The sequence below is a fragment of the Pseudorca crassidens genome, chromosome 14 (genome assembly GCF_039906515.1).
Source record: "Pseudorca crassidens isolate mPseCra1 chromosome 14, mPseCra1.hap1, whole genome shotgun sequence".
NCBI lineage: Eukaryota > Metazoa > Chordata > Mammalia > Artiodactyla > Delphinidae > Pseudorca > Pseudorca crassidens.
In genome coordinates, this window is record NC_090309.1 from 36536736 (window position 1) to 36599019 (window position 62284).

A 62284-nucleotide genomic window follows, 5' to 3' on the forward strand; every position below is an offset into this window, starting at 1 on the left:
ACTGATTGAGATCAGGTCGGTACCTGAGAGCTGGTGAAAGTCAGGCTGTTGGAGGTATGCTCTGTTGGAGGTCCAAGTTCACTAGCTGAGCCCTTTGTCACCCTGGATCTGGGGTGTCTGGAATGGTTCTGAGAGCTATTTAGGGAATATTCAATCTGATTTTATTCGACACACCTGTGGCCTGCCCTACTGATTGCTGAACACTGTAGTGGTCTTGGCAACACAGAAATATTGCAGATTGGAGACAACTCCACAGGAGGTGGAAGTCAAGGAACTAGGCATTTAGAGAGAGCTCTTTTCAGAGGGTCAAAGGCCTGGAGTTTGATATCCGTGCCAGCCATAGTACACTGTAGCCAATCTCTTCCTTTGCCCTTTCTTCCTGCTGACCATGCCTGGGTGGACAGGAGTTTCTTATCTGTTAGGCTTTGATGCATTGTTCCTCTTTCTGGGAAGATGGACTGAGATTTATTTTTGGCTGAGGAAAAAGCAAAAAGATTTAAGTAATCCTAGAGCTTACTAATAAGGCAATGCTTTCCTGAGGACCCAATCAATGAATATGTTGGATATTTATTAGGTATAAATCACTATGTTAAGTGCTGGTGGGAAGGGATACAGAGTTTGGTAAGGTGTGGTCCCTGCCCTCATGGAGCTCATAGTCTAGCTGGAAAAAATAAAATATATATATAAAATATTATAACTAATGGTATGTAGTCTAATAGAACTTTCCGTGATGATGGAAAGGTTCTATAATGTGCATCGTCTAACAAAGTAGGCATTCAGCCACATGTGACTGCTGAGCATCTGAATTGTGGATAGTGCAATTTTTAACTTACTTTTAATTATTTTAAATAACCATATGTTGATCATGGCTTCTGAATTGGACAGCTTTGTATGAGGAATTATGTGAGCACTAAAACAAGAGCTGAGGTAAACAAGAGGGCAAAGGTAGCCCACTTCAGGTTGATGTGGACAGGAAAGGCTTCCAGGAAGGGGTGTGATTATAGTTGGGTCCTAGGAATATGTGGAATTCTGACGGGAGAATAAGTAGAAGATAGTACCAACTTCTGGGAATTTTCAGAGCCCTGTTGGGGGTACTAGAGAGTAAATATTGAACAGAGTAGAGTCCTCTTCTGGTTTTCATTTCATCTATTGTGTTAAAAAAAATGGTTGGGTTTGATGAGACAGTTCCCTTTTTTTTAAGTGCCCTCTGACACTTCCCTTCCAGGGGCCTCAGCACATAATCCTAAACTTAATGGGAAGAGCACTAGAATGCGAGTTGGGAGGGATGGGTTCTACTCCTCCTGTGTCGTTAACTCACCCACAGGATTTAGTTTTCTTGTCTAAAATTAATCAAGCATTCTTTAGTAAATATTCTCCAAGGTTCTCTCCCGTACCAGTGTTCCCTGATACCCACCACATTTTAGTGAAACAGGATGGTTCAGCCAATGCCATCCAGCTTCAAGTCTTGTGCAAGGTTGAGAAGACTCAATGGGGGGGGATGTAGGGAAGCAAGAGTCTACATCCTCTCCACCTTCCTGTTTTGGAGGGAGAAAGCAGAGGTGAAGTGGTAACCTCGCCTTGAAACTCTCTCTCAGCCCTAAGGCAAGAGATGTTCTGTATGTTGGGAGAGGTGAGGAAAAGTAGAGGAGGAGTGGAAAACCCCTTAAACTGAATTGGGGATGAGCTGAATGTGTGTTGTGGGTATACTTTTAGGGTAAAGTTGGGTATGGGGAGGGGGTATCTGGAGGAAGGGGCAGGTGATGACAGAAATTCAAGTCCTGGAAACCTTTTCCAACTTTACTAAGATTTTTCACCATTGCTGCCTACTTTCTGTATCAAATGTGGTGCTTTAGAGTCACTGAAATAAAGGGGTGGTTCTCACACAATTGTTGGACATCTTAAAGCCAGAGTTCTGTCTTGACAAAAACTCTCTCTTTGGCCAAAATCTGGTCAACTTCCTTTGAGCCCTCTTCTCAACTAGGTCTCAACCTTGGCCTATAAATATTATGGACTTTCAGCACAAATGATTTTGTCTACACCACCCACCCCACCCACTCACCCCTACACACCAAGAGATTTGAACAAACACAGGATAGTTTCTAACAGCTCGAGGCCACATTCTTAGGATGACCCCAGCCCGCCTTAAAATGCCTGCCTGAGAAAGCGCAATACTGCCTGGAGAATTTACTATTTATTCCAGCCAAAACTTGGTGACAGCCAGACAGGCCACAGGACCCCCTCTTAGAGCAGTTACTTTAGAAAGCTTGCAATGATAAATCCTTTTCTGCTTCCTATATCTTTGTAATGCAAACATTCAAAGAGATAACTCTTACTCCCAGCTCAGTGGACAACTTGCTCTAACTTGCTCCACGGCCTCTTGTGATAAAGATGCAAAAAGTCTGTCTTCTGCAAAATTCAACATCCATTCATCATAAAAACTCTCATCAAAGTGGGTAAAGGGAACATATCTTAACATAATAAAGACCATTTACAACAAACCCACAGCCAACATAATGCTCAACAGTAAAAAGCTAAAAGCCTTCCCACTAAATTCAGGAAGAAGACAAGGATGCACACTCTTGCTGCTTCTATTTAACATAGCATTGGAAATCCTAGTCACAGCAATCAGACAAGAAAAAGAAATAAAAGGTATCCAAATTGGAAGGGAAGAAGTAAAACTGTCACTATTTGCAGATGACATGATACTTTATATAGAGAACCCTAAAATCTCCACCCCAAAACAATTAGAACTAATCAATGAATTCAGCAAGGTTGCAAGATTAATATACAGAAATGCATTGTGTTTCTATATACTAATACTGAAATATCAGAAAGAGAAAGTTAAAAAAAAAATCCCATTTAAAACTTCATCAAAAAAATCCCCACAGGGCTTCCCTGGTGGCATAGTGGTTGAGAATCTGCCTGCTAATGCAGGGGACATGGGTTGGAGCCCTGGTCTGGGAAGATCCCACATGCCGCGGAGCAACTAGGCCTGTGAACCACAACTACTGAGCCTGCACATCTGGAGCTTGTGCTCCGCAACAAGAGAGGCCACGACAGTGAGAGGCCTGCGTACCGCAAAAAAAAAAAAAAAAAAAAAAAAAAGAGTATTTCCATCAAACCCAAAAGTTCCCTTGTGTCTGTTTGTGGACAATTCCCTCCTCCCATTCCTAGGTCCTAGAAGTCACTGATCTGATTTCTGTCTCTATACACATTGTATTATTTAAATTTATTTTTGCATTTTCCCCTCTAAGCCTTATTTGTGTACACATCTTTCTCTCAGTAGGTTATCTTGCAGCTAGAGAGCTGTAATCATTCCCCTTTGTATTCCTCATCGTTCCAAGCACAAGTTCCAAGCACATTTATTACATGCCAGGTCATAAATATTTAATAAAAGAAAAAGGAAAGAAAAGGAAAAGAAGGAACGAAGAAAGAAAGAAAGAAAAGAATGAGCCAGAGAACAAAGAGCCAAATGGCCTTAGGAGAGCTCTGATTTAACAATAGGGCAATCAACAGGGCTCGTGCTAGTTTAATGAATTATAGAGTTATTAATCGGAACTATAAAAGTAGCTAATCAAACACCTAGTATGAAATATATTAAAGTTTGAATCAGCAAAACTGTCACTTTTTTGGGGAAGGAAGTTAATGTAAATGACATACAAGGTGTAGTACGGGGTGGGAAACACCCACACACCACTGCCTCTGATCTCCTTGCATACTACAACATCACAACTATGATACGAGGCATTCTGTCCTTGGTATACAGCAGGTACACTTAAAACTTTCAGGAAGGGGGCTTCCCTGGTGGCGCAGTGGTTGAGAATCCGCCTGCCATTACAGGGGACACGGAGCAACTAAGTCTGTGCGCCACAACTACTGAGCCTGCACTCTAGAGCCCATGAGCCGCAACTACTGAAGCCCGCGTGCCTAGAGCCCGTGCTCCACAGTGAGAAAAGCCGCCACAATGAGAAGCCCGTGCACTGCAACGAAGAGTAGCCCCCGCTCGCGCAACTAGAGAAAGCGCGTGCGCAGCAACGAAGACGCAACACAGCCAAAAAAAAAACTTTCAGGAAGGTAATTACCATTTACTAAGTGCTCCCAAAGTCATTGTACTACATGCTTTTTCATGTTTCATTTAAATCTAACAACTACTCTCGCTTAGGTTAAAGTTACTAGTTATTTCTTGGGAAAGGAAATAAGTAATTAAAGGAAGTATAGGGTTATACCTCCAAGGGAAGTAACAGGTTAGAATTTTTATCTTTGGCTCAAGATGAATTCTTTTTTTTTCCTTAAATAAATAAATAAATTTATTTATGGCTGCGTTGGGTCTTCATTGCTGCATGCGGGCTTTCTCTAGTTGTGGCTAGCAGGGGCTACTCTTCGTTGAGGTGCGCGGGCTTCTCATTGCAGTGGCTTCTCTTGCTGCTGAGCACGGGCTCTAGGTGCACGGGCTTCAGTAGTTGTGGCATGCGGGGTCTAGAGAGCAGGCTCAGTAGTTGTGGCGCACAGGCTTAGGTGCTGCGTGGCAGGATCAAACCCGTGTCCCCTGCATTGGCAGGCGGATTCTTAACCACTGCACCACCAGGGAAGTCCCTCAAGATGAATTCTTTAGAGATTTTCTGAGTTTTTCTTCTGTGAAATCACAATAAGCAGGAAGGGACGAGAGTCTAGGGTAATAAACACTTTTTGACGTCTATCATTGATCCATTCAGGGTATTTCTGACGTGTTGACCAACGTTCGTTTCAGAAGCCAACATGATGAGAAGGAATTCTAGTGTACTGTTTGATGAGGTGGTCAACTAAAGTGCATGCGTTAAATTTGTGAGTTAAAGGGGTGTAGTTAGTAAATGGGTAGAAGTAAGAACTGCCTTCTTTCCATATTTTGATGTCATGGGAATTTAAAGTGATCATGCAACCACACTTTTGAGATAATTTTCTCGGTTCTTAGAACAAGTTGGAAGATAAACTTTGGCCAATGTATTACACTATGCCCTGTGTAATTAAGTAACCCGAGATAATGTGTTAAAGTTTAGTGGAGATTTAAATTCCTGAGCTGATTAAAGAGAGCTGTTAAGACAATAAGCTTTTTAAAAAATGTAGTGTTAATATTACTCCTGAAGTTTCCAGATATTGTATAGTGATGATCTGCGTTATTGCTTATTACTTGTCAATCTTGTAGAATGGCTCAGAATTAAATAACAACTAAAAATAAGTATAACTCAACCCGAAGGCTGGAACCAGGGCAGGAAGATCACGATTTTTGTCTGGCTCCGGGTTGTGCTCCATCCACGCAACGTGGAGGCACTGAAAGATGTGGGGTTAGGGATGGAAATGTTTCAGGAAGATACGTCTAGATATGGGTGCAAATGGCATGGGGCAGAGAAGAGACTGAGGCAGATAGTCCACTCGGAGGCTGCTGCAATATCCAGGCTGACGTGATCAGAGAGGGGCTGGAAAGGGAATGGTAAGGGATCAAAAAAGAAAATGGTAGTGCTTGCGGCCAACACTGGTCGATGACCAGACCCAGTGGGGTTGGGTGAGTGAGGAAGAGAACTGAAAGAACGGCTTCGTGTTTTCCAAAGACCCAAAGTTTTCCGCAGAGGCCCCTGGACTCTTCTTCCATCCTTAGAGCGGAGGTCCTGGGACCAGCCGGGAAGCTCAAGCCTCAAGCTGGTCAGGCCAGCAAAACGCGCACAGGAGGCAAACCTTCCCCCCGCCTAGGCACTCAGGCGGTCCCTCGGGTTCCAACCCCTCTCTCCCCGCCGCTCAGGGCCCCCTGATCCCCACCCCCTTCTTCCGCCAGCGGCCGGCACAGCCCTCAGTCCCTCCCCTCCCCCGTGGGGCGCTGACTCGCCTGGCTGCCACGTCTCACTGATGACATCACCAGGGCCGCTCGGCCTTAGCCAATCCGCTAGAGGGAGTCCTAGCGAAGTCCTAGCCAGCGAGTCCGAGGGGAGGGGAGCAGGGAGGGGCGGAGCGGGGGGTGTTGGGAGAGGGGGGGAATAGGGCGGGCGACAACCTCTCAAGTACGCGTGCGCCAGAAACGCGGGGCTTGGCGGGAAGCTGAGTCCGGGTCGCGGCGCCGTACCGTCGTTCCCCAGCGCCCGCAGCGACGCTCGCAACTCTCTTTCCCGGCATGCCACGCGGTGCGGCCGCCCTTTGGGCTGTGTAAAGGCCCCTTGGTCTAAGGCTTTCCTATTTCCTGGTTCGCCGGCGGCCATTTTGGGTGGAAGCGATAGCTGAGTGGTGGCTGCTGCTGATTGTGTTCTAAGGGGACGGAGTGGAGGGAAGACGATTGCTCTCTCGGAACAGCGTATCTCATTCCTCTCCCTTCGACTACCCGTGGCGCGGAGAGTCAGGGCGGCGGCTGCAGCAGCAAGGGCGGCGGTGGCGGCGGCGGCAGCTGCAGTGACATGTCCAGCATGAATCCCGAATAGTGAGTGCAGGAGAGCGCCGGTCGGCTGGGTCCGTGGGCCAGCCTGGGAAAGCTTAGAGGGGGCGAGGAGGGCGGAGGCGGGGGCCTCGGCCGGGGTGAGGTGGGGGTGATGGGGCAGGAGAGATTGGCGGCGGGGAGTCGGGCACCATTGTCTGACGGAGGAGGGGCGGTCGGGGGGAGGGATCGGGTCGGAGGGGTGAGCCGTCCGGGCCTGGACCCGGTCTGGTTGGAGTCCTGGCCTGAGTGCCAGGCCGGTGCGGAGGAGCAGTCTGGTAAGGGGGTTGGGGTGTCAGGGAGTCGGTGGTGGGGTCGTGGGAAGGGGTAGCTTCTCTTGGAGGCAGTGACTTTTGAAGGAGGGCCTGTTTTTAAGGGGAGGGAGGGGATGGGGTGGGAGAACTCTCCTAGAGGACACTGTTAGACCCTGCGCCCGCGGTCTGCGGAGCTGTCAGAGCCGTCGGGGTGGAAACCAGCGTTACTTGCAAATCTTGAGCTTGTTGGCTCTCTCTTCCACCCTCCGCGCCAGGTTGTAGGTAATATGGATGCTTTTCAGGATTGCGTGGGATTTAGGGGAATGGGTAGATGGTGAGAAGAGATTTAAAATTTTTAGTTCTCTTTTAGTTTTTTCCTGGAGCTCTTTACGAACTCAGCGGTCCCATTGCCTTCCCAAAAACCTGGGCATTTGTGAGAATTTTTTATTTTTTTGAGGACACTACAGTCATTTTGCCATGTGTAGGTCAAGGGAAAAACAAAACACCAGCACTAAAACCTAGGGACATCTTTGTGATATTACCAACTAAAAGGAAGACTTTGCTTTCAAGTTGAAAGAGAAACGAATGGGCCCTATGATAGATCTGTAGGGTTTGGATTACCTACTTGAATGCTTGCAGATAGGGAATGAGGTTCCATGACGTGTCATGAAAAGTTAATGCATTTCTTTTTCTTGCTTACTCAGTAAGTCACCACAGCAGATGTGACACACCTGGCACCTTTCCTGGGAACTGGTGTTCACTTTCCTTGGGAAGACTTTCTTGGGTTCTCCTTAATGGCCCTTAAAAACATCCTTCTACAGTTTGCATATTGAAATTAAGGAATAATTGAAAGAGATTTAATTGGTATTCCTCTATAGTGTCAGAAGGCTTTGAGGAATTTTTTAAAGCAAAGATCAGTATTTGACCTAAATGTTGAATTTATTTGCTGCTTTGGTCAGTTACTGCCGAACATTTCCCCTAAAAGGTCCACCCATGGGTTTAGCTGACTGTCATGTGTGTGTCACATGGCTCTTGCAAAATGCATTCTGACTTCAAGTTTTGTAATACTGTGGTTTGATGCTGAAATGTCCCTTTTTTTTGTTTTAAATAGAAGTCATAGTATTTTATTAAAATGTTATATACCTTAAGAAGTTGAAGAAAGTGTTCTAATAGTGTCATATTTGCTGTGTTGGCAGTTTTTTATCAAGGGCTCCAAGGACAAAGTTGGTTATGCATAGTTGGGCAGAGTTGAACTTGAGGTCCCTAATTTAGTAGTTCCTGGCAACAGTAAAGCACATGGATTTTCCATTTTATGGAGGTTTGTCTTCTGTTCAGGAGTTTCTTAAATTTGCTACATATATTTAGTACTGTAAATAGATCTTGAAGATTAGTTGGACAGAACCATGACAAATGATTTAGACTCTGAATTTGTTTCTCCTTTTGTAAAATAGGAGTCATCTTTATTCCTATCCGGGTAGCTGTGAGGCTCAGGTATATATAGAACAATTTGGTAAACTGTAAGAGCACTGTAGATGGTGTACATCATTATGTGAGGCATTCCAGTAGTGCTGGGATTTAGGAATATAATCCTTACTTGCAAGGAACTTATAATGGAATATAAAAAATAGATTTTATATATGTTGAATACCAGTACGTATGGCAAGTTCCAGATGTGTGGCATGGATTGGAGCCACAAGATTTTAAAAGAAGGTATGGGATTGTGGTTGGCTAGTAGGGTTTAGAAAGACTTTATAGAAAACAAACCAGTAAGGGAGTTACTAGCATTAGATTTGGAGAAGCAGTGGGAGTGAGAAGGATTGTTCAAGAGAGAAGAAGAAAGAAGAATGGTTAATAAATGGCAAGGGTAGTAATTCTTAAGTAAATAGAGTGCCAAACCATTCTTTCTTTTGAGGACTCTAGATTAATGACCTCAACAGAATCAGTCCCAGAAATCATTTGTATATTTTTATGGCCTTGAGTGTGCCTGTACCTGGGTTACTGTATTTATATTCTAGACTGTCTCTTAAGTAAGATAACCTAGGAGTTTGGAAAAGCACTAGTGAAAAGTACTAAGGTGAGAGGAGGTGGTATTTTATTACAGAAGGTCACAAAGGCAACCAGCAAGCAGATTTTTAGAAATCTGAGTTCAGCGGTTTCTTCTTTTTATCTTTAATAAAGTTTGTTACCATCATAAAAGTAGAGCAAAATTGGAAAATAGAGAAAAGAAGGAAATTCTTACAGTTTAATCGCCCAAACACAAGTCCATTTGCTTTAAAACCTTGTTCTAAACTTTAAAGTCGCATGTTTTTTTCTTAAGTTAAAACTTTTAATGGATGAATGCCTTTCACGATTCCACAGTGTTATCCTAATAGCTAACATTTATGGCCACTTATTATATGCCAGGTACAATATTGTACATTATAATACATGTATATTATAGCATACACTTTATATACTAATTTGAAATAATAGTATACTAGGTAATGTTTACAGGTGCACCCCCAAATGTTCCTTGTTTTGGTTTATCATCTACTATTTATCTTAATCCTTTTAGAAAGTTTCAAAATCTGCTTCATGGGTGCTGCTGAATTTGGTACTGAAGATGTGTTCTTGACAAAAGAAAAAGTTTGGTTCTCTCAGAATGAACAGGATTTTAGATTTATATAGGTTGACATACGATTACCTGTTGGTAGCTTTATTATGGAATGCTTTTACTTTATGATCTTTAAGTTGTAAGCTTTTGGTTTGGGAGTGAGGAGAATAAGAAATATGTCAATCAATGATTAAATTTTAAGCTTTTTCTTTTACTACTTTCTATGTTATTTGGCTGATTTGGGAGAAATGATGGCCCTGCGTTATCTTTATGGTAGAAATTAAGGTTAATGACTGACTCACTTGAATTACAAATGCTACAAACAAAAACAAAATGCAACTGAAGTGGAATGTGAGCGGTGGAAAAAGTAGATGGAAAGGATCAGAGCTTTCTTTTTTTTCTGGAGATTTGAGGAAAGATTTTGATTTTCCTGAGCTAGGTGGTAAAGCAGGCAGTGATTATTTCAGCACACTGCTTAAGAAGTACTTAACATTATTCTCATATCAGAAGCATTTTTCGTAATCCATTAGCTTCTAGCAGATTTTTTTTTTTTTTAGTGTCAAGAAAATAATTTTGGCCGTTTCATCAAGGAGTGTGTTAAGAATAAAGTAGGTGTACCTATCATGAATATACCAGTTAACTACGGTAGGAAGAACTATATGTAGTAGTCTCTTTGGATCGGCTAAATCCATCGGTTAATGCAGAAAAAATTTGTTTAAAAAAAAAACTTACCTTGTTTTTAACTTTTTAAAATATCATGGCTTAAGTTTTAGTCAGTCTCTTAAACTTTGTTTTCTGTTATGGTAGACTCAAGGAACATCTGACTTTTTTTTTTTTTGTCAGCACTCTGCTTTGAATAAATCTGTCTTTTAACTTAAGGGTTTAAAGGTAAAAACAAGTTAATCAGTTCTGTTATTTGTCTGAAAGAGTGTAATTTCATTAATAAGTATATCATTACTGCCTTTTACATAATTTTTAGTTAGAATTTTTTTATAAGAAAAGAAGCAGAAATCAACTAAAAATAGATTTTCTTTTTGTAGGTTGCCTTGATGACTTTTTCGTAGTGTTGGTAATGATTTGAGAAATTCAAAGAAGTTTAAAGAAGAGGTATTCTCACTATTCAGAATATGATTATTTAATGTCCGTAGAGAATCAATGTATGTAATTCTTTGGGTAATGTAAGTTACCAGTAGCTATATAGACTTTCCATCTTAAGAGTTTTGTGTGAATGGATGATCTTGAAGGATCATTGAAAGAAACTGAAATTTTGCATTTAAAATTTTCTTCTTCCTTTTCATCATAATTAGGTTAAAGTATAAGATGTTGACGGTTTCTTACATATTCAAGGTTTTTTTTTTTTTTTTTGTCTTAAAGATGGAAGAGCTTCAGAATCACGTGTTCTCTTGCCGACTGTTTAGTTGACTTTTAAAGAGAATTTTGCTTTCTGAGCAATTTCTTTAATATTTCAGTTTTTATTCTAGAAGCAATCTTAGTGATTTATCTAAGTGATTATGATTAACAAATGCTAAGCATCTTGCTGGATTCATATCCTATCAGCAGTCCTTTGGCCGTGTGTGTTTTCTCTCCTTGGCAACTTTTGATTGTACATATATGATGGTTTTACTATTTGTGGTTGTAATAGTTAAGTTTCATTTTTGATAGTTAAGAATAGCTTCCTTTTGCTAATGTTACCCACTCTTGTCTCTTTCCTAATATATAAAAACAGGGTTAAATAAAATGCTTTTTAAGATTTTGAGATTTTTAAAGATTTGCTAAAAAATACTTTGAGTGTTTTAAGATGAAGAGAAACCGAAAATGTCCCCCCCACTTTTGTTTTTTAATCTTACAGGGAGAGGGGAACAGTCAGACTATTCCACTGTTTTCTTGTAGAAGGTGGGGCTGAGAAGAGATTGCTTCTTTGATATCTGGAATAGAATTTAGGGAAAAAAACCAAAGTCTTGGCTTTTCTTTGGAACCACCCTGTGATGTTTCAGATTATAAAAGGATAATGGTGTAATGATATTTTGGGGAAAAAAATAGTCCTGAGGCCTTAGGAAACAAGAGAACAAGTGTTTGTTGGTTTGTTTACTGACTTAAACATGTGAAGAAATAGGGTACAAAGGAGAGGTAGGAAAAGAAATATTCCTTGGTACTTTTGTGACTGATGGCTCAGTTGGTCAGAACACCCCACTTTATTAAATCCAAGATTGTTGATAGGTTCCAGTTGTTTACTCTGTTCCATGTTTATAGATTCCCAATTCTGACAGGTAGTGTTACCTTTGCTCACAGAGGTGACCACTCTTTGGAAACATTGTTTTTAATAATAATAGCTACTGTTTAACAAGTGCTTACTCTTTGTGCCAGCTACTTGGCTAGGGTCTTTACCCAGGATATTTTATGCAGTCTGCATCTCAAACTAGTGATCTTTACAAAGGAAATTGAGTGAATTATATAATTGAAGTTTTCTAGGAACAGTGATGGATTTAACTTGTCTGAATGTATTTTCTTTGAATAACAATAGTACTTAAGTGGAATTGTTCTTTGTCCTTCCTACTCTGCCCATAGATATTTTCCAGTAACTTGATTTAGGGCATTTATTCCTTTTTTTTTTTTTTCCCCGGTACGCGGGCCTCTCACTGCTGTGGCCTCTCCCGTTGCGGAGCACAGGCTCCGGACGCGCAGGCTCAGCGGCCATGGCTCACGGGCCCAGCTGCTCCGCGGCATGTGGGATCTTCCCGGACCGGGCCTCGAACCCGTGTTCCCTGCATCGGCAGGCAGACTCTCAACCACTGCGCCACCACGGAAGCCCTGAGCCTGTTTCTTTATAACGTGATTAGTACCGCCTCAGTTCTGAGTCTCAAGAGTAAACTGTACAGTGCTATGCAGGAGTTGACACGTGTATTCCAGTAAGGGATGTTAGAATATGTGTAAGAATATATGTAATATATATATATGCAGGTGGTTTCAATTTTAATGTTTTTCTAACACATTTAATCATTACACATTGATCTCTGACCTTGTCTATTTGAAAAATGTTTTCAATACAGATACTTAAAATCTTCCAATGAATGTACACACACACACACACACACACACACACACACGCATGCACACGCATGCACACACAATCTGATTTCCCTGGAAAAAAAAGCTTGGTAAAGAAAATAGTCAACCCTTTCTTTCTCTTTTATCAGTTAGACTGTGCTAGGAGTTGAGGGGTTTTTATTTTTTAATTATAAAACACGGACTTTGCTCCCAGGTGCTTACCAGTTAAGATGACTCAGGCTCAAACAAGCATAATCAATTTAACAGTATTAGCAGAAATTAAATCTTGTGATATTTTTAAAGAATAAGATGGCATAATAGTGCAAAAGATTCGAAGAAGGGGCCTAGGATTTCTATTATTAACACAAAGTTTTAGTTATATTGCTTTAGCTGGAGAGGAACAGAGCACTGAGGAGGACTTTCCAGAAGCCCTGACACTAGTCTTGGGATAAGGTCAACAAATAACGATTTGAGTTCCCACCACTACTCAGAAATTTTATGTATGTCCATTATTTCCCCTAATAGTATGAAGAAATAGTGTCCTAATTTTACAGCAATCAGAGCCAGAGAAGAGTTAAATGGCTTGCCCAGGGGCATTCAGAGGAAGCAGTAGAATTGGAATTTTAACTCAAGGGCCTGTGATTTTACAGTCCAAGTATGCTGTTTCCAGTTTAGTGTGTGTGGTTAACTTCTAGGAATTTAAAATTAAGCCAGTTAATTAGACGACTAGCATTTTTGTGGTCAATTATGTCTAAAATTCGTGATTGGAGAGGCCTTTTTAAAAATGTTAAGAAGGGCTTGTGAGGTATGTATTGTGAATGGCCCTTTGACTTTCTTCACATCTTGTGTTGGGTTGATATTTAAAGCTTCTCTAGGCGTGAAGTTAATTATCTTATCCATTCTCAGTTTTTCTACCCTCATGACTATTCTTGAATACTTATACTTGGGGCCTTAAAGTCATGGATGTCTTTCTGTGAGAAAAGCAAGTAAAGCAGAGAATGCCTGTCTCTTCCTGGAGAGGCAGGCACATTTGCTGCAGACCGTGTTACTGTTTCATGTGTTGCTAGACTTCGGGAGTTGTGATCATAGTACTTATAACTGTTAGCTGGTAATTTTTACACTTTTACTTTAGATTATACTGGTAAACTCCTGTGATACTTTGTCACCCATCATCTGTACTGAAACTTTGGATAAATAGCTTCAAAGTTTTTGTCTGTAGCTCTTGAGATTTTTCATTAGGTTGCATCCTGATTTGGAGGGAGGAAGGAAAAATAATAATAATTGCCACTTATTGTGCCCCTGTACCAGACACTGTGCTAAATGCTTTAGAGGCAATATTTATAATCTTGATCAGAGCCTAATTGGGTGGTAGAGAGAGCTAATTGAATCTTTTTACAGATGAGGAAATAGAGCCTCATAGTGATAGATTAAGTACCTTACCTCAAGATCTTGTAGTATGTGATGAAGCCTGAATTCAAATACAGTTCTTTCCAGGTCTAAAACCCATGCAGGCTTTGAAAGGTAAGGAGGTATGGACACTTACAGCCCCTCCTTGGTGCGTTTTTCACTAAATATTTGCTGTTATCTATGTGGTAAGACCATTTACTCTCTTGTCCTCTTGTATGGCTTACTACTTCTTCAGAACAACCAAAGTTTCCCTCATTTTCAGAATTCCAGCTTTGGATTTTTGGAACACTGTTTTAAACAGAGATAAAGTGGAACATGGAAAATTAATCTATTGTCTCTAAATATTTTTTAATGTAGTTTTAGGGGTCAGTTATGGGGAGAGTTTTTTAAAAATTGCTTGGCTGTTTTCTTAAATATGGAGGAAAGACTGTTGCCCTCTCAGATTCTTGGTAATTATTTATTTGACTAACAGACTGCTTTTGTCCATAGCTGAAGGTTTATTTAGTTTTTTTTATTAATTTAATCACAAAAGTAATATGTACTCTGTAAAATTCAAATGATATAGAAGCATATGAAGTAACTAAAAGTTCTTACCTCTTTTATCCAGCCTGATGGGCAATTTTGTTGCTGTTGCCGCCACACCACATGGCATGTGGGATCTTAGTTCCCTGCCCAGAACCCACGGCCCCTGCAGTGAAAGTGCAGAATCTTAACCACTGGACCACCAGGGAAGTCCCCTGATGGTCAATTTTGAATTGTGTTCTGTGGAGCATACTTAAAGTGAGTGAAGAAGAAAAGTAGATGTCAAGCACAATTATTGCAGCTCAAGTTTTATTAATCATTCCATACCCCAAAGACTAATAGATTAGTGTATAGTTTAAAAGTGAATTCAAGTTTATTTGGCCACTATATCATAATATCATAACCATGATTTTGTTTTAAATTTGTTATGTGAGCTTAGTTTTAGGGTGTTTTCAAGTATGATTTTATAAAAAGATAAAAACTAAATGATTCCTATCATGCAGGTGAACTTGTTCTAGGTGAAAGAGAACAAATTTAGGTTCCATTGAACTTTTTAATATAACAGGCCTTTTCTAAGGTATACTTATAGCTGACACTGTGAAATTTGTATTTTGGGGGTACTGTTTGGATAAAAACAATTATATAGTTCTCCACTGTTTACTTTTGTCTTCCTTGGTGTGTTTCCAAAGGGTAGTTGAAACTTGTGTTAATGTCAGTCAACTATCTCTTATATTCATTGACAGGTGAATTATGTCTGGTAATCCAAATTTTGTTTCATAAAAGAAGAAAAAAATGTTTATTCTTATTTAATCCAAAAAGTTGACTTCATATCTTTGTGGCTATATTGGGAATGTGCCAGTGCTGTCTGCTTACAACCTTGACCTACCCTACCTACTTAGATGTCATTTGTGTTCGGACAGGTATGCTGAAAGAACTTGTAAGGTTGTTCAGTCATTGAATAAATCATTGATTAAAAGTTTTTCCTCCCCTCAAATGACTTTTTTTTTCCTGGTTAGAAAAGTAATACAGTCTGACTGCAGACTTTTTAAAAAATATAAAGAAAAGATTGAGTGTAATCGTACAATTTAGACGTGTCCATTTTTCCCCAAATCTTTTGTGTGTACAAATTTTTTTTAACAAAAATGGGTTATACTAGACAAACATAGTCTGTAATCTTTTTACATAACAGTATCATGTAGTAGTCTCTTTTGAGATTATAGAATCCCGAGTAGTATTTTAGATTCAGCAACAAGCAGATTCATCTCCTACTTCATATTTTATAGATGTAGTTTGGTAACTTCATTAAAAAGGAAAACATTTTACCTAAATAGAATTTTGAGTCAAAATGGGTTTTGGTAACTTTTTAAAAATATTGTTTCATGCTCTCTCAATAGTGATGTTTTTTAAGGTATAGAAAATGTTAATGCTTACATGCAAAAATGGCATGAGTATCACGATTATGTTCAGATCATAAATAATGGAAATAGAGGATCTAGAGTATTGCTGAAGTAGACCAGGAGTAGACTTAAGGAGAAACTGATAGCAAAAATAATTTTTCACTTGCTACCATATTTGACATTCCACCATCCAATTATTAAAAGGTTGAATCTGCCCCTTTCCATCGAGCCTTAATCTATGTCAGTCTTAACTGTCTTACTTTCTCACTGAATTATTTCCACTTTAATATTCTCAAAACATACTTGTGCCTCAAAAGCAAAGTTTTTATTTTACAGAATCCAGCATGATTTATGATTGTTGATTTAACTCGAGAAAACACAAAATATGTCTCTCATGTTTAAAAAATATCAGGGGCTAGCTTTTCAACGAGATTGTACCTATTTCACTAATGTCCTCATAGTTTGTTTTTCTAAAACCTTTTTATTTTGAAATAAATATAGATTTACAGAAGAATTGCAAAAGTAGTACAGGGAATTCCTGTATACCCTTCACCCAGCTTCCCCTAATATTAACATCTTATATACCATGGTACATTTATCAAAATTAAGATATTAACACTGGTAAACTATGAACTAAACTATAGACTTTTATTCCAATTTCTCCAGTTTTTCCACTAATGTCATTTTTCTGTTCCAGAACCTAATCCAAGATACCATATTGTATTTAATTGTTATGTCATGTTAGCCTCCTTCAGTCTGTGAGTTTCTCAGTCTTATTTTTCATGACCATGACAGTTTTGAAGAGTTTAGATACTTTGTAAATTTCCCTCGGTATGCATTTGTCTGATGTTTTCTCATGATTAGACTGGGGTTATGGATTTGGAGAGAAATACCATAGAGGTGAAGCACTCTACTCATTACATCATATCAGAAGGTACATAACATCAATATGACTTATTGCTGGTGATGTTCACGTTGATCACTTAGTAAAGGTGGCATCTGTCAGGTTTCTCCAGTGTAAAATTACTATTTTTCCCTTTCTACACACTGTTAGAAACCAGTCGTTAAGAACCCACACTCAGGGGAAGGGAACTAAGCTCCACTTCCTGGAGGGAGGAGTGTTCAAAGAATTTGTGGGCATATGTTAAAACCACTGCAGTAATAAATATTTGGGGGGGACAAATTTTGAGGCCGTGCAAATATCCTAAGTCTCCTTGAAGTTTCACCCACTAATTTTAGCATTCATCAGTGGATCTTGCCTGTAGCAGTTAATCTACCAGCGGTTTTCTATTTCTCTCATCCCTTCTACATGCATTAGTTGGAATCCTCATGTAAGGAAGTGTTGTCTCTCCTCTCCTATTTATTTAGTTAATGATTTATACACTTATGGACTCATGGATATTTATTTTATTCTTTGGGTTATAATCCAGTACATGATTGTTTACTTTGTGGCTCAGATTGTTGCCTTGGCCATTGAGGTTGGTGTCTGTCCTTTTAATATGCCATGTCCCTGTAAATTTTTTTCTCTAGCATTTTGCCCAAAATGTTACTCAAGTATGGCTATAGATATTCTTTAGGTGTTTCTCACAATGAAAGAGACCTGATTAAAAACGCAAAATTAAAATGTTCTCTGATCTCTTAGCACAGTGCTTTGTAAAAGGCACGGTGTTATATTTTGGATGAATAAGTCAGTTTACCTTCACACAGATAGGTATGTTAAACATAAGAGTGGGGAAAAACAGACTCCAGACTACTTACGGGGAGAAAATATGAAGTGTCGTTGTCATAGTAAATTAGACATGAAAAGGACCTGAGGAAATTCTGATTGGGAACAGTGGATAGGATTTACTAGAACTGTCTGATTTAGGTGAGTGGTGATTACAGTTGTACATAAAGATTTCTCAACTGATATAATTCAGTTTTTTCACTTAAGTCAAAATGGTATTGCAGACTGAAAACTTAATCCAAATTCTTGAGAATAAAAGAAAAATACATTTAAAGTCTTACTATTTGCTAAATTATTCTTGACTCTTTGTACCAGAATTCTGATATTGAGCTTTCTAACTTTAGATTTGTATATTTCCTATCAACATTTCTACTGGGTTCTGTTTTATAAATATAGTTACAGAAATGTCTTTAAGTGATCTCAAATATGAATTCTCTTGTACATCCTGTGTATTAATAGTTTAGAAATAAGGTACTATAGGAGTAGGTAATTTAAAACGTTCCAGTGCAGGTAGCATGCTGTTGATCACAGTCTCCTGGTGTGTGAACTCAATAAGGCAAGAAGTTTGTTAGTTGATTTTGTTTGCCATTCTCCTCCACGTCTCTTGTGGTGTTAGTGAAGCTGATGGTTTGGGAGAGAACAAAATAGCCTTCTTTGACAAGATTCATTTTGGAACAGAGTGCTCAACTCTTCATGTTATTTACAATGGCTCTGAGCCTTAAATTATCAGGAACTCATAAATAACGTTTCAAAATAACGCCGCTTGTAAAATTTAAAAAGAATAATTGAAAAGTAATTTTAAAAAAATTGACTACTAATTTCCTTGAAACCATAATGTAACTTGTAGCACAGTTAGGAAGCTTTCATGTTTTTTACAGCCTTATGGTTATTCTGAAAGAGAGAAATTGATCTTTAAGGTAATGAATGATACCACAGGCAGCATATGTGGGCCCAGTGCTGTCTTTTACTGTAAAGGGGTCCAGTACCACTGATTCAGAGGATGTTTATTGAGTGTTTACTGGATGCCTGGCACTGTCCTGAGGGAAACTGGTTAATTCAGGGCATTTGTTGTATCAAAATTTTTGTTAAAAACTAAGTAATTGTAGTAGTATCGGTGGTGTGATTTTCTTTCTTGCTGACTGAAATGTAAATTCATTGCTAATGTTCAGTGTTCAGCATTCTTAAGAATTCATTTGGTCTAATTAAAGAGAAAGCTATCAGTAGTACTGAAGTGAGTCAGCACAGCAACTGTATTGACTAAAAGTTGTTTGGTATTAGGTACTAATAATTTATTAAGAGTAAATTTTTATAATCATTATCCCCACTACCCCCTTTTTTCCTTAGGATCTCAACTGGAAAGGATGTTAGTTGTTAAGTTCATCCTATGTTTCAATCAGCTCTTCCTAATGACTTATTTAAAAGCTTACTTCCTTCTGTGACCTTTATTTTGCTGCTGACTAGGGCACTTTGGATTTTCAAAAAAATTCTTTCCTTTAGGTATAATTAGGAACAATAAGTGTACTATGGTAATTCGGTTAAAACCAGAAAGCTATGTTTTAAGTAATACATATCACTGTATAAACCTAGGTAACAGTTGATTAATATTCACAGAGATAATCACTTCTAAACATCTTGCTTACATGTAAATCTGATAATTGTAATCTACACTTCATTTGCAAGTGATACTTGGGGTTCACTTTAAGTACATAGCATTTTTTTTTTAACTAAATCACAAGGAAGAAAATTAAGAATCATGTATATCTTCTGAAAAAAAAATCTGTAAATTCTGGATTTGTTGTCATTTTGACATTGCTTTAAAAGAACATACAGAGGGCTTCCCTGGTGGCGCAGTGGTTGAGAGTCCCCCTGCCGATGCAGGGGACACGGGTTGGTGCCCTGGTCCAGGAAGATCCCACATGACGCGGAGCGGCTGGGCCCGTGAGCCATGGCCACTGAGCCTGCGTGTCTGGAGTCTGTGCTCCACCACGGGAGAGGCCACAGCAGTGAGAGGCCCGCGTACCCAAAAAAAAAAAAAAAGAAGAACATACAGAATTGGTCAGAGTTGGGAACAATCTATGAGAGATTCCTTTGGAGACCGTTGGCTGACTGTCTGTTGTCTTCAGGTTCATGAAAAAATTCCTGGGAATGTTTTGTTTTGTTTTTTAACATCTTTATTGGAGTATAATTGCTTTACAATGGTGTGTTAGTTTCTGCTGTATAACAAAGTGAATCAGCTATACATATACATATATCCCCATATCTCCTCCCTCTTGCATCTCCCTCCCACCCTCCCTATCCCACCCCTCTAGGTGGACACAAAGCACCGAGCTGATCTCCCTGTGCTATGCGGCTGCTTCCCACTAGCTATCTATTTTACATTTGGTAGTGTATATATGTCCGTGCCTGGGAATGGTTTTTTGTTAGGTTTGGCAGCGGTAAAGGTGCATAAACGTAGCCTAGCTTTCAGTGTTTTCCAAAGAATGCTTTAATACAAGCTTAGAATGTTGGGAAAGTTGTGCATTTACACAGCCTTTGATTTTACTGCATCTCCAGTTTAAGATATTTATAATACAGACTTTCAGAAGTTAAATGATCCATTTTAAAGGGAGAGAATTCCAGGTGGATGCTAGGGAAGGATCATAAAAGCCCTTCGTTGGAGGATTCTTATGAAATAATGACTTTAGATTGGAATTTGAAGGAGAGATACATTTCATTGGCAAGAACAATGAAAAGTTAACTCCTGGTATTCTAATATTGCAGAAGAGTGGGATTTTTCTAGCATAGGTCTTCGGCCCTCCAAGAATGCATATCACTTATGTTTCCTTTCATTCATTGCTTGGCAGTGGAAGTTCAGCTGATATTAGAGATCATGGGTGGCATTGCCTATCTTATTTTTACATAATTCTGTCATGTTCAGTGATTCATCAAAAGGGCTCCTGCTGTTTGTTGCAGTTTGGTCTTCTGTTAGGCCGTTCATGGGCTTTTCAGGAGCTGTAGTCTTCCTCGGTGAGCTGTTATTCTTGGCTATATTTTTGTTGCTGTAGAACTTAAAATACAATGTGCTTTTTATTAATGTGATTTTCTTTTTCTCTTTGCAGTGATTATTTATTCAAGTTACTTCTGATTGGCGACTCTGGAGTTGGAAAGTCTTGCCTCCTTCTTAGGTTTGCAGTAAGTTGAAATCAAAATGCTTTTAAAGAAATTAATGCTGTTTATGTTTTCTAGGGAGACAAAAGTTTAAACAGTTTTATTCAGAATATTAACTCTTCCAGAATTTATATATTATATATAAAGCCTCCAAGTGTACATCCCCAGTGATATCTAGACTCTTAAATAGAAGAAATGCTGTTGCTCTTCAAAGAAATTCAAGCAAAGTGTAGTTATAAAGTCAGAGTGTCTAATACTCTTCTTGGAGATCAGTGTTTCATTCCAACATAAGTAGTGAGGTAAGGGGAAAATAATAGGTCTGTGTTGAAAGTGACTTGATGGAAAACAAATCTTGAAGTAAAACTTCAGTAGAATAAAAAGAAAAAGCAGGGCCTGGTACAAAATTCTTTTGAAAATGGCATAGTGTTCTATATACTGAAATTTACAAACTGATAAGTAACTTTCAACCTAATAAATAAAATCTACAGTCTTATTCATAGTCTTATCAGCTGCCTTTAAATTTAGCATGTTTTCCTTCTCACTGTCTAGATCATTGGTTCTTAAGAGTATGGACCAGTAGGGATTATCAAGACCGTCTTGGGGTCCAGGAGATCAAAACTACTTTCCTAATAACACTAAACCATTAGTATTTACTAAGTAAATAATTACTTAGTACTAAGGCAAAAGACATTTGCCTTTTTTCACTCTATTGATCTTTGCTCTGATGATGCAAAAGCAGTGGTGGGTAAAACTGCCGGTGCCTTATTAGCACCATGTTGAAGTAGTGCTAAGCCCCAAATTATACTCACAGTCCTGGTGTTTACCTCTGTTCACTCACAGTGGGGAAAAACACCATTTTCATTTAAGAGTGTCTTTGATGAAACAGTAAAAATGATTAATTTTTTTCATATTTTTTTAAATTGAGGTATAGTTGATATACAATATTATATGTTTCAGGTGTACAACATAGTGATTCACAATTTTTAAAGGTTATATTCCATTTATAGTTACTATAAAATATTGGCTCTATTCCCTGTGTTGTACAGTATGTCCTTGTAGCTTTTTATTTTATATATAGTAGGTTGTACCTCTAAATCCCCTACCCCTATCTTGCTCCTCCCTCTTTTCCTCTCCCCAGTGGTAACCACCAGTTTGTTCTCTATGAACAAACTGTGAGTCTGTTTCTTTTTTGTTATAGTCATTAGTTTATTTTTTTAGATTCCACATCTAAGTGATATCATACAGTACTTGTCTTTGTCTGACTTATTTCAGTTACGATAATACCCTCCAAGTCCATCCATGTTGTTGCAAATGGCAAAATTTTATTGTTTTTTATGCCTGAGTAGTATTCCATTGTATGTATATGTATATGTATACACATTTATTCATTCAATCTGTTGATGGACACTTAGGTTGCTTCTAAAAATGATTAATTAATAAAATCTTGATCCTCGAGTATTCTTTTTTTAAATATTCTGTGAAGAAATGAGGAGTTTGCATAAAGTAGTTTTACTGAAGACTGGAGTATGTTGGTTGTCTCAAGGGAAAGAAAAGCACTTGTATAGTTGTTTCCATTTTGAGCTAAACTAGCTGCTTTTTTCATTGAACATTTTTTTTTTTTTTTTACTTGAAAGAACAACTAACAAACTATAATTATGTAGAATTGAGTATTGGGTACACATTTTATCAGATGAACAGACATTATCACTTCAAGGAAAATATCTAACAGCATTTGCTGTCTGTAATAAATTCAAGCTTTTCAAAGGAAAATTAGAATTTTAGAAAACTTAAAATTTACCACTGCAAGCTTGACAGCATCTCAAATACTTAATATGACTTTTCTGATGATATAAGTGATATTAATGAATCCCATATATATATATATATGTATAAAACTTCACTATATATAATAGTTAAAAAATGAGACCATGGAAGTACCAGAATAAAACCTAGGTGGCTCTTTAATCTTGTGTGAAAGTATTTTCTAACACAGAAAAAAAATCAGGAAAGAAAAGATTGTTAAATTTGATTGCATTAAGATTAATGCTGAGCACATAAAAATGTTGGAAAACAAATGGTACTAGGAAAAAAATATATATGAGGAAGGGGTGATATTCTCAATATATAAAGCACACTTACACATTAATAATAAAAGGATGTTTGCCCTGATGGAAATATGAGCAAATACATGAGCGGGCAGTTCACAAAAGGAGAAATACAAATTGCCAATAAATATGAAAAAAAAGGTTCAATTTTATTTGTATTTAAAGGACTTTAAAATTAGATATTACTTAACTTTTATTAAATTGGCAAATATTAAAAATTAATTAAAATTAAGAATAATTCCTAGTATTAAATCAGCAATTCAAAAAAAAATCAGCAATTCTAGGTAGGTGGGAAGAAGCTGGCCTCTCTTGAGGAAAATGGCTATAGCCTGAGGTATTTTTGCTTCAAAGAAAATTCTTTGCAGGATGCCTATTGACCTAAGTCATAGGTTTTCATACTACCTACACAGTAGAATCACCTAGGATGCATTTTGAAAATACTGATTCTCACACCCCTGAAGTAGAGACAAGCTGCAAAAGGTGTGATAAATGTATAAGCTTTGGGAGTACAGAGGGAAGAATCTCTTTAACTATTGGCTGAATAGTTGGGGAATGTTTGGACAGTCAGTATTGCCTGAGCTCAGAATTGAAAAATGAATAAAAATTGTCATGTAACCCAGGGACTGGGGAGTAGGGGGATAAAGCTTGGGAGTGGGGAGAAGGAGATACTGAGAATTTGGACAGTAGGAAGGGCATGTGCAATGGTTCAGAGGCACGCAAGTGAGGGTCATTTAGGGGTTTATAAGAATTCTAACAGCATTTATAAGTATTTCTAACAAAGTAAGTGGCATGTACGAGTGCTGAATGAATGTTTATTGCATTCATTTTGTTCTCTATCCACTTTCTATAGTACCTGATGCTTATTAGACAAGTAAAAAATTTGAATTTAATGATGAGCATTTTGTCAAATTGCAGTCAATGCTTCAAGAGTATCCTTTTATCCAGTGATTCTATGTATGCATTAATGTGAATATATGTGGAGGATAAGTCAGCATAGCTACCTCCAGCCACTTGGAACTCTTCTTTGATCACATTTTATTCTTTAGTGATCTTTGTTTCAGTCTCATGTACACATCAGGTTCAGCATTATCAAGACTTCCCCACACTGGCTTCATTTAATCCTTTTTCCCCTTCTCTTTGTTGGGAGTGCCACAAATGCAGATCCCAGATGTGTCATTTTCCCCTTATATACTTCAATATGTATTTCTAAGAACTGGACATTTTCCTATTAAATACATTTGTGGACTTAACAAAATAAATTTCCCTAGTTGTCTAAGAAGTGTGGTGTTATAGTTGGTTTGATTCACGATTCAAAACATGGTTCACACAGACTCATAGACATAAGACAGTTGTTGCCAAGGGGAGGGGAGGATGGGGTGGGATGGAGTGGGAGTTTGGGGTTAGCAAACGGAAACTATTATATATAGAATGGAAAAACAACAAGGTCCTACTGTATAGCACAGGGAACTATATTCAGTTTCCTGTGATAAACCATAATGGAGAAGAATAAAAAAAAGAATTTGTATATACGTATAATTGAATCACTTTGCTGAACAGCAGAAATTAACACATTGTAAATCAGCTATACTTCAATTTAAAAAAAAAGGTGTAATCTAAAAAGTTTAAAAGTTTATTGTTCACATAAAAACTTGTACACAAATGTTCACAGCAGCATTGTTCATAATAGCCAAAATGTAGAAACCACCCAAATGTCCACGAACTGATGAATGGATAAACAAAATGTGGTATATCCATACAGGGTACCATTTTTCAGCCATGAAAAGGAATGAAGCCATTAATTTTGGAATTAAATAGTGCTGATGGTTGCATGACCTTCTGAATATACTAAAAACCACTGAATTGTACATTTTAAAAGGGTGAATTTCATGTATGTGAGTTATATCTGTTTAAAAAAACTAAGAAATAAAATTGACTTGTAAAAAATTTCAGGAGAGTGACATGATCATAGCTTTGTGGTGAATAAGTGGATGGGGAGGAGCAAGAGTTCCACTGATTAGAAAATTAGAAAAATCTTTCATAATCATTGAAAATATAAAACCTTTCTCTGTGTGATGTATGTAAAGAATTTGCCAAGAGATGTTTGGAAAAATTAATAGCTATTGAAAAAAAATGTTTTAAGAAGAAACCATTAAAAAAAAAAAAAAAAGAAACCATTGTTAAATAGCACTTTGTCTTCAGAACATGAACAGAGTGCAGGAGAGGATGGAGTGCCTGTTCTCAACATGTTATGCCTTATAAACTTTGTTTATCAGCTTTGTAGATAAAAATTAACTTTATATTTTCTTATTTACTCTATTGAACATTCATTTTAATTGTTAGCTTTCTTTCCCTTCAGGATGATACATATACAGAAAGCTATATCAGCACAATTGGTGTGGATTTCAAAATAAGAACTATAGAGTTAGATGGGAAAACAATCAAACTTCAAATAGTAAGTAATTTTTGGACTAGAAATTTTTGTGGAAATTATTTTGGTAAATTTAGAGTGTATTTGTTACTAATATGTTAACAAAATTAAAGTATCTTAAGAATCATTCATCTAATGACAGTGGTAGAATAAGAATTGTTTAGATTAAAAATGATATAAGATTACCTTCCTCATTGAATTTTCTATTCATAAAGCAGAGAAATACATGTTTTTAAGTCAAACTTGGTCCTAGTTCTTTTTCTTGTGCTTTTATCAGTGTGGTCTAAGGGGTCTAAGTTGAGGTTTACCTTGTCTTATAGCAGAAGTATATTGAGCAATTTTCGTGTTTTTTATTGTGCTGAATACTATGGAACATTCGAAGAAACCTAGGAGAGGTTCTTCATATGTGGTTTAGTTGAAGAGCATTTATTAGATAGTATGTACCAACTTTGTAGAAAAGTAGAATTTTATTGGAAGGGAACTTAGCTTTTCTTACATATTTTACAGCTCAGAAGATGGATGCTAAGAGATTCAGTGACTTGCCTACAGTTACTAGCAGAACCAAGTAACCCATAGCTCTCTGTTTTCAATATTTTGTGTCCCTGTGCCGTCCTCACTCCCTTACCCATCCTTATATCCTCAACCCTGAATTAGAAGTAGGCAGTTGTAGTAGAAACTTAATATGGGTCTGGCTACTACCAGTGTGGACATACCTATGGTCATAAAAAAAACCTCTGGGTATCTTTTAGAGTTGGCTATTAGTATGAGGTAACATAGAAAACAAGTGACTGTTCTTTATATAGAATTGATAACACCCTGAACTGGAAGGAGTTCTGAATTTGGAGTCAGAAAACTTGGATTTGTTGTCTTCATTCTGCTATTTATTAGAGTCATGGGTTTAACTTCAGTCTTTTTCCTGAGACTCAGTTTCTTACCTCTAAAATGAGTGTGATAATGCTTGATTTAGTAACTAATAAGGTAGTTTTGAGAACCAAATCTATAGCTCTGTGTATGTGTGTATGATAATATATGTGAAAGCCCTTTGTAAACTTTTAGGCAATATACAATTGTTACTGATGATACGACACACCCAGACGAGTGGATATTTGATAGGTTATTTTTTTTCTTTGTTCTCTCATGTGACTCTGATAAGGAAAAGAAAGGTACATTACAAAAGAATTGTGGATTTTGATACAAGTGACCAACACCCTTGATGTCCCAAATTAGGACTTGCAAGGATGTAGTTATCAGAGATACCTTGAAATACTTTCAACCAATGAACAGAGTATCTTCCATATTGATTTTTCCCCATTATATGTAGAGTGCCAGCTTGGCACCATAAAGAATATTTCAGAAAGAAGCACCCAAGCCTGTAACTACTGATGTGAAATGATTGTGTTATGTGTGATCATTGGTCTTCATAACATTTGGGTATGTATTTGTGAAACACTTATATATTGCTACTTCCTCTGGCTGGAAGGGATCTTATAGGTCACTCAGTCTTCTTTCATCTTCAGTAGGAATTTCCTTTCCCTATCTGGTGCCTTTTTTGAACATTTCTGAGAAGCTCACCATTTTTCAAAGCAGCTAGTTCCATTTATAAATAACCTCTTAGTTATTAATTCTTTATTTTGAGCCAAAGCCAGTTTCCTTTAACTTTTGTCTCTTACTACTCAGCCTTTTGTAGCTGCCTGATAGAGATTAATTTCTTTTCTATTGGCAGCCTGCCATTTAGATTGATCTTACCACACCTTCTACCTCTGAAGTCGGTCATTCCCTTCTGGAAGCATGTTTTCAGAACCTTTTACAATTCGGGTTTGGGTTGCTCTTACATTTTATCGTGTCATTTATTAAAATATGATTCCTAAAATCAAATACAAAGATATAATCCAGCCTGTGTGACTACATGGGGTAAATTCTCTATTGATTCGGACTCTGAATTTCTTTTTTTCCTCTCACACTTCAGGGACTCATGCCATTTTCTCACCATTGGCCCATTCAAGGACATAAAAAGAAAACCTGCGTTTACTACATTTGCTGCCTCAATAACCATTTTACCTACTAGTTTGGATCTTAAAGTTTTTGATTGTTTTTTTTGGTTTGATTTTAAGTCTTATATTTTGTGACTAGGGCATTAAAAATCTAAATGCAGGATTTTACTTTTAACCCTGTTACATTTCATCTTGCCTGGTTTGAATTACCCTTCCAAGTTTTCTGGATCTTTCAAAATGATTGCGTTTATCTATATTTTAATTATCTTTTCTGCTTTTCCTGTTCAAGTGTGCCATCTGAGTCTTTATCAGAGTTGGTGATTACAGAACATTCAGCAGTGCGGGGCACGTACAGAGTGTAGTCCCATACCATGAAAGGCCTCTTTCTGTGATGGTTTATTCAGTTTCGAAACTTTATGGAAATGCATACGTTACACAGACATTCAGGTAGATTCAAGGTTGCAGGGATGAATGAAACACAGCCCCATAGGAGGAGATCCCATTTCAGTGGGAGAGACAAACATGGGAAAATCAGTTACCCTGTGATTATGAGGGGTAATGAGGATTATGTACATAAAGGGTGATCAATTACAGAGGAAGGTACTGTTAGGATATAGAGTCAGCAGAGTTTTCAAGTGGCAAGGAGACCTCAGAAGTTTTGCTCTTTGGATGCCATTGCTTAGTCAGCTACAATTCTTTGTTAACATTTATGCAGAAACATTTTCTTCCTGTTGCTGTGCTATCTTTGTGAAAGGGGTTGGTGGGCAGAGAAGAGAAGGGAACTAACATTTTATTGAGCAGCATCTATAATCAGGCGTGGTGCTAGGCATTTTACAAGCATTAGTTCATTTAAACTTTGCAATTCTACAAAGTGAGCGGTATCTGGGATTTATAGACGAAGAAACTGTTAGGTGACTCTCCCTAGAGTTAAGTATCCAGGAAGCTAAAGATGTTTTGAAGTCACGTTGGCTTGGCTCCAGAGGTCATGCTTCTCCAAGGATATCCTGAAAGACTTGAGGCTCCTTACTGATACAGTAGATCTAGATAGTCTCCTGACTCTCATAGGCTAGTACTTTGGACGAAAAAGGTAATGAAGCTATGGTGGCTTTTGTTTGTTTTAAGTTAACAGTTGTTAACATACTACCTTATTTGCTTCATTATTACTTCTCCCCGCCCTCCCCCCTCAGTATGTTAAATTATAGATATGATACTTTACTCCAGAAATACTAATTATGCATCTCTATTTTACTATGTAGCCACCATTATTACATCTAACAAAACTGACACTAATGCCTTAATGTTATCTAATATCCAGTTTGTATTTAAATTTCCCCAAAATTAAAGCTTATTTTTAACAGCTCTAGGTTGGCTGGGTCTTAGAAAAGGAAGTGATTTCACTGAGTGCTCCTGAACTTTTTTTTTTTTTTTGGCCATCTAGGACTAGTGGGGATCAATGTCAAGTTCACAGATATATTCCAAAACTTTACAATTCCTTCCCACTAAAGGCTGTTGCATCTTAATCTCCACTCGTCTTAGGCTTTAAGTCCACTTTTTGTTTTTGTTTCCTTAATGGTAATCATTAAGTAACTCATTCTGTTATTTCCCCATCAATCAAGATGTTATCTTTTACCGGTATTTTTTAGTGGGGCAGGTATCTTTTCTAAACAATTTTTTTTAAGAAAAGGACATTGTCTAGGAGCAATTTAAACAAAATTCTCATTGCCCTGGTTAAAATTGTGGCTTTAAAAATCTGTTTCTTGATTTTTTTTTTTTTTTGGCTGCATTGGGTCTTCATTGCTGCGCGCGGGCTCTCTCTAGTTGTTGCGAGCGGAGGCTACTCTTCGTTGAGGTGCGGTGGCTTCTCTTACTGCGGAGCACGGGCTCTAGGCGCACGGGCTCAGTAGTTGTGGCACACGGGCTCAGTAGTTGTGGCGCACAGGCTTAGTTGCTCTGTGGCATATGGGATCTTCCTGGACCAGGACTCGAATCTGTGTCCCCTGCATTGGCAGGTGGATTCTTAACCACTGTGCCACCAGGGAGTCCCTTGGTATTTTTAATAGTTTTTTTTTAACCCAGAACTTTAATGTAGCAATGTTATTTGTTTCCAGTGTTGGAGCCTGAATGAAGTGTGGTAAAGTGCTCTTAAAATGAATTTTATAAAAGTATTTGGAATCATGTTACCTACATTGTTTTCCCTGGGATTAAAATAATTGTTCCAGAGATGGCTAAAGTGCTGTCTTGACGGGTGGTTATCTGCATTAGGTCCTGTCAGCGCTTTCCATGATGATAAATTGTGCTAGCAAGTAATTCTGTCTTATGTGTGAGAGTTGTACTGTGTTACAGGGGTGTTAGTAGACCAGTAGCTTTCCTAAAACCAAGTCAGCCTGTCTTTGCATTCAGACTAGCCTGGCACAATGCTAAAGGCTGTAGAGAATATGAAAAGTATGACAGTTTCTGATCTCAAAGAGCTTATAATTATAGTATTGGTAGCATTACTGCAAGCTAAATTAGATACTACCTTCTTTTCTGAACCTTCGGGTATTTGGCAGTTACCCTGCAATTTAGTAGTGTGAGCACAGAGAGCTAATGTTTCTATATCAAATCCTGGTAATCCACAACTATGTAAACTAAACTGTTCTCCCTCCTCCCTCCTTTTCCCCAACTCTGTTTTAATGGAATTGTTTGGATTTCTTGATTGTTTTATAACAGTGGGACACAGCAGGCCAAGAAAGATTTAGAACAATCACCTCCAGTTATTACAGAGGAGCCCATGGCATCATAGTTGTGTATGATGTTACAGATCAGGTAAGCTCCAGGAAAAATTGTGTTATACTGACAAAGTAGTAAGCTACTATTTGATAAATAGCAGACTATTTTACTTTACATATAAGCCATTAGTATCATTTATATGGCAGAAAACTTTGTCCACCCCTAAGGAAGTGAATGACATAAAAAACGTTTTAAACCAATGTTATCTTTTAAGGACAGGTACATTGTTATTTTTCTCCCCTACATCATTTGAACACCTAATGAATGGGTCAACCAAAATTTCCTAATATTTTCCTTTAGTAAATAGGAAATTTAGTAATTGGTTTTACATTTGCTTTCAAGGGACCCAAGTTCTATTTATTATCAACTAAATAACTGATCATTTTGTCAAGAGTGTGTAGGGACTGGGATTGTTTGGCTTATACTGTGTTTTTGGTGCCAAGTGTTAACAGGAATTTGCCTGGTAATTAGACCTGTCGGAATTGCCAAAAGTAAGATTAGAGGCTTCTGCCTGTGGAGTATGTGGTTCAGAAATAGGATGAGCTTTGAGGAAGATTTTAAGAGGAGAGTGAGTAGCTAAAGGTGAGCTGTTGAAAGAAGGTAGGGGGATGTGGAGGTAGTGTGAAGAATGTGATCTGAGGGCCATAATTGTTCTTTTGATCAGAAAGTTAGAAAATTTCAGGGTCCTTTTATTTTGCCCATCAAAGAAAAGAATGAAAGATGAACTTTGAAAATTAGAATATATAATGCTTGTAGGAGATGTTAAATCTCACCTCAACTATGAAATCATAGCTAATTAGGAGACAGCTAGAATTACAGACTAGATTCAGCACCATTAGGAGTATTGGGTGAGTGATAGCAACATGAGGAAAAAAATGTTGCTAGTTTTAAAAATCTCAAGTAATGACTTGTAATATTTAAAAATGGAAAATTTCCTCCCTTAAATATGACTATGGAAAAAACAAGCATCTTTACTTTGGACCCGTTTATTTAATGATTTTTGACATCTCTGGTAGTTCACATTTAGTAGGCTTATTCATAAACCAAAATTTTGTCACGTTTCAAAAACCAGGTTTTGTAGTGCATATAAATGGCATACTCCAAAACAATTTGATTTGCCTGAGCTGTAGTTTAATGCTGAGCTGTATTTCCCTCTCAGATAAGGCATTTTCATCCTCAAGCCTTAAAATTCTGTTTTCTTATTCATGTACGTATGTATCATTTTAATATGTCAGTTCACTTCTTTCCCAGCATTAAGAGTTCTTTTTTTGTAGCTAGATTGTCTCACTAGCTCGTCTTAGGTCAGGAGAGATGCGTCTGTTTATCACTTGCTTCATTAGAACAGTTGTGTCCAGAACTATATTATTCTTTAAAATGTCTATCTTTTTAGGAGTCCTTCAATAATGTTAAACAGTGGCTGCAGGAAATAGACCGTTATGCCAGTGAAAACGTCAACAAGTTGTTGGTAGGGAACAAATGTGATCTGACCACAAAGAAAGTAGTAGACTACACAACAGCAAAGGTATGTTTAAAGTTTGATTTTCAAACTGAATTGGAAGGTGCTGAATTTGAATTATATATGGGTATGGAGTCACACAAGGGCCGCAACCGCCTTAGCTTTTAAAAATACATGCGCCAGAATACTTGGACAGTAATAATTTGTGCAGTGTCTACTTGGATTCAGTAAACTTAGTCCTTCATCAATCCCCATTTCAGATGATGAAATGCACTAAGTGAAAAAGATTTTTCAATTAATTGTGCCTTATATATTCTCTTAGGAATTTGCTGATTCCCTTGGAATTCCATTTTTGGAAACCAGTGCTAAGAATGCAACGAATGTAGAACAGTCTTTCATGACAATGGCAGCTGAGATTAAAAAGCGAATGGGTCCTGGAGCAACAGCTGGTGGTGCAGAGAAGTCCAATGTTAAAATTCAGAGCACTCCGGTCAAGCAGTCAGGTGGAGGTTGCTGCTAAAATTTGCCTCCATCCTTTTCTCACAGCAATGAATTTGCAATCTGAACCCAAGTGAAAAAAACAAAATTGCCTGAATTGTACTGTATGTAGCTGCACTACAACAGATTCTTACCGTCTCCACAAAGGTCAGAGATTGTAAATGGTCAATACTGACTTTTTTTTTATTCCCTTGACTCAAGACAGCTAACTTCATTTTCAGAACTGTTTTAAACCTTTGTGTGCTGGTTTATAAAATAATGTGTGTAATCCTTGTTGCTTTCCTGATACCAGACTGTTTCCCGTGGTTGGTTAGAATATATTTTGTTTTGATGTTTATATTGGCATGTTTAGATGTCAGGTTTAGTCTTCTGAAGATGAAGTTCAGCCATTTTGTATCAAACAGCACAACCAGTGTCTGTCACTTTCCATGCATAAAGTTTAGTGAGATGTTATATGTAAGATCTGATTTGCTAGTTCTTCCTCGTAGAGTTATAAACGGAAAGATTACACTATCTGATTAATAGTTTCTTCATACTCTGCATATAATTTGTGGCTGCAGAATATTGTAATTTGTTGCACACTATGTAACAAAACAACTGAAGATATGTTTAATAAATATTGTACTTATTGGAAGTAATATCAAATGTATGGTGATAAGTATTGTTTTAATTCTTATGGCTAAAGGGAAATAGAGCCTTGCATTATACTCAAAACAGCCGTTTGTGTGTGCAACCAGGGCATTGTAGACCTATCTTAGAGCAGCATCCAATATGCTTTCCAGATAATATAACTAATAAATGACCTAGGGAGGCTTCCGTGCTGCATAGGGATTTAACCAAGTTTAGTGGTTCAGGGAGATGTATGCTATCTAGCCTGTTATCTCTGATCCTTCTCTAAAACCATTTGAAATGGCTTCATTGATCAGCATTTTAATTCTGTGGTAGAGGTGGAAAGCAGCACACCTTTCCTAAGTGGCAGATGATTAGACTAACGTGTGCTAATATTGTTTCTTCCATGCTTGGAGTCAGATGTCAGCTCTCTTATCCTCCATAGCTGTGTAGGTTGGAGGAGAGTTAAAGCATTGAAGTAGAACGCAGGAAATTTACTCTTTGCCCTAATTTTAGAAATCATTATCTCTTAAAATTAGCTGAGAACAGGAATGCTGGGTGGGAATGATAAATGAGAGAAATATATTTATTTCAGTCGAATTTTGCACACGTGAAAATTTTGTTAACCAGGACCTTAAAGATCCTAGGGTTGGTTTTTATTGTGGGGAACAAAAATCTTTTGCTAGTAACACTGGCATTTTAAGGTGATAGAAGTCAAAGAAAGATTGTTTCCTTGGGGTTGAACTAGCAGCCAAAACATTCTTTACTTGGGGGCTTGGGATGTGGCTGTTGGCAACGCATTTCATGGTGGGGTCTTTAATTCAATGGTAAAATTTAAGCTAAAACAAGCCAAAAATTATAGGTTTCTTTATTTTCACTAAACAGGCAATTGAAATACACGGTACAAAAATAAGTGGTAAGATTATTGTAAAATGAAATGGACAGAATAAATATTCAATTTAATTTTCCATCTATGAGAATTTCACAATAAAATCACAGTTTACTTTGTATTATAGATGTGCTTGTTGGATCTATTCATCCTCACATAAGGCAACTGAAAAATTCCTCAAGTTACCAGTAGTTATTTGGGTGAAGATTTTTTTTTAATGCTTCAGAAGGTTTGTTTTTTTGCCTTATCAATACAGTATACAGGGGGAAAGAATTCAGAAACTGTGTTTTAAAGTAGATGATACAAATGTCAGAAGTGTGATGCAGTTCAGTTTTATACAGCAAGTTGTTCAAACTGTCAGCTTATTCTTGGTGAGTTAGCAAAAACATTACATGAATTTGAGATGTAAGCATATTTACATACTTACTTAGTTTGGAAAATTCTAGTGTTCTTTTTCCTCCATGGCAGTCCAGACTGGGGCTTACTGTAAGATATTTCAGCATGCTTCACTACTTGGCTATTTTAAATTTGCCAATAAATGCAGTTTGGGGGGGGAGAAATTCCCATTCCTACCCCCATTTTCAGGCACAAATACTTCAAGCTACTATGGGCTTTTAATAATCCGTTCAACTCAGTAAAGGGAATTATTGCTTGCCATATTTTAAATAGTATAAGTGGCTGCCATGAATTAGCTTACATAAGTGAAGAGTATTCTAAACCTAAGCAGTCACAGTCTCTGGGAATCCTTACAGAATGATGATAGCCATTCTGGTATGAGCAGTAACTTCCTGTTCTTTGACCTTGGACCAAAATTTCCTTTGGCATGTATGTCGCCATTGCAGCATATCTTTCATCGGCCCTTCTTTATGTTCCCATTTAAGCTTCAAAACAGCCCTGTATTGACACTGTCTCCTATTTGCAGATGAGCTTAGCCATGGAGCTTCAACAAGAACCCAGGTTTTGAAACTGCCAATCCAGCTCCTAGTACTGCCACTTCCCTGTGGACTTAAGTTCTGCTAATTTAAGGGGACTACTAGGAAATTATATTACAGGTAAACTTGGGATTTTGGAACTACATGGTATGTCACTGTAAGGCACTGCTGTCCTTAAGGTAATATGTACCACAGTGCACTGGCTAGCCAGGCCACTTGAATCTAACCTGGCTGTATTTGCTCATGGAATGCTGCTGGCAGCGTCTTCCTAGTCAGAAACAATTTCAGCTTGAGTTGCAAGGGAGGTCTTAAACAAACTTCTTATAGCACTGCCGAAGACATCATTAACAGCTGTGTTGATACTCTTCAGTGGCATTCACAACTAGGTCCAGAGTAGGCACCCTTCAGTCACACCTTACTTCAAAGGAGGTGAACAAAAATATCTTAGATCATCTCTAGGTAAAAGCAGTACTTTGTTGGGAAACAGGGTACTCCGAAATAAAATATTCTGTGAAAATTCCTGTCAGCTGAAGCTGATTATAATTATTAGGTTGAATGGTAGAATGGCATGTTCAGCATTCAACTGCTATAAAATACCATCAGCCAGTTAGTTTCTCTAGGGTTGTCATCTTCAATTTTTTTGCTGACTAGTAAGACTTATTTTCATGCCGATCAAATGTTAGTAAATAAATGGTTTAACTCCCAAGGGCTGTCTTGTAACACACTCATTGGAAAGGCATGTACCAATTTATAGCCACAGAGAGAAGGTGAAATATATCAATTTAAGAACAGAGGCCATTAGATAGGCCTTTTTAACCAATTCTAGGCTTTTAAAATACTTTACATATATAATGATCTGCTAGGAAGGTGTTTTGTCTTTTTAAAATCTCACTATGTGTGGAACCAAGATTAAAATAGAGATGGCAGAATCATAATACACAGTTTAGTTCTGATCATGCCCTTAAGCATTATGACAAATCATACCAGAGTAACAGAGGCACTTGAAATACTGCATTTTATATAGCTACTATTGAATTATATAGTTTTACTTCATAGTTAATCTTTAAATATTAGAACTTATAGCTCATTTTCCAGCATAAAGTCTGAGAAATTTTGAAGCAGAAAAGTCACTTCCATAGGATTTTAGTTCACACCTAGGTGGACGAGATGGTGTTAAGATTATGTGGCTCAGCCCCCAAAACTAAAGTCCACAACTTCTCTTAAAGAGGCTAATTTTGTATTAAATGTTTTATTCTGAGGGGACATCAGAAGTCTGCTCTACGAGAATAACTTCTAATGTTACCTTCTGGGTTCAGGTGACTTGTTCATTGCTTTATAAACTTAAAAGATCTTCCTTTCTTAAGCACCCTCCTCAAATGAGAATCTGCAGTTTGAAAAAAAGATCTGTAAGTGTTTATCTCACATATTTAAGTGTGAAGAACCTTTCCTCAAGTCTTAGCCCACGGTAACACTAAAAGTAAACGGGGAAAGTGCTTTCCTCCTTCTATGTTCATTCACAGCCCAATAAAACTTTTTTTTAAGTGCTTTTTTATTTTTGCAGAATCTGTGGTTACCAGCAGTAGCTGATCATTTTGCTTTAAAAAGCCATAGAATTGGCTTTAAATGGCTGATCCATAGATTTTTTTTTTTTCTTTCTCTACAAGATACTTACTTACATGTCAACTCCCAAAGCAACGAAGAATTACTTTTTTCCCCTCACTATCGACAGCCTTAGCTTCTGTAGTTAACCAGGCTGTGTGATCCTATCCATGCCCTTCTCTGACCCTGGACTACTCTTATAAGGGAGAGCAGGAATGGAGGAAGGCTCCTCCTGGAGGTACCCTTAAAGCGGATAATTAGTCCGTAGTCCTGCTGAAGCTCAATGGCAGTTCCCCAAGTCCCTAACACATTCTCCTTTAAGATGTTAGTTAGGCAGGCAGATGGAGCCCTGAGCACTTAGGATGATAAAAGATATCCTAACAGCAGCCCAAAATAACTGACAGAGGTTCTATTTGTTCAGAACCTTCTATTAATTGGAAGAGTTAAAAGTCTCTTCAAAGAGGAGGGATTTATAAGCCTATGCTTCATTTTATGGAAAGACCCAAGTTCCTGGTCCACCAGTCTCTTGGATCCTCTTGTATGCCTGAGAATACCAAGTATCGGGTACCTGCTTTCTCATACCTTCTTTAAATGATCTCAGCAGGTGGACTAGTTTAGGAGCGCTCTCTCCTCTTTTTAAATGGACAGAGGAAAGACCTGTAAGCCTTATTTGCATTATTTTATCAACAACTGCAAAGCTACATGCTCTTTGTAGAGAAGCACCAAAGGAAAACCTTAATTTGGAAGGATTCATTTTAAATAAAAATAGTTAACTCAACAGCCCTTACTTCAGGGAAGAGAAAGGCATTTTAAAGCTAGTACATGAAAGTTTCCCCCTTGATTTCAGTACTGAATGGCTCTCAACAAGGACTTCCGAAAGTTTCCCAATAGCCAGATTTGGGCTAACAGATTACATCTCTTCCTGAGAAGATGCCTGAAAGAGAAAGAGAAGCATCTGTTACAGGCAGAATGCTGCAGAGGAAGAAATGACAGGGCAGTCACCTGCATTCATTTTAGAATTAAAATGACTACTGCTCAGATTTGAGGCAAATAAAGGGACTCCCCTGCTCTTGATATACCTGGATTTATCCTTTACCTTCTTTTTGTCTACAGTGAATTCTCACCCAGAAAATCTATGAGTTAAATGCCAGATTTTGGCTGTAGGACAGGAACTTTCAGAGAAAGTATGGTCCAGTTGTGGAATCATCATGTTGGGCAGCGGCCACCCCACAGCCAGCAGTGATCCCTCTGTTCTCTTGGCCTCCCTTCCCTATGACTCCTGCTTGACTTTTCCAGAGATACGAAGTTGTACTGTTAAGTCTCCAAGGCATGGAACTCCCATCTTATCCCCCTAGCCTTTTTTGGAAGGGAGCCTTTTCAGGAAAAGGAGGTATGGAGAGTGGTCAGCAATTCTGGATCCTGTGGGTACTTGGTGCTGTTAAGAGTTGCTTAGAGATGGGGCACCAAATGCGTTGGGTGAGAAGAGTCTGCAGAACAGAGGCAGCTTTTACTGGAGAAGTGTACATGTGCAGACATAAAAAAGTGGGTACAGGTACATTTTGCAGTTGTTCTCGTGGGGGGTGGGGGCAGTGTCGGGTCTGCATAGACACCGGAAGCTAGAGCACCCTAGTCCTCAGCAGGTGCAGGGCTGAAACTGAGTAATGGGAAGCACCACAGTGAGCTTTCATCATCACTGGAAGACACCCCCCCAGCATCTCCCTTTTTCAGTTTCAGGGGCTTCTCCCAGCCTCTTATTCGTTTCATCAGCTCTTAGCTCGACAAGCTTCTAAGAAACAGCCAACTGTTACAGCAGGAGCTCTGTACCCTAATTGGGCACAAGGACAGATGTTCTCTTGGGTTGCTCTACTTACCAGGCTAATCCCCTTCACACTGGCGTTCCTGTGTGCCATTGGTGTGTTCTCGGGGATGAGGGTGCAGCCAGCCAGGGTGTCCAGAGAGGCTAAGATAGTGTCATACAGGTGATCTGCATGGCTCTCCAGCTCGCTGGGCTGCCTGGAGATCCTCCCGAGGATGTCCTTTAACACTAACAAATGAGGTTTAAAGCAGTCAGGCCAAAGAGGCAATGCAAGTGTGTTTTCAAAAGAACATATAAGGGTGTAGCACTTTATACAAGACAGGAACATGGCAATCGTTTCACAATGTCCACTTTTTTTTTTGACAGTGACTCTCCAGGGACTGTATTGCACTGTAGGACCTATGCTGTTAACTTCTGATTAAAGCTGAGAGAATTATTTCACTGGCTCCACTTTGGAGTTAACGTAATCCACAAAAAGGCACAGAGACATAGGTGTCTGGTGACAGGAATTATCTGACTTTTAGAGATAAGACCCAGGGCACACACCCAGATCCTGTGGGGCAGAAGTCTGAAATGAACCAAAACATGCCAAGATTAGGACTCTGGGTCCTGCTACCAGGTCCTATCAGCTTGTTGGCTGTGGGACTGTCCTTTAGCACATATATGGGTGATCTGGTAATGTAATATGGGAATGCTTGTGAACCCTTTTTTGTGGGTCCTAAATGAACAGACTTCAAAAGAAAATTACCTGAAAGCAGGCTAAGACAAGATGGTTAGTGAGGCCAAGATTCCATCCCCTACAGGTCAAGTGTTCATCTGAGGAAGGGATGGGCTAGGTTCAGAGTGCATCACCCACAGCAGGCTTGTTTCTTTCTCTTAAAAACTTTACTTCCTTTGTTAAACACAAAGGCTGCTTTTGCTTCCTGCGCCTTTATCAGCTGTGTTCACACTCTCCCTAGTTTCCTGCCACAGCTGCAACATCTGCTAACAGAGGAAGGGAAAGGGGAAGCTGCGTATCTCCAAAGGATACTGACAGAGGGGTGGAAGAAGGAACAGGGGCTGGCTGTGTTGAGATCAGCCCCTGGGGAAGCCACGTCAGTGCAGCATCATCGGGGCAAAGTGCCGACCTGACAACTTTTATGAGAGCCAGCAAGGCAGGCTGAGGAATGCAGCCAGGGCACGCGGCACAGCTCACCTGGAAAGGCAAATGGGCTGGGTTCTCCCCTCCCACACTCACCAGACCTTTGCCCAGTCCTCCTGTGAGTGGTCAATGGAATTCAGGGGACCTTTATTTTTTGAACTTTTATTTTACAATGTTAGAACATTTGGTTGGCTCCAAATAAAAGGAAAGCTGGGAACAGTAACAAAATTATCTTTCTCAGTTGAGACTTTGATGTTTTAATTGAATGCATGCATACAGGGGCCTGGTTCAGCTTGATGCCAATGGGTTCTAGTTATCTGATCCAGTAATAACGAGAAATTAGGGTGTGAGACAGGACCGTCAACTCATGCATCAAAGTAACTGGGTCAAAATGTTGTGAAAACCTGCCAGATAGCCATTGGGGAGGCCTTTGGCTGGAGGCCGAGATGGGCAGGTTTTGAAGGAATTAATTTGACGACCTGTCCCTAAAGTTATACTTGTGGCTGAGGAAGAAGGCAGGCTCTGAAGAAGCTTGAGGGGGGCGGGGGCGGGGGACGGGATGGGAGGTGTCCGTGCTCAGGCTCCACTGTCTCTGACAGCATGCTCTGGAAAGAGGAGTTGTGCACCTAGCTGGAGAGACCCTGTGAATGTCTAGGGAAAGTTGTGATTTTCACAAAACAGCCAAGTTTCTGACTATTCTAAGCAGAGGGTCGGGAGGGGCAGGGTGTCACTCTGAAACCGTAGAATACCCAAAAGCCTCTTTTTTTTTTTTGGCTGTGCTCTGCAGCTTGTGGGATCTTAGTTCCCCAATCAGGGATCAAACCCAGGCCCACAGCAACGAAAGGGCCGAGTCTTAACCACTGGACCACCAGGGAATTCCCTAAAAGCCTCTTATTTGGGCAGTAAAATACTTCTAGACTCCTTTGGAGAGGAGGGCAAAGTGGGTTGTTATTACAGATTCAGCACTGAGAAGTATTACTGAATCACTTTTTAAATGAAGGTCCAAGAACCTGAAGCTTGTAAGAAGCCCACTGTTACATGTGGCCTCCAGGAAGTGTCCTGGTATTGAGCTCTTCTGTGCTGCTGAGTCTGGAGGTGCAGGAGCCTGAGCCGGGGGGTCAGCACACAGGGGCTGGAGCCAGGCTGCCACTCCTTGTGTGGCCCAAGGCAGATGCACAGCTCTGTGAAATAAGAGTAATAATAGTATCCATCTCACAGGGCTGTGATGGAATGAAAAAACTGGTATGTCAACTGCTTCAGCACACAGTATTCAAGAAAATACTGGTGTAATTACAAGTGGCAAAGGAGCCTGGCATACTGAATTTCTGCCCCAATAAAAACCAAAAAACCCTAAAAACCCTAGTGCAAGAGAACATCAGAAGAGCCAAGACAGAGGCCTCCCGCAGGCAGGGGATCACCAAGGGCTCACATAATTCACACTGGATAAGCCACGCCCTGCTGAAAACCCTTCAGTGGCTGCTCGTCCCATCCAAACCCCTCTGCCCATTCACAGTTTTCAATCTCGGTTTTTTCTTCCCAGGGGACTTTTGGCAATGTCTGGAGACGTTCAGGGTTGTCACAACTGGGGAGGTGCTGCTGGCGTCTAATGGGTAGAGGCCAGGGACGCTGCTGAACACCCTGCAACGACAGGACGGCCCCCTCACAGCAAAGCATCGCATGGCCCAGAGCGTCAGCGGTGCTCAGGCTGAGAAACTCTGGTCTCCACCACCTCCCTACCGCCCACCACCCACCACTTCTGGTCAGGAAAGCGCCACCTCTTCCCATCTCAAGCCAGTGGGTCCTGCCCACTTCTGCTTATGCTGTTTGCTTCCAGCGTAAACCCCATTTCACTCCAAAACTGAGGCAAGACATAGACAGGCTCTTTCAACACTTGGTGGTTCAGCCTTACAGGAAAATAGCGGCTGCTCTTGGCGGGGGCGGGGGGGGGGGGGTGGCCGGCCCATCAGTTCACTGCTTTAACCTAGCATTCTCCTAGCTCATCCTATCATACCTGCCCCCGGCAAGGTCAAGGCCAATCGTAAACCCCTGCCCCCTGCACGCTGAGATGTACTCTCGAAGTCTGTGATTTTCACACCTTTCTAACCTGGGACCCCATCCTGCAAAAGGGGCTCGAGCTTAGTTTGTGCACTGCTGTCCACTTATCCCCTCTCATCAGTTCACTTCTTCCTTCAGTCTCTTCCTGTAGAACAGACTGACTGCTCTCAGATCCTGGAACAAACCCCTCCCCAAACAGATAATCTGAGAGGGGTCCAGCCTGCACTGCGAAAGGATGGGAACCCTAGGGGCTCCCCGCTGTGAGCACCCTAGCCGAAAGCCAAGGACAGGACTAAAGCCAGCATTCCCATCCAGGACACCACCAAGGAAAGATAAAAGCAGAAACTAGAGAGCACGGTTCTTGCAGGCTCAGTGCCTAACTTCTTAGCACCTGCAGGGCCGTGACTGCCTCATCAAGTGTTTGCGGGGCCGTGATATTTCGACGGGCTGGCAGATGGCTGTGGGAGTCGAAGGCAACGGGTACGGATGGGAGGGACTCTGGCACTAGGCTCCTTCCCAGTGACAGTGTGGGTCCCGGACTTACACTGAGAGGTATTAAGCCCTGGCTTAATTCAAAACCTCAAGCATCTCACCTGGGGTATTATCCAACAGGCACTGAAGTAGAATCTCCCCTTTCTGTAAGACGCTCTCCGTCAGGGACTGGTGTTCATCTATATCTTTCTTAAATTGCTTAAAGCATATCAAAAAAAAAAAAGTTTCATTACTACCATTTCGTAGAAGTTATTAAAAATGATCCCTTGTTCAGAAGCTGGATTCCCCTTTTAACCCACCCAGTCTTCAGAATCCAAGTAAACAGTTTAACTTCACCTTCTCTGAGCCCAAGGCAAACACAGAGTCAATCCTTTTTTCTGTTTACAGTTTGACAAAAGAAAAGCTTTCTTTTCCCTGGCAGAGCCTGGCTCACGAACAGCCTGGAGTCAGGGTTTCCTGCTTGTGCCACACCTCACAGGGTTCTCTTTAAACTCACAGGCCTGTGAGAGTCTCAAAACACGGACCTGGTAAGTAAGAGCCACAAGGGCAACGCCTTTCACATGACCACAGGGAGCTGCTGCCTCGCCCCACGTCCTCCCCTCAAGGTCCTGCTTTCTGTGGACCTCAGGACATGGGAAGGTGTCAGGGAAGCTGACAGTCTCCTAAGCAGCTGATTTCTTTTCCCCTCGCAGTATCAAGCCTTGTAGCCGTTTCTGGTTTTTCCTTTAGCTGCTAAGACGTAAAGTCAAATCCGTGACCACCTTCAGTACAGGGTGCAGAAACTGGCAGTTTAATTTTGAAGTTACAATTTTACTTTTGGATTTACTGTATTCCTGTCTTCAGTTTTCCTTTGCCCTATTACCTATACTTACTATTTTATTCTTTAGCACTCTCTGCAGTTTATATGCTGCCAGGAACCCACCTGTGTTATTGTGTTATTAAGACAAAGTAAGTACGACAGAGTCACGAGTGAAAATACATGAACACAAGCGCGCGTGCTTATATTAGGTCAAGGTAGCTCATACGTGTGCCTGAGCCAAGCCCCATTCTGTGCAGGGAGGGATTGACAGTGTGGTCCCACTCTGTGACACAGCTGTGTGGATGACACAAGTGGGCTAGGCTTCGCTGACCTGCAGGGGTAACTCCCAGCTCAGACCTCAGCTCTACCCACAGAGCAAGATAGTTGCTTACGACCACCCTGGAAGTGGAGGTGCAGGAGGACAGAATGCGGGATAAAACGGAGGGCATGGAGCTGTTCTACGTGACACCTGCTCTGACGGGAGCGGGGCTGGGGCACTCCAGAAAGGCCACCCAGGTAGATCCAACTAGGGCAATTTCCAGGCACTGTCCTCTCCTCACAGTGGTGCTGCCCCTGGGCCTCCCGGGGGTGGGCCCTGCCCAGCTCTGCACATACTCTGCGGGGGTCCCACACAGAGGACCCTTGCACTCGGCCTTCCTCTCCTTCCTCCAGCGTACTCCGGGAAAGGAACTCTGGCAGCCTCTCTCCAGACAGCAGGAAACAGCATATTCCCACTAGGGTAGGGCAGCTGGCCCACCCAGGCAAGCCCCCTCCCCTAAACCTTAGTAGGCTCCAAGTTGTAAAACAAAGGCCCTCCCTCCTGCCTGGGTGTGGTGGGAGCTCTGAGTGGGGTGGTACGGCCCTGGCTCAGGCACAAGCAAATCACACGCTCTCCTACTCAAAGAACTGTCCCAGAAAACGCTTCCTAGACTAGCATCAGGTTCAGACCACAAATACCACCTCTGCTCCTTCAGAAGAGGTGAGAAAGGCTTGGCCAACCAGACATGCCAGAAGTCAGTGGGTACTTCAGTCACAGTTAATGTTTATACTTAGGGTAACTGATTATCATCCAATTCAGAACACTTTTGAGAATGAAGAGGGACCTACTGATAATTACGCCAGAACAGCACAAACTGTCACCCAAAATACACCTGTTCTAAAGTCAAGTTAACCGGAACCCACAAAGAGATTTTTAAAATAACAAAATCTAAAAAGAGGCAAACTCCACCCCCAAAAAATACCTTGAGAAGCAAACTGGATCCTATTTTTGTTTAAATACCATCAAAATGCCTTGTGTATATTCTGGAGTCAGTACAATTGCAGCTCAGATCCTTAAATCCAGTCAGTGTTGTCCAAAAGAGCTGTGATGCTGGAAAGGTTCTGAATGCTCTGTTCAATCAATACGGTAGCCACCAGACAGATGTGATGACTGAACACTGGGAACGTGGCCAGATAACTGAAAAATCTGATCTTTAATTTTACTTAATTTCAATCGCCACGTGTGACTCATGACTTCCGAAGAGTGCAGATCTATGCCTATCAATCCCTGAGATATTTGGGAAATCACATCACAAATAACCCTGAAGTATTTTTGATTGAGGATAAATAAAATGCACTTTCTTCAAATTCTATTTGGTCTGGGAAATAACTCATACATGTTACAGTTTTTCAGCTCTAAGAATTTGAAAAGAACCTCTGATTAGATTTCAGGTGAAAGTCAATGGACCACAACACACATAGTGTCAGTTATTTGAACTTCTACTTTCTAATCAAGTAATTTAGCCACCACTCTCGTGAGTGAACAGTCAGATGCCAGGACCACACATTACCCGGTAAAGCTGCAGAGAAGACTTGAGGCCTGTAAGGCTGGACCTGGATGCAGTCAGGTGGTCAGCAGCGTCTGCTACATTATACAGCCAGCGGATCAGCTCTTCCAGCTGACAGCAAAATGTCTGTGTAGACAAATTAACACGTGGTGTTACCCATGGAACCAGTTTACATTTTCAAAGGCTAAAAATACCTGGGGGAATCCCAGGATACAGACTGCACCTTTCGAGAGCAATCCCCACTGAGGCGCTGTCTCCTCTCTCCTCCATGCCTGTCCCCACCCCGTGACTCCAGACCTCCGCCAGGGCAGTAAGAAGAGCGCACCTGGTTCTGTTGCCCCCTCAGTCTGAGAAAGTCCAGCCCCGCAGGTAGGGACAGAGGAGCTCAGGTGAGGGCAGGGACGGGGACAGCCCAGAAGGGGCCTGCCTGGCACAGAGACCAGTTCCTGGGTCAGCACTACCGCCAACTCTAGAACTGCTCCTGGGGAAGACGTGGACGTAAAATACGTGACAGTGATTGTGACTTACCTGATCCTATGCCTGAAAACGACTGAATTAAAACTGCTTGTCCCTGTTCTGCTCCCACCCGCCCAAGGAACTGGGGCCCTAGACTCCTGCCACCCACTCATCAGGGGTGGCCGTGACCCAAGCACTTCACCCCACGGTCTCTCTCAGTCTTTCATCACAAAGGAGGGCACACGCTAACACCTGTCCTACCTGCTCCACCGTACAAATGAAGTCATCCACGGAACATCAGGGGGCAGGTTAAAGCCCTCCTTGAGAGCTAGAAAATTTCTGTGATGTCGCTCCTGGGGACACAGCCCTCGGGCTGGCTGCCTTGCTGCCGTGTGGACACAGCACCTGGGCGCTCAGCCGGAAGGCAGGCCGTGGGCTCTCCGAGTGTGTGTACAGCCACACTCCAAACATCCTTGTGTCAGGGACTACGCAAAGCCCTCGGCATGAATTACTTAATTTAATCCACACGACAGTCCCACAGAGGCAAAGCTCCCCATTCTACAAACGAGCAAAGCTTAAGAGACGGAGCCAAAGTTCACATCTGCCTGATGCTGACAACCCGATTCCTCGGAGTATTAGCTCCATCTCCTGGTGGTCTTAGGTGGTCCACAAGAGAAGGTTCAGTGACCGAGAAGCCCAGGAAACGGCGATCTGATACCTCCAACCCTGCAGTTACACCTTTATCAAACTGAAGCTCTGAGAAGTCCTTCGGCCAAGAAGCACTTTCACTGAGCCCATATTTCCTGAAGGCATCTGAGCACCGGTCCTTCCTGTGCAGAGTACCTGTTAATCCTCAAGGTCAAGTGCCTCGGGGAGCAGCCTGGGTAGTGGTTAGCAGCTCAGGCTCCAGCCCTTGTTAACTGTGAATGGGTAGGTTACCTCATCTCTCACTGCCTTTTTCTCCAACTGTGACATGAGAACGCCAGTAGAAAGTCATGAGGGTTAGACAGGAGAAGGTGCAATACAGTGCCTGGTGCGTAAGTACTCAGTGTCACTAGGTTTTATTATGAGGCTAGTGGACTGGGGGAAGAAGAAAGAAGACTCCTCTGAAATGCTGAGTTTACCTTCACACACTGCACGAGCGACTCTTTTCCCTGCTCTCCTCCTTTCCTGGGAGGCTGCCCTTCAGCATCTGGATCCGAGGATGCCCGCTGGTCCAACATCGCCGGCAAGCAGGAGCGTGTTCTCAGTGGTCCAGAGGAGACCCCCAGGGCCTGGCTGCTCAGCAGACTGCCCTCTCCTCCTGAGCCCCTTGCGCGGACGAAGGAGCGCAGCGAACAGTGGTTGTGGTCCTCAGGGCTTCGGGACCCTCTGAGGGCAGCCCCAGAGGGAAGCTGGCTTTGGCTGGAGTCTGACGGGAGGGAAGCTGGCCCATCACTGTCTGACACATCCAGGGATCTCTGCCCTTCGGCAGCATCAGTGGACAGGGGCACCAAGGTGGGAATGCAACCCAGATACGAAACCAAGCTAGAAACCTGCGTCAGCCGAGAGGGCAGGGCCAGATACTCGTCCTCACTTTCCGCCTCCTCCTGTGGTTTCCACCCAGACTCCGTGCAGGCGAAGCGCTCGATACCCTGGCTGGCCCCCTTCTCCCTTTCCAGCCTGGGCGAGGGCCACCCTCTGTCCCGTGTTCTCAGGTAGGGAGAGCCCAGCTCAAGGTGCTTGCCCACAGGTGGCCAGTGCTTCATGCCCCTCAGGGCTGGCTCTCTGCTCTCCCAAGGAGTGTCCCTACTGCCTGGGGCTCTGGGGGTAGAGGCAATGGGGCTACAAGATGCCAACCCCACACTGCCCTGCTTCTGGGGTACTCCAGAGGGCCACCGCTTGAGGATCGGCTCTCTGGGCCCTGAGAACGGCAGGGCAGCAGCCTCTGCTGGTGGGCAACTGTGCGAGACATTAGTGGGTGACTTCAGGGTGCTTGCTGGGGAGACGGAGAAGCTATCCAGGTCTATGCCTGAGTCCTGCAGGACGGGCTCAGCCAGCACGCGGCTGTCAAGGTGTTTTGGGAGCTGAGGCCCGGGCCTGAGGGGGTAAGTATAGTCCAGCAGGTCTTCATACTCTTTATTCGGGCTCCAGAGCGGGGAGTGGCGGTCAGGGGAGGGAGGCAGGGAATCTGGCAGCACGCAGGCCCAGTACTCGGCCTGGAAGGAGAGGCGCCTCCTGCCCAGCCCGGGAGCATCGCCCCCTGAGGACACTGGCTGGGGCGACCACTGGAGCCGAGGCCCCGGCCCCACCACCGAGGGGGCCGACGGCGGGACAGCCAGCTCCAGAGAGGAGGAGACCTTGGCAAGGGAGCAACTCTGAGGCTCCACCTTTTCCTGGTGACCCTGGAGGCTGCTGCCCGGGGATGAGGCACAGACGCTGCAGCTGGAAGACTGAGGCGCAGTGGCACCTGGGCTCACCGCGGACCTGCACCTTGACGGGAACGGGAACCCTGAGACGTGAGACTGTGGGCTGTGGTCTAGCGCCTGCGGCGACTCCACTGGGGACGGGTCATCTTCAGTGTCAGCATCATGTCCTGAGCAAAGGGCGGCGGTTCTGGGAATGGTGTGAGTCTGAGGTAGCTCCTCTGAGGCAGAAGGCCTAGTCTCCTCCATCTGCAGTGACAGGAGGGAAGGAAAAGGTGAAAATAAGCACGCCAAATTTCCTTCCTCAATGACAAGCTGGCACTTTTCTCTGGGGACCCAGATGATACTGAGGAAAGGTCTTGAAAGGAAGAGCCTGCTACCTGGTGTGAGAATCAGCAGAGTGTGCTGCTGGTGACTGGAGACGCAGCCTGCTCTGGGGAGCAGACTGCCTGCCCCGAGCTGATCCTACACCCCCGTCCTTTCCAAAGTTCTTCCTCCGCAGATGCCTAGTTCGTGAGTGAGCAGAACTCAAATAGCTCTGTCGTGCTGAAGCCGGAACACACTGCCTAACCTTTGAGAAGCGTGTCCTGGGCAGGCAGAACCTCAACCATTCTGTCGCTGACTCACATCCAAACCTGGCAGTCAGGCAGCCCACCTGGCTCAGCTCACACCCAGCGGTGACGCGTGGCAAAATGAGTCATTCACCTCAGCCTCTTCCCTTCAAGTTTTTAACATGCTCGATGAAGAGGCTGCCCCCAAGGCGGGCAGGACAGCACAGAGGTTAAGGGCATGGGCTTTGGAACCAGACAGACCTGAGGCCAGCCCCTAGCTGCCAGCTTCCAGATGTACGACTCTGAGCCTCACTTCTCTCACCTGTAAAATGGGGGTAGTGACAGGACCGCTTCCTCAGGACATGTGGATTAAATGAGCTCAAGGGTGAAAAGCACAGGGTGAGAGCTCAACAAACAGCAGAGTTATAACAGCACCAGACTCACACTCAGGAAACAGCCCATTTCTGTGTTGGCTCACGTGCTGCCAGCCTCACTGAATCTGACTCAGGTGCCCGAGCCCGGCACCGCCCCTAGCCCCCAGGCAGGTGGGCCTAGCCTGTTTTCTCCCAGTCAGCTCAGCACCTCCTCACAAGATGGGGCTCTGGGGGCAGCATGTGGCACTCAATGCCACAGTGCTGTGGAAGAGATCAAAGCCGTTCCCATGAAAGGCCTTGGCAAGCAGAACGCAACAGGACGTAGAGATGGGAGGGGCAGGTCCATCAGATAATCTTCCCAACTATACTGAGGGCCTGAAAGATCCGGTGACTTGCCTGAGGTCACAGACACAGGCAGGACTCCCTGCTCCACGTGACTCCCATTAGGCGAGGCTGCCCTGTAATCAGGGAGGCCCCCAAAATTCTCCTTGCCCAGAGATGGTGCTGCCCACCACAGGGGCTCTAAGGTACCGCCAGGTTCCCTGGGTCCTGAGGAGATACAGTCTCAGAGCCCTCAGGAGCCCACAGCCCCGGACCCTCCTTTCGCACGTCTCCTCAGGGGCCCCGTAAAGCCTACACGTCACCGAGTCAGAAACAGGACGTGGCTCCCCCTGTCGGGGCTCCCCGGCCTCGCCCTCTGGACAGCAGGTCTGGGCCATAGCTTCCCTGGTCCTCAAAAGGTCACCAGTCACACTCCTGAGGAACAGGAGCTGCTGCTGTGGACAGAGCCCCCTGCTGGCCCCAAGGCCCAACTCTCCATGTGAACCTGTAAAACAGAAATCATCACACCCAAGCTCCCCGACTTCCCCACCTCGTACGGGGGCTGGGAAAGCGTGCCAGATGCTGAGACAGTGCTGGAAGGTACTCTCACAGGACAGCTTTAGGTGACACTACAGCCCCACTTGCCTCAGCCCCTACCTGGCTTCTCACGGAGCGCCAATCTCCAGTCCCCAGGCTGGCAGGGGGAAGCAGGGAACTGAGAGCCGGCTTAGACCCACCCGCTGCCGGCTCCCTGCTGGCCCCGCTGGCCTGCGGCTGGCAGGCTCCCGAGGGGCCAGGGCCAGTCCCACTGTGGCAGGCAGGGGCAGGAAGCCCCTGGGCACCCCTGACAGGGGAGGCAGGCCCCCCTCGGCTTGCAGGTGGGGAGGCTGCTCCCCACGCGCAGGCCCTGCGGGGTCCAGCTCCTGATCCGGGCAGCTCCACCCCCCAGGGCACGGGGCCTTCGCGGCCGCAGCTGCCTCTGCCTTTTCTTCTCCCAGGGCCATCGAGATGTTCCTAGATCAGGGCTCTGCTGAAGCTTCAGCTCCCTACAAAATGGGAAGGGGAGAGAAGAAGAGAAGCTTTCTGCATCTACGGCTAAGAAACCTTGTTTTTTACCTTTTAATGATTAAGACAAACACTTTTTTGGCCAAAAGAGCAAATGATGGCTCCCTCCTCGAAGGAAAACAGAGAGGCCTGGCTTTTCCTCAGCTCCAGACCCTTCCACAGGGGACACGGGAGCACGTCACTGTGTCCTCTGCTGTTGTGTGGCTGGCAGCAGTCCCAGCAGCAGGTGCCAGGAGGCTCAGTGCAGGCCCCAATTAGAGTCAAGGTCTGTCCTGCCTCAAGTCGCCTTTCCGCCCCTGTCGCTTTGGCCTAGCCCCGCTGGGTAAGGGGCCCGGCCTGGGTCCTCCCTGTGCCAGCCTGCAGCAGTTGTCGTCGCAACACACCCAGCGGCCGAGAGGCAGCCTCGTACCCACACCCGGACTGGGGGGCTCCAAGATGGCCCGTGACCGGAGGGAGAGGCAGCTCTCCTCCTGCTGACTGGGTTACAGGTAACCGGCGACTGAGGGAACCGTGGAAATCCGGCTGGTAACAACAGCAACGGTCACGCCGTGTGCATGCACGTGACAGTGAGAGAGAAGCACACCGGGCAGGCGGCGGGCAGGTGGGCAGGCGGGGCAGGGGACCAGGGTGAGCACTCGGGGCAAGAGAAGGAACAATCTGGAAGCTGGATCTGAAAACAGAACCGTTCCAACAGGAGCTTCAGGGACCACAGAGGGAGACCCCCCCCCCCAGCCTGAGTGTGCAGGCAGGGGCTCTACCAGGAGCCCTGGCTGGATGGGGTGGGACAAAAAGCGGGCAGGAAGAGAACTCCAGGAGGATCTGGACACGGAGGCGAGGGAAGCACAAGCACCCAGGATTTGGGCGGCCGCCTGGAATGCACTGGGTCAACCTCAAAGCTAAAACCTGGCCAGAAACAGCCCCGTTCCTCAGAGACGAGAAGGCGGGTGACGGCAAGAGGAGGCGCTGGTGGCAGCAGGGAAGCCTGAGAGGGCGGAGGGCTGGGGCTGCAGGCTCATCCTGCTGGGCCCTCACACTGGGAACCACCACTGGTGCAGACCGGACCGTGTGCCCGGAAAACAAGAGTGTCCTGCCCTGCCTGCCTGGTGGGGCTCCAGACAATCAGAGGCGAGCCTAGAGCACATGTCACACGCACTCTCATCGCCTTCTCACCGCCAGCGGCACGTGCGCAGGGACTAATCAGAACGACAGTCTTGAACTGGTCACACATGGTTCAAATATAAAATACACTGCACATGTAAGTCTCCCTCCAGCCCTGTCCCCATTCCTAAAACAAGCCAGGGCACATGGGGCATGACGACAGCGCCTGTGCACAGTGCATGCTGAGTGTCAGCTAGTGTTTTGGGGGGAGGGGCAGAATCAGTGCAGAAAGTCACCTTGCGAGGAACGAAGGAGTCCAACAGAGGAAGAAAAAGCAGGTTATTTTTTCATATAAATCAAGCAAAATGCTTACCACTACATACTCCCACAAAAACAGGTAAATATGCTAATTAAAGTCATGTGTGTTTCTCACCTCTTGACTGTATATGCAGACAAACACAAAAATCTACTTCATCCATCCCCCTCTTTTTACATTAAAGTAGCAAACTGTACAGGACACACTGTTCAGAACCTTGCTTTTCTTTCTTTTTTTTAAATGAAATATCTTGGAGATCCTTCCTTAGCAATAAACAGACAGCGCTCTCTCTTTTTTAACCACTGCCCAGCACTGTACTCCACTGTAAGGATGCACGCCAGCGTATTCCACTGGTCCCCTACTGGTGGATATTTACGTTAGATCCAACCTTTTGCTACTACAAACAACGCTGTGATCAACAACCACGTACACACACCACTGCTCGTGTGCTAGCACACCCACAGCGCCAACAGTCAGAAGGAGAAGTGCTGAGGCGAAGGGGACCCGCATGTGTACTTCTGGCATATGTTCTACCTCTACCAGGTGGCATCAATTTATACTCCCACCGGTGGCCTGAGAGAGTGCCAGTTTCCCGCAGAAGGCAGGTCCTCCTATCCTCATTTCACAGAGGGGAAAACCTCTCAGAGAGAGTCAAATCCAGGCCTGTGTGACTCCAGAACCCAACCTCTTTATGAACTGGGGAACAAGTTACAAAACAGACAGACACACAAAGTAGAAGAGGGGAGAGACTGGTACAGGAACAAAGAGATGAGTGACCAAGTCCTGCTGAGAACGATTTTCTTGGAGCCACATCCTCACCTAGTGGCTATTTAAGGAAATGCACATGAAGACGATTCAGGCAATCTGTGTTTTCACAATTATAGGAATAAGCTGAGCCCACAAGCTGGAAATATTAGGGTGACGGCTGAACCTAGCCTGCAGCCTCCAATTTCTACTTCTTGCTCCACCTCTAGAAATTCTCTCAATGGCCAGAGTTGGGCCATGATGGGTAGCTAATACCCCTTTTACTCTCCTAGTCCCCTCCCCCTCCACTAAAGCGTGTGGTCATGACAGGACTGGAATAAGATGATGCTGGGGCAAAAGAGGGGTGCAAACAAATGATCTCTGTCCTTGTTTTAATGATGTATTTTTGATTTGTCTTGTCTGGATCTCGTTATTCAAAAAAGAAGGTATCCATTCATTCTGGGGGTGAGTGGTGAGCTAGAATTATAAGCTATGCAGGAGATATACCTCTAGATAACTTTCAAGTATACATACAAACTTGAACTAGGTTAACAGTGTCGCCAGAGGCCCTTCAGCAACCAGGAAAGAAGGTCTGAAATTCAGTGATTTTCATGGAAATGGTACTTCTGAAGAGACAGATTATAGGTGGTTATTTTCTCAGTCTGGATACACAGTCCCTTCATAATCTTACTTATTAATCTGCCTAACAAATCATGCTGTTATTTTCCCTGCGCCACAGGGTTTTATGTGAGAACTAAGACAGATTCATGTGAAAGAAAAAAAGTCCAGGAGTGTCCATTCCAAATTCTATGTAAAGTACTACAGAATACAAAGAAAAGAGAAATCAACTCGGAGCGAGATAATCAGGGGAAACTCCTTGAAGTGATGACTGCTGAATACATCAATCATGCCGAAGAAAACATCAGCCTAGCAAATGTATAAGCTCTGGATTTCTAGGGCTCAACTCTGTCTACATCAGCCAGGTGGGCGTCTGTAATACTGCATGAAAGTCCAGTCCTCATTTCCATAGATGCTAGATTTTACACATCATCATTCCTTCTAACCCTCTGAGGGTGAGGATGGAGATGGGGATTCTGCTTGAACCCTTCCAGTGAGACAGCTTACTCCTTTCCTAAACACCCAATGGACTGCTCAGATGAAAACAACTTGCTATGCCGTCAGTAGCTTCAAACAACCTACTACTCTACGTGGGTCCTCCCTGCTCTCTGATCACACAGTTTACAGTGTTTCTGGAGGCTAGCAGCTTCTTGGTGGGCAGAGGCCTCAGTCAGCCTCCTTCCTAACCGGGAAGCAACAGGAGATTGGACAGAGTGACTGGAGAGCTCTGAGCACAGACGATGAACAATGAATTCAAGCCTCCCATCTGAAAAGGGTCTGCACACACCAGTTCACCCCTGTGCTTGGCCAGACCAAGCGACAAGACACATAAGCTTCAGGATGTTCTAGGGACCACCTGGAGTTTGGTATTAAAATTCTCCATTAGTTTCTACGACCTGCAGAGACCGTATGACCTACCAGATACAATGAGGAGTTATGTAGGCTTGGCTTACTCTTGCCCTACAGAAGTATGGGGTCACACTAACTGGGTAAGCCTGGACTCCTGACGCTTCCTGCTATCTGCTGCACCACCCTCATGCAGGCCTGTCACAGCTACCAGGACTTCCTCCCACTTGCTCCTGTCCAGGATGGAGAACAGAGGACAGGGAGGTGTGCATGTGTATGGGGGGGGGGGATGATGCCCCTCCCTTAACTAAACCAGTCAAATGTACAAATGATCGACTTAGGGAGCAATCCTCCTCTGATCAGAAAGACTTTCCCCACGATTCTGTAAATCACAAGCTCCCCTTCCAAACAATCTGATTACTACCAACTCTGCCCAGGAAGCTGGGTTCTGATCAGGGCCTGTCTCTGTAGCCAAGTGCACAGACGGCACCTGTACAGGCCACGAAGGCCAGGTGCTGCCTGACAGAGCCAGTCCTACCTGTTCAGGGTCCAAAGTCTTGAAGCTCCGTGCTGTTTTTGCAGGAGCCCACAGGTGTAAGTGGTCACGGCGTGCACACACAGTGGCAGAATCTGGCCAGAGAAGCAGACAAAGAGGCTCTCAGTGCCACTCTTTCTCTAGGAACATAAAGCTACCCACGAGGAAAGGGGGCCAGTGGGGAGGACCCAGCACTGTCAGGTTGCTGGAAGGCTTCTGGGGGAACTAGATGGACAGCAGAAAGGAGCTCAAAGGCAGAAGCCAGTCCAGGCATGGGAGGCAGCATGAAAGCGGGTAAAGACCTACGCGGGGGAGGCCAACAAAAGGGGCAGTCACAAGAGGGCCAGGCCCGCCTCAAAGGCGGGGGGGGGGGGCGGGGGGGGGGTGCCGGGAACGCTGTGGCAGGAGGTTTGAGACTGGGAGGCCGACGGCGGAGAGCTACCGCCGTTCCACCTGCTCCTTCCTTGGATGTACAAGCCCTGCAGCACCTCAGTCCTCCACACTGGCCCTGTCTTTCCCTGTGGGGCAGGTCACCCCAAGTGTTCTGTCCCCCTCCTTTGCAGGTGAAAGCAAGCAAAATGAAAAGGGAGAACAGGCTCAAAGCTATGAAGGGGTAGACGTGTCTCCCACAGCTTGGCAATAGGTCGACGCCATCTTCAGGATCCTTGGCCCCAGCAGCCCTTTTCCTCCCCCGCAACTGGGGCAGCTTCCTTACCTTTTGCTTGGAGACAAAGAGTCCTCCAGGGCCCTAGGAGGCACACTGGGTCCCTCTAATAAAGTGGTGGGAAGGCTGCCACCAGGCTGCTCTCCCCTACTTTCACACTCTCACTCAATAGCTGGCTGACTGACTGGGGCCGCAGAGAACCTCACAGAAAGGCCAGTCTTCTAACTTGTCATGAGGTCTTTAGATGACCTATGAAGAGGTGCAACTGCCACATCTACGAGGATCTTAACTGAGCTTCCAGCCACCCCTCCCCTCAATCCCAAGCTCTCTGGCCTCCTCAGCAGTCACTAGATTGTTGCCATCCAACAAACTCGAAGTATGAGGATGATGGGGACTGAACATGTCAATCAACTGGACACTCTGTTCCCACCAAAGAGCAAGGCCGAAAAACTGCTGCCCTGTAACAAAAATCATTCCTACTGTCTGAAGAAGCTGGCCCTGGACCACATGGCTGCAATTCCACAGGCCACTGCTTTTACTGTACTGACAGTTTTCTGTGAGTCTGTTGGGCTACATTGTATGAAGATTGATAAGAATCTTACTGATTTTCTGGAGATACTATTCAGAACACTTCTCTTTGGAGAAGAATTCTCAGGTCTCAGGAATAGAAACAGCTGTTTCACTGAGTAGCCAGTTTGTTTTTACTTTATATAGGTACTGGCAAAACTGGTTCCAAAAAATATTCTCCTCTTTGCTCTTGCTGCTTGGAAGCTCAGAACCAAATCAGTAGTCCCACCCAAGTAAAATGTATAGCGCAGAGAGGAACTCACCTTTTGTACTTATCTTTGACTTCTCTTAATTTTCTTTTACCCTGTCTGCCTCAATCACTTTTCATTAAAAATCTTCTTACACTGAAACTATTTTGGAAAGATTCCTCAAATCATTTTTGGAACAAAATAGAGGAACTGTTAAAAACAGAAGGAAAAAAAACAACAACTCCTAAATCCAAGACTTCATCTCAATACCAGAAAGAAACAAAGCCTGTTTACCAGTACATCTAAAAAGCAAACGTAGATACTTATGTTAGTACCTTTCTACTCAAAGTCCACGGAAAAGCAGCATATGCAGCACCTCAGAGCCTGTTGGGAACGCAGATTCTCAGGCACTACCCCAGAGCTTTGGGATCAGAATCTGCATTTTAGCAAGCTCTCGAGGTGGTTGGTAAGCACAGTAATGTTTCAGAACCACCAGGCTAGTAAGCCTGTTTCAGCGCCCTGAACCATTCATCAAGCGCCTACTTACGCGAGGCACACAGAAGAAGGAAATTTATGGTCCTTGTCCTCAAGGTCTTTCCAACAGGACACTAGAAAAAGCTCGCACCTTGTGGCAGGTTTTTAATGGTTAATTATAGTATGTCACAACTGGAAGGGCATCTTCAGAAAGAACAGTATTCCCTAGAAAGGATTCAAGATTCATGTGACTACACTAAAAGCAGAATCAGAGACCAGAATTCTCCTGAGACAGTTATAAGTGAGAAGAGGTATGGTCTCTGTTTTGGGGACTCCAAATAATTTTAGAGAAACTGACACGCCAAGGGGACCTACAGCTGGAAGGAAATGGACAACTTAGCCTGTTTCCTGTGACCAGAAAGTGGTACAGGAAAACCTGGAAGTGAGGCAACATCCTCCTAGGGGATGTATATGCCACCTCAAGGTCTGGCAAATAGATTTAGAGCTACCAGAAGACTTCTTCCACTTTTCACAATTTTTGTGAACTTTAAAGACAGGAGACAGTTTTTAAGAGAGAACAGATTTAAGTTAAAAGGAGAGAAGCCACTTCAAGTCCGCCTCCAACTGAACCAACATTTTTGTCAGCCATATCAGCCCCCATCTCCTCTGCTTTCACATGACCATTTTGAGAAACAGACCACGTGAAGAGTGCATCAAATACTACTGTACTACTTGGCCAAACTGTTATTCGGCACTCCATCAATCTCCAGTGGGTAGAGGTACTCTAAAGGCATAAACAAGTAATCTTCCATGGAATACTTTTACAGTGGGGGGAAAAGTCTGGAATGGCTTAAGGGATTTTTTAAAATCAAGGAACAGATAAGGACCAAGACGCAGACAGAACCTGAAGGGTCAAATACTATACAGATACTTAGCACTAGTAAAGCTGTTCAAGTACGTTTATTTTTATCCTAACAACTGCTAACAGCTACTGAACATTTTCTTTGTGCCAGGAACTGTGCTAAGCACTTTATGTCAATGTTTTACTTAAACCTCAGAAATAATGGAGTAGGACCTATTGTCACTCCCACTTTATAGAGACTGAGGCATACGGAAGTTAAATAACTTGTCCAGGGTTAGGAACATGGCGGAGCTAAAGTCTGATTTGACTTGAGAGCCAGAGCTCAACTGTCTCCCTCGCCTGTAAGAATAATCGGGCCGAGTTAAAGGAATTAAAGTTTTTATTTTGTCAACTTTTGGTTACACTGCTGATTTTTTGTTTTCTTTTGGCTTCCTTCAATCACTGAGTGCCTTCTATGCTCCAAGGACTATGCTACGGGCTGGGGAAACCACAATACAGTGTGATGTATAAAATCAGAGGCTATGGAAGGCAGCTGTGCAAAGGAGGGAACGATTATTAGTTGTGGGGTAGGGCAAGGGCTTTAAAAAGCTTTCCAGAAGACAGAAAACCTGAATTATTTGCTCTTTTCTGTACCGGGTGGCCCAGAACTGATCGACTCAGGTAGTGGAGGGAACAAGGATGAGAAGGGGTGATCTCTACCTCTTTTAACCAAGCCCTGTATCGTTGACTCCTTGACCCAACCCATTTTGTCATGCATTTTAACAATACCCTTTACACCCTAGGTCCAGGAACATAAGGGTATTTATGAATGCCATCTATCTTTGTGCCCGCCTTCCCCCACCCACTCCAATGAATTCCCAGTGAGGTCCAAATTTGCTCTGGCACTAGCAGGTTTCCGCTCATTTTTATTACAAACAATACACCGAACCCAACCTAATAATTATAAAAGGCCTTGAAACAGGTTTTGGACTTGTGCCCCTGGGCTGAGAACCGTTCTAGCGATGACAGTTGGAAAGGGTGGCCCCTCCAGGCAAAAAAAGTGAGACAAATTGCTTTTTCCCCTCGGCAGCGGGGCTGCTGCATTCAAGGTGACCAGAAGGCATCGTTCGTCTCCATCTTAACAGTGGTAATGATCCTGAGCGGGTGAGAGAGGGTCTCTGCGGTAGACCAGGTACGGGAGCAGCGCGGGCCCCTAACTCCCGGGGAACCTGGGCCCGGCGAGCGCGCAGTGTAAACAAGATACGCCCAGGGCGAGGCCGCGAGGGAAAGTGAGTCCCCAGCAGCTGAGGCAGCCCCGCGGCGCAGCTGCTTCGACCGGAGGATGCGCGGACACGCGCGCTCCCGCGGCCCGGCCTCGCGGCGCTCAGGCTTTTCCAACGCCGGCCTCCCACCTCCGCGCCTAGACTCCCGGCCGCTAACCTCACCCGCCGTTTCGCCTGCAAAATGGAGTCTCAGGCACGAGGCGCCCCCGCCTCCGCGAAGCCTCTGCGCCCTTCCAGGCGGGGGACGCGAGGCCCAGAGGCCAGCCCGGCCCGCCTCCGCAGACCCCGAGAACGCAGGGCAGAGGGGGCCGGGCCAAAGCCCCCTGCGCCGCGGACCCCCAAACCCCGCGCCCGTACGCCGACAGCTACATACCGCGCCTCAAACCCTTCGGACTCCCGGACCGGGCCGGGGGCGAAAGCAGCCGCACGCAGCGGCCCCGAAACGGGATTCCCAGGTGGACACCGCCGCCCTCCCGCCGGAGTCCTGAACGCCTGGGGCGGGACCGAGTGATGACCACGCCCTTCGGGCCCGCCCTGCCTCCGCGCGGAGGGCGTCTTTGGAGCCGCGCGACCAATCCCAGCCGTCAGTCCGGAGGATTGACCAATGTACGACCCACTCCTGCAAGAAGAGCCCACCCCTGGCACCGTTTTGGCCTATGGGAGGTCTGACTTTATTCTATCTGCAGTCCTCCCTCGCCTTCCGCGCTCGCCGCTCGCTTTGCGTGTTTTGGAGCCAATGGGGTCGCAAGAGGGCGCGTAGTCCCGAACAGCGAGGAGGGGAGGGTGACTTGGGGCGCTCTCCTTGCGAGCAGGCCGCAGCCGGAGGCATGCGTTCGTTGATTCATTTTGCGCAGAGCGCCGGGCAGTGTTCCTGGCGCGACGCTGCCAGGGAGGCGGTTCCACAGTCTTTGTGCGTCTGTTTACGTTCGCATGTAAACAACCAGGCGTGAACCGAGGCCTGAACAGGTGCCACGGGGCACAAGCACCGGAGGAGGGCGAGGTCATCAGGTCGGGTGGTTAGAGACAGCCTTAGGGGGCAGGTGGGACTTAGGCAGGCTCGGAAAGGATGGGAGGGGTGTGGATAAATGAGCCAGGAGCTGCTTAGCGGCTCTCGGAGCAGCCTGGTCCGATGGGAAATCGGTAATGGAATTTGAGGGGAAGTGGGATCCAGCTCGTGGGAGGCTATGATGCACATCTCCTATTCCTCCACCTCCTCCTCCCCTCCGCTCCCGCCAGCATGAAGCCTGGGAGGATACTGGCACAGCTCTTTAGCTTGTACCACTCAGTGGAGTCCCACCGGGCTGGGATGGGGAAAGGATCACAAGGTAACCCCTCTCAGACCGGTCCTGCCTTCTGATGCTTTTACCTAGCAGCACTTTCAGCAATCTGGGTTACGTTGAATGCCTAGCCAGTTCGTAAAACATGTCCGTAAATGTCTGAACCCCAGCTGTGGGCAACTTGAATTCCAGAGTACAAATTAGTTACCGTGGAGCTCTTGGGCGTCAGAGAGCTTAGGACAGCACTCCCCAATCTTTTTGGCACCAGGGACTGGTTTTGTGGAAGACAGTATTTCCGGGGCGGGGGGGAGGGGGTGGTTTCGGGATGATTCAAGCGCATTACATTTATTGTGCACTTTATTTCTATTATTATTACATTGAAATATATAATGAAATAATTAGACAACTCACCACAATGCGGAATCAGTGGGAGCCCTGAGCTTGTTTTCACTTGCGACTTACTGATAGGGTTTTGGTATGAGTCTGCAAGCAATTGATTTATTATGGTCTGTGGTGCAGTCAAACCTCTCTGCTAATGATAATCTGTATTTGCAGCTGCTCCCCAGCGCTAGCATCACCACCTCAGCTCCACCTCAGATCATCAGACATTAGAGTCTCATAAGGAGCACGCAGCCTAGATCCCTCGCATGCGCAGTTCACAGTACGGTTCGCGCTCCTATGAGAATCTAATGCCGCTGCTGATATGACAGGAGGCACAGCTCAGGCAGTAATTCGAGCGATGGGGAGCGGATGTAAATACAGATCAAGCTTCGCTCGCTCGCCCGCTGCTCACCTCCTGCTCTGCGGTACCCGTCCGTGGCCTGGGGGTTGGGGACCCCTGGTTTAGGAAATAAAAGACTTGTTGGGTTTTCCAGAACCTGTCATGACAGCTGGAGGTTTTGTCTAATCCAAGGGTCACAAACTTTGACAGCAAGAGCAGAAACTAGCCCACAGATATTTTTATTTGGGCAGTCTGTTGATTTTATTTGCTTTTGTTTTCTTATTAAGAATTTAAATCCCACAAGCACTACTTCTGTATTAAGTAACAGCCACCCACTTCACACATTTATTACCTGCCTGACATTGAAAGATGTTTACGTTTGTGACCCCTGATCTTCTCTGAGTACACAGAAGACCTCTGGCGGTGTCACCTAATCCCACTGGTTGAGACTTGGGTCTTTCCCAGACAAGACAACCAGCTGGACAGAGAATGGGGCCAAGTCCAAATGGGTAACCAGGTCAAGCATAGAACCAGGGCACCAAATCCAAGTAAAGGGAACTTGAAAACAAAATCAAGCCCAAATGAATAAGCTCTCAAAAAGCCAAGGAAGTTATGGGTGGTGGAATTTGAGATAAGCAGACTATGAACATAAAAGTAATTCTGGGGGCTTCCCTGGTGGCGCAGTGGTTGAGAATCTGCCTGCCAATGCAGGGGACACGGGTTCGTGCCCCGGTCCGGGAAGATCCCACACGCCGCGGAGCAACTAGGCCCGTGAGCCACAACTACTGAGCCTGCGCGTCTGGAGCCTGTGCCCCGCAACAAGAGAGGCCGCGATAGTGAGAGGCCCGCGATGAAGAGTGGCCCCCACTCGCCGCAACTAGAGAAAGCCCTCGCACAGAAATGAAGACCCAACACAGCCATAAATAAGTAAATAAATAAAGCTGAGCTGATTTTTAAAAAAAAAGTAATTCTGAAGTTAGCAAAAAAGCCGCCCGGTATACCTGCTGTATGTCAGATCCCAGGTCAGATCCCATCCTGATCTCCTCAACCAGATGTGCACTCTCCCTCCTTTGAACTCTGCAGCATCTGTGTTCACCTTTCCCATAGCCTTTATAGTTTTCTACCCTGTATGGTTTCCTTATCCGTAAGATGGCATAGGATGGATGGCTCCTGAGGTTCCTTTCAGCTATGACGTTCTGTACTTTTGTGTTGTGAGCATCTTTTGCTTTTGCCTGACAAGTGATCTTTCCTTTGAGGAATTGTCTGAAATCCCCTGGACCAGATTATTCTTTAGGGGCGTCTCATTTCTCTCATTTCTCCTTCCAAGGCAGGAAAGGTGGAGAGTGAGCAGGCTTGGCCAATTATAGTCTCCTTCCTCTTCTCCACAGAGACCCAACCTGAGATGGTCTGAACCCTTGCCTGGGATTTTAAAGAATGAGGCTGGCAGAGAGTTTATTTCCTCAGGTGCCTCTAAGCTTAAGCAAAGTAAACCTAGAGCTGTGTATGGTTATATTCCTTATTATCAGAAAACCTGGGGGACCAGGTCTGGAAATGGTAGAAATCCAGGAAGGTCAGGCAGCAAGATACTCAGCCCAAGTCAAGCTGCTTGAGCTGCTCTGGTTAGGGTGTATGCGTGTACTTTTAATGCCACCATGAATTATTTTTCAACTCTTCTGTGATGTTAGGTATTCACTCCAGATTCAAGTTTTGGGCAGGACCATTGACTTGTCTAACTGTAGGTCATGTTCCTGTATTCTAACTGCCAACAAGCAAGGAGAGTTCTGGTTTCTACTGTGGCTTGTACTGGATCAGTTGGCTTCTAGTGTGGGAGGAGGGGCCCAATTTCCTTCCAAGACTCGGAGTAAGGGGGTTCCCTCCAAATTAGAAGGATATTCAGGTGCTGGCAGCCAAAAGGACCTCCACTATAGTCCATTTCTTAGGCTGCACAATGCAACCATCTCTCCTACAACAACAACAAAAATGCACTCATGCCCTCCTCAAAGGAGAACAGTTCAAAGTCTCATCAGTCATTTTATCTGGCCCCAAGTCCAAGTCTGCAGGTGACGGTCCATTTGAGACAGGCTGGGACCTGGGACTTGGGACCTTTACTGCAATGCTGGCAGCTAGACATCTCCTTGAGCAACAGAATACAAAGAAACTATAAGGGACTAAAAATAACTGTGTGCATGAGTAGTTGGGGCAAATTATGAACAACAAAATACAAAAAAGGCCCAAACCCAGCTGCCTCTTCTGAGGTGCCAGGAGCAAAAGCAGGGTGCCACGCATGATCCCTGCACACAGCACCACCAAGGGGGTGGCCAGGCCACCTAAGCCACGCCTCCGGCTCCCACCGACCCACTCCAATCCTCACTCCATTTGAGGAACCAGGTCGCCCCACCTCAGGGAGTGAGCAAGGGAATCTTTTACTTGTTTTTGCTCCCTTGTGCTACAGCAGGAGTCCCAGTAAAGCCTTGCCTGAATTCCTCATCTGTTCTCTTATCAATTTCTATTGATTGAAGAGTCCAAGAACCCAGGTTGGTAACACATCCTTCTTCTAAGTTTTCATCATCATCCTATCTCAGTGTTGTAATATGTAGACTAAATTTTGGAATTAACTATCACTAATAAACTTTAAATACAATAATGAAGAGAAGGAAGATGAAAGAAAAAGACAGTCACTAAAAACTTTACATTTATAAATGCAGCAAGAAAGGAAATACAAGTAGAGGCCACAATCCTCATTTTTGAAACTAGTCATGAGGCTCTATTTGCATTTATGATTCCCCATCTTCAATACCTATTCCAGGTCTCCAGTTACCTTCAAGCTGCCCAGGATTCTTTCCTGGTGGGGTTAACTAAACTTTCATTCTTGAGGAATCCTACTTGGTGAGCCTGCCTATATGTAGTACAGTACCTTTCCATTAACTTGTATCCCTGGTGTGGGGGTGATGATGTGTCCCAGGAGACCTACTGGGTTCCAGTCATACCCCTCCTGCCTCTATCCCCTTGATAGT

At 43.4% G+C, this 62284-nt stretch overlaps 2 protein-coding genes across 3 annotated transcripts; one reads left to right on the forward strand and one right to left on the reverse strand.

Moving 5' to 3' along the window:
* The first annotated feature begins 6178 nt into the window (after positions 1-6178).
* RAB1A (RAB1A, member RAS oncogene family) lies at positions 6179-32413 on the forward strand. Its single transcript, XM_067704887.1, has 6 exons — positions 6179-6436; positions 20473-20545; positions 24983-25078; positions 29755-29850; positions 31205-31336; positions 31593-32413. The coding sequence occupies exons 1-6, from the start codon at positions 6414-6416 to the stop codon at positions 31788-31790; spliced, it is 618 nt and encodes a 205-aa protein (XP_067560988.1). The 5' UTR covers positions 6179-6413; the 3' UTR covers positions 31791-32413.
* Positions 32414-33228: 815 nt separating this feature from the next.
* CEP68 (centrosomal protein 68) lies at positions 33229-57772 on the reverse strand. Of its 2 annotated transcripts, XM_067704885.1 has the most exons (7): positions 57646-57772; positions 53259-53350; positions 45507-47036; positions 43930-44052; positions 41403-41499; positions 37669-37841; positions 33229-36731 (listed from the first exon to the last, which is right to left on the reverse strand). In XM_067704885.1, the coding sequence occupies exons 3-7, from the start codon at positions 47034-47036 to the stop codon at positions 36708-36710; spliced, it is 1947 nt and encodes a 648-aa protein (XP_067560986.1). In that variant the 5' UTR covers positions 53259-53350; positions 57646-57772; the 3' UTR covers positions 33229-36707. The 2 variants fall into 2 exon arrangements, with proteins under 2 accessions (XP_067560986.1, XP_067560987.1); XM_067704886.1 differs by lacking the exon at positions 53259-53350 and having other exon boundaries at positions 57646-57771.
* Between the last annotated feature and the right edge of the window lie 4512 nt (positions 57773-62284).

Bases quoted from the DNA above. Each gene is read 5' to 3' on its own strand.
- RAB1A (XM_067704887.1), top strand. From the start codon at position 6,414: ATGTCCAGCATGAATCCCGAATA. The intron at 20,546-24,982 runs GTAAGTTGAAAT...CTTTCCCTTCAG, and splicing joins GCCTCCTTCTTAGGTTTGCA to GATGATACATATACAGAAAG. The intron at 25,079-29,754 runs GTAAGTAATTTT...GTTTTATAACAG, and splicing joins AAACAATCAAACTTCAAATA to TGGGACACAGCAGGCCAAGA.
- CEP68 (XM_067704885.1), bottom strand. From the start codon at position 47,036: ATGGAGGAGACTAGGCCTTCTGCCTCAGAGGAGCTACCTCAGACTCAC. The intron at 44,053-45,506 runs GTAAACTCAGCA...TTGTCTACACAG, and splicing joins CGCTCGTGCAGTGTGTGAAG to ACATTTTGCTGTCAGCTGGA. The intron at 36,732-37,668 runs GTAAGTAGAGCA...TTTCTCTTTCAG, and splicing joins GTGTGAAGGGGATTAGCCTG to GCATCTTCTCAGGAAGAGAT.